The following is a 72,089-nucleotide window of genomic DNA, read 5'->3' on the forward strand; positions in this document are numbered from 1 at the left end:
GTTAACGATTTTTTTTTACAATAATAGTAATAAAAATATAATATAGGTCTAATATCTCAAAAAACACCGACCTTTTAGCCCCTTTTCAATTCTACCCCGACGTTGAAAACTGGTCAATTTTACCAGATTTCGCATTTTCTCGTTTTCATTTGTACCCTAATTTTTTTATTTAAATGACGAAATCATTTAATTAACTAAGTTTAAAGATAAATAAATTTATTTCCATTCAAAAAAGTACAAATAAGTCTTTTATTTTTAAAATCTAACTAAAAACTATAATCAAATTAAAACTAATTTAAATTCTTAATTAATTTAACTAAATTTAAATAAATTTTCTACATATACAATTAATATATGCTAGACATGGAGAACATTTTTTAATTTTTTCCAAACGAAAAAAACGTCAATTTAATATTTCAGGGTACAAATGAAACATAAAAATGCAAAATAGGATAAAATTAACATGTTTTCAACGTCAGGGTAGGATTGAAAAGGGGTTAAAAGGTCGGAATTTTTTAAGGCATTAAGCCTATAATATATGAATATGAATTTTAGGAATTATAATTTATTAAAAATGAATAAGAATTTTAAGATAAAAAAAGCTTAGAGGGTGAGTATGTGGTACTATAAATAAGAGTTGTTATATTATGTTTTGAGGGTATTGTAGTTTTGCAATGGAAATGAAAGGGTGGTTGGTAATAGTGATAGTAGTTTCCAAGTTATTGGTAATATCATCAGCGGCGTTTAACCGCAGCAGTTTTGGTAAAGGGTTTGTGTTTGGAACAGCTGCGGCTTCTTATCAGTATGAAGGTGCCGTAAGTGTAGATGGAAAAGGAGAAAGTATATGGGATCATTTTACTCATAAATTTCCAGGTTTTTCTTCTTCTATTGCAAATTTCATTACTTTTTCTTTAAATAGTTTTATTTTTGTGCTCCTTGGTTTACCAAAAACATAAGAGTTAATTAGACAAAATACTACGAATGGCTCATTTAATCTCAACGTTACGTATCTGTGCTTATTTAGTTCAAACCTAACATATCTGTGCTTATTTTTCCAACTCACAAATCAACAAATCTTAAATTTTCAAAATCAGATTCAATTTTTTTCTTCACGTTTCTAGTCCCGGCGCTGGCTTCTTCATCTCCTCCTTTTCTAAAGACCGGCGATTTATTGTTCTGACGCACCAGTTCTGATGTCGGCTTCCTCTTTTTTTTCTTTCCTCAAAAATCGGCGATTATTATTGTCTGTTGTTGTCTGAAGTGGGACAAGGCTTTATGGAGGTGGTTGTTGAGGAGGAGATCGACTGTCGCCGCCACACACCATCGCCACAAGCCCGCCATCGTTCGTTTTGGTCAAGTCTATCTCAATAAAATCGAATCAATATTTTGAGTGTTGGTTAATCCATTTCTTGTTTTTTTTGTAAACGACGGTAGTGATGTGGTGGTGGTTCGATTTTTTGGTGCTGCACATCCTGCACTCCAGGTGTTCGAAGAAATGCTTATGAGAATATCTCTTAGTCAATTTGTAGTAAATTTTATTTTAAATATATTATTAATAAAATCGTTAATAAATTGTTGTTGAATTTTATTTTGTTACTAGTTAACCAATGCCGTACTTATAGTGCATCAATAATCTTATTTTTAGTACACTATTAGTAGACGTTGGGTTAACCGTTGGTAAATGTGTAATAATTTTTATTTTGAATATATGGTTAATAAATCAGTGGTACACCATTGTTAAATTTGAATTGCGTATTTTAAACAAACTATATTTTAAAAAAATTAATAATTTTATTTTTAAAATATCGTTAATAAACTGCTGATAAACTTATAGTTAATTAATTTTTAGTACATCGTTGATAATTTTATAGTAAACTTAAATTGTGCATATAAAATTTAAATTATTTTATAATATACTATTATTAACCTATTAGTATACCGCTAGTTAACTGAAATCGTATTGTTTGAGATTAATCTTTTTTTGAGAATAACAAAAGTCATTTTGCAAAAAAAAAGTATAAATTGTATTTTTTAAAAACAAACTTTGACGTATTTTTAAGAATATTTAGCTTTTTATAGGTATTTATCTAAAGAGACCATAACATAATTAGGCATTAAAAAGTAAACAATGGTAAAAGAAATATTTAATTTTGAATTTTGATTCCTTAAAGAAAAACTGAATTTTGAAATCTATAATTTACAAAAGCAGATGAATTACTATTTAATAATAATTTAAAAATTTAATTAATTATTCATCAAGATACTATTTACTCGGTTCAAAATAGATTATAAAATATGTTTTATACAAAAACTAAAGTATGAAAGTTAAATTATGAGCAACTTACATTGAGGTTTCTAAAATATACCATAATTAACAGTTTGACACTACTAGAAAACAGTCGATTTGCGACGGATTTTAGCGACGAATTTGAAATCCGTCGCTAAAATCAAAATTTGCGACGGATTCAAAATCCGTCGCTAAATCCTAAAGAAAATTGGCGGGATGAATCCCGCCAATTTGTTTTTCACTTTTAATTCCGCCATTTTAAAATCATGAATCCCGCCACTTTAAAATCATGATATCTCTTATTTCAAAAGTTTATTTAATGGTTCCTCAGTTTTAATTCTATTAACTGAAAGACTCTTCCGTTAATTTAAAGGATTAAATCGCTTAACGGAACTAAAACTGAGATATCAAATCGTTTAAAAATTAGGTACCAAATCGTTTAATAAAATTAAAAGTGAGGGACCAAACCGTTCAAAAAATTAAAAGTGGGGTATCAAATCGTTTGAAAGTAAATGTCAAAATCAACGGAAGGATCTAATAGTTAATAGAATTGAAACTGATGAACCATTTAGTAGACTTTTGAAAAAAGAGATATTAAACTGTTAACTATAGTATACCTCAAGGACTTTAAAATAATTTGTGCTTAAATTATTATTAACTTTTGGTTATTATCATTAACCTAATTACTTATAGTTTAATTGAATATCATCAATTATATATTTGAAAAATATAAATTTGGTTCCTAATATAAAAAGTCTAGGTTGGTGTTTACACCGGTCCAAAAGGGTGCTGAGTCAGGAATTTCAAGTGGGCTTACAAAGGGGTCAGGCCCAAATGAAAAGTCTTTTAATTATTGCTTTTTTCTTCTTATTAGGAGTTTGTAACTCATTAGGAGTATTTATCTTTTAGAATTTTAGTCCTAGTTGAATTAGGAGTCTTGATTATGAGGAGCTATAAATAGCTCAGAGATTCATTATTTTTGTATCAACAAATCAATCAATCAAAAACCAAGCCCAGTGCTTTTTATCCCGCAATCTCCGGATTGTTTTAATTTAGGAGTAGTTTTCGGTATTAATCTCGCCTGAGTCCGTGACTCCCAGATTATTATCTTTTAGATCACGTGGTTAAGTGTCTTTAACCAAACAAGCCCTGTGAATATCTGCGTAGGTTCGTTAAAGTATCAAACCTCAAACCGATCCCGATTATAAATTCAAAGATTCGAGTCCGGAATATTTCCAGGCGAACATCTTTTGGCGACTCCACTGGGGACCAGTTTATGGTTAGCACAAAAACGGACTTTAAAGACGATTCCAGGCACGCTCGGTCTATACGCCGACAACAACGGAAGGAAGGTGACATAGTAGACGAATCAGATTCGGATAGAGCAGAAACCATGGCCAAGGACAAACAGGTGAACCAATCAAGCAAGGCGCCGAACACAACGGACGCCGAGGGGAGCCTACCTAAGGACAAGGTCGACGACGCGACCGATGATATGATAGACTACTCACGCCAACTTCCTCCATCTCGCCCTTCTTTATCACAGGCCGACTTCTCGGCCATGAGGGGCGAAATAGCGCAAGAGAACAAGCAAATGTTCGACGGTGCTATGCATCAGATGTCCGAAGTAATGAGGAACATCATGGCCGACCAAACGTCGGTCCAGAGGCAGATCCAAGGGAACTTAGATGGCCTCAACAAGGCAATGGAGAACCTAGGGCGATTATTCTCTGGGCAATCCGCCAACGATCAAGGGTACAGAAGGGCCGAACAGAACCAAACACCGAGCCGTTTTGGTCAACCAGGTGGTTCGGCCGAACAACAACCCAACAAGATGGGGTATACATATGGTTCCGTTAAGCTCTTAACAAGGAACGAGGCCGAGCTCTCAGGAAGGGCCGATCATCCGGGAGCAAGCTCGTCCAACCCACAAGGCGAAGCTAGACCACAAGGGGAAGCTACTGGAGCCAACACCCAGGAGCCCAACACGGGCGAACGATCGTACTCCGAGGGGGGCGATCCAAGTATATACAATCAAGGGCAACTCGTGGACATGCTAGAAAGGCTCGGGGTGGACCTTCGGCCTATGCCTCGCCCATCGTACATGAAACCGTATCCAGATTGGATCGACAAGTTATATCCTTTCCCAAGGGGGTATAAAGTGCCAGAGTTCAGCTTGTTTTCGGGCGAGGAGAAGGGCCAATCGACGGTTGAACATGTCGCCCGGTTTTCAGCCCAATGCGGCGAAGCAGCCGCTCATGATTTCTGGAAGCTCCGGCTTTTCGCCAGCTCTTTGACGAAAATGGCGTTCACGTGGTACTCTAGATTGTCGCCCAATTCGGTGGACACATGGAAGGATCTCGAGATCCTCTTCCATGAAGAGTTTTACAGAGCACCACCTGATGTCACCCTAGCTGACCTCGCCCGAATCTCCCAGCTACCGAGTGAGTCGGCAGAAAAGTATATCGGCCGATTTAGAAATCTCAGGACTAGGTGCTCCACCAAAATGTCAGAAGCCGATTGCGTACCTATGGTGGTAAGAGGGATGAGTTTCGCCATGAGGGAACACTTCGAGGGCCACAGGTTTCGTGACTTGTTCGAGCTAACGAACAGGGTGACGAGCTACGAAAGACTCCTCCAGGAAAAAGAACAGAGGAGAGGCGCATCTAAAGGGACCTATTACAAAGACCAGCTTGACGTGGCCTTAGTGTCCGATAGCGAGGATAGTGGTTCCGAGGATGAAGTCAACATGGCCGAATTTTTGGGAACGAAACCCCTGGAATGTTCGGCCTTGCGAAAGCCTGGCTTTGTTAAAAGGAATAAGACCGCGGTGGTACAAAAAGAGTACTCATTCGACTTGACTAAGGCCGACGACATATTCGATGCCCTGCTGAAGGATGGGCAGATTGCCCTAAGCGAAGGACATACGATTCCACCGTCGGAAGAGCTAGTCGGTAAGGATTATTGCAAGTACCATAATTCCTGGAGGCACAGTACGAACAACTGCGTAAACTTCAGAAACGTGGTTCAGAAGGCGATTAACGAAGGGAAACTTTTGTTCCCAACAAAGAAAGAGGCCGATGCCAAATACGTGGCTATTAACACAGTTCGGCCTCACTTTGATAGCTACCTGGAGCAAGGGCAGATACGGAGCAAGTGGAATCCAAGAAGACCCAAGCCAAGAGTAGAGACCGATGGTTCTAAGTGGCGAGGAGAAAAAAGGCAACCTCAACAACAGAAGAGGAAGCGATATAACTCGCCTACTGCAGATATGACGTGCCCATCATGCAGTACGTGTTTTAAAGTCAAGGGAAGCGATAACACGAGGAAGCATCCCAAGACCTTTAAACCAAAATCGCCCACAGAACAGTGGCAGAGGCATGAGCCACAACGGAGGCCTGCCACTAATGTATTCAAGAGGATATTTCGGCCAACGGAGGAGACCCCTCGTATGACGAAAACCCAGAAGAGGCGAATGCAAAGGCTGCGACAAGAGTCGCGGGCGAATCACGGGGCAGATTCGGCTCCCAGGGAGCAGCACGGGAGTAGGCCAATAACCGAGAGACTGGGGGCAAGAAACCAGGCCGACGCGGACACCAAATCACCTGATAGGCGAAATGCCAAGGTAAGGAAGGTGTGGATACCGAAGATCGAAAAACAAGCGGCCGATGTATCTGCTGCGGCAGTAGTTCACAAGGATGATGAAAATTCCAACGGCCGATCGTCCTACAAGGACGTACTGGTATCGCACCACGATGGCCAGCTTAAAGCAAGATTGCCCAGAGACCGCGAGGTCGTCGTCTCACACAAGAAAGGCATGTTGAAAGCCTGGGTCCCGGTGGTAAGGGACGAATACGGAGTGAAAGTAGTTACGCTTCCCAACTCGTACAGAAGTAAACCAGGGCAGAAGGCAACGTTGGAAGGCGATGTAATCGTACCAGAATGAGATAGTGCCGATGATACCGCGGTAGTATCCCTCAGTAAACCTCCAACGAGGATGACCAGGCATATTCGGCCGAGAAACACCGAACCTCCACACCGGGGGCATCACAATCGACGAGAGACAATTCTCGGTTTACCAGCTGGACGTCACCCAAGATTGGAGGGACGAGCTTCTGAAGTGGTTCGAAAAACCAGACGCCACGAATAGGAGGTTGAGGACTTTAGCCCTTAGTTACGTGGTCTTAGCGGGCGAATTATATAAGAAGGGTTTTGAAGGGCTACTCTTCAGATGCATCGGTCCAAGAGAGGCAATGCTTGCTATGGCCAAGGTGCACGAAGGTATAGCAGGCGCCCACCAGGCGGGCCCCAGAATGAGGTGGCTCATCCATAAATACGGTTTTTATTAGCCGAAAATGGAACAAGACTGCATAAGATATGCCAAAGGTTGCGAAGCTTGTCAGAAATTCGGCCCAGTACAACACGTCCCGGCCGAAGACCTGCACTCCATCATCAAGCCGTGGCCATTCAGAGGATGGGCGGTCGACTTGATAGGGAAAGTATACCCCGGCTCGTCTGATGGTCATACTTTTGTGATTATCGCCACCTGTTACTTCACCAAGTGGGTCGAAGCTAAACCTTTGAAATCGCCGACACAAGAAGCGGTGATCAAGTTCTTCAAAGAATACATCGTCCACCGACACGGCTTGCCCGAGTCCATAACCACAGATCAAGGGACGATGTTCACAGGAAGCGATATAAGTTGGTGGGCCTCCCAAATGAAGATAAAAATGTTGCACTCAACACCGTACTACGCCCAGGCCAACGGGCAAGCCGAAGCCACGAACAAAGCCATCAAGCTCATAGTTCAAAAGATGATTGAAGAAAACCCAAGGCAATGGCATGTGCTTTTATCAGAAGCTGTTTGGGCGAATAGAACCAGTCAGAAGTCAGCTACTGGGACCTCGCCTTTCAGGCTGGTTTATGGTTACGATGCGATGTTGCCAATGGAGCTGACCGTCACGTCCACTCGCCGCAGATACCAGAGCGAATTGTCCAAAGAGGACTACTTTGACAAGATGGTGATAGATTCTCTTGACCTTGACGAAGAACGTTTGACGGCGTTGGACCACTTAGAAGCCCAGAAAAGAAGGGTCGAGAGAGCTTACAACAAACGGGTAAAACGAAAAGTATTTACGGTGGGCGACATAGTATGGAAAGTAGTCTTGCCTATCGGCCATAAAGACACTCGGCTTGGCAAATGGAGCCCGAACTGGGAAGGCCCCTTTATTGTGGTCAACAAGTTAGACGGCGGTGCTTACTTGCTGGCAAACATTGATGGAGAAGAACACGAAAGGGCGATCAACGGCCAATTCTTGAAAAAATACGTCCCTAGCTGTTGGGAGGGCGTAGACCGTCGGTTGTTTGGAGCCACCGAAGAATAATAATATCGGTTATAAACTTCCGCCGAACATTCCGGAGTGGGAAAATCCATGGGGTGTTCGGCCACACTATGTAAACACCGATCATTTGGTAGTACCATTTATGTTTCGGCGTTTCACATCCGTTGAGTTTTTTCGACGGGTTCTCCGTTTTTCTCAACATATTGTAATCTTTTTTAATAAATAACATTATTTCGTATCGGACCGATTACGGACCGATAATATGAGAATAATCAGACATTGAAGTAATGCAAGTGAAAGTTACGGCTCTCTGGCCGAATAAACATTGATTATTGATGAAAATCAGACAAGATACGGCCACCCGACCGATCAAATGGTACTAAAATTCGGAGCCATTATAAACGCACAAAGCAACTAAATTGTTCTGGTCTTGCGAAAAGCTAAAAATTGTTCTGAACTTGTAAAAATTTAAAAATGGCTAAAAATGTCGCCCATTTCACTCCGAACGGTGATAAAAGCTTTGCGAGCATCGTCCACCTGCGGCTTCACCCTTGCAATTTTCTGTTTTAAAACCCCTCGATTCTTTTTGACGTCGATCCCCTGCTGCAAGCTTTTGTCCATGGAGACCTCCAGCTCACCGATCTCTTTCTCTTCAGTGTCGAGCTCTTGCTTGATAGCAGCCAGTTGATCTTGAAGGGTTTTAGCACGATCGCGGCGAGTAGTGAGGGTCGCAACAGCCGACTTCACATGAGCTTTCAGCGTCTCCAGCTTCTCCTTAGCTTCGGCCTCCTGGCTCGCCAGCGTGTCAGCTTCGGTCTGGACGAGCGCTAACTCATCATGAATCTTCTGGAAGGCAGGAAAAGAGGCCGATAGTTTCGCCATAGCTCCACGAGCCTTCTCACTAAGCACCTCTGGCGGAGCATCGGCCAGTGCTGTGGCAGCCTTCTTTAACTTTTCTGCTGCTTGAGGCGACTTGAAGATGGAAGTACCTTCAGGCTTCATCTGTGAGATGATGTCCAGGTGATCGCCCCAATTCTCGGAAGGGCCGCTGCTCACTTCTACAGGCAATTCATTCTCCAGGATGGGCAGCTGATCGTCATCACTGTCAGAATCCAAGAAAGCTGCCGCCTTCGCCGCCACATCATCCGGGTCGGTTGGGCTTAGAGGGATCTGCCATGTTTGACCACAATAAAAAATGAGCTGCTAGGCGAACAGTCTAAAATAAGCAATTATTCAACGTACCTTGGAGTTTTTAGCAGCAGGCTGGGCGTTGAAGTTGAGATACTCTGAAGCCAAGGGGGATATACGTTGCGGGGTCTCCATTCGCCTCAGAATCTCCGAAGCGTTAGGAGTCTGTGAGCTAGTGGCCAGCGAGGTTTGCGTGTTATCTCCACCTTCGAAAGGTTGGGATTCACCCCGGGATTGAACATTGCCGCCAGTCTGTGTATCGCCCCGGGAGGACGAATGGCAGCTCTGAGAAGGGGTAGCAGCAGGAGATGGGTCAAATAAATGAGATCCTTTACGTTCGGACACCTCCTTGACCGATTTGCCTTTAGACTCGGCACGCCCTTTCTTCGCCCTCGGTTCTTTGCTGGACGTCTTGGCAGCCCTCTTCTTCTTGGATTTTTTCGCCGGATTCTCTTCTTCATGATCATTTTCCCAGTTATCTTCTTTTTCGAAGTGGGGAATACCAACTGAAAAGGCACACCGAGTATTAGTAAAAAATAGTCAAGAAAGGTAACCAAAAAAGCATTTTCAAAATACCTGGGATCTTCTGGTAACCGATGCGCACCAGTTCGGCCACAGACTCTTCGTAAGGTGGGCATCGGATGCCAGTATATGTGACCCCTAAATCAGTTAAGTCAACTTTGGCCTTCTTCTTTCTAGACCTGGGTTTCTTAATGGGTGTGATAGTGGAATAATTACATTTTGGAACATGAGGAGACTTATACTTAAATTTAGGGCGAACTTTTTCTATAAATAGTTGGTATGGCAGGTGCTTATATTTTTCCTCCCAGATTTTATCCCATTTTTTATAAAAATTAGACCGAGCTACTCTCCTATGTTCTTGCATTTTAAGGTTCATTCCTGGGCGATCTAACGGGTCGAATTTGAATTTGTAAAAGCGTTCAAAACGAGAAATTTCAAAATGATAGCCGATAATACCTGTGAAGGATTGTCTTTTTGGGGCCTGCAAAAGAAATAAATCGGCATGAGTAGGTTTTCTATTTAAAGGAGGTAAATCGAAATTATGAAGAGAAAGAATTTCTTTGGGCGATAAATCAAAATATGTTTGGACAATGGAAGTCCACCAGTCGGTGAATCCAGGAGTAGGAATGGGATTGACAGAAGGGCGAGAAAGGTCGGATAAAGGGGGGAGATAAGCTTTGTTTAGGCGGTTTATGTACTGAAGTTCAGTGAAGTTTTCTATAGAAGTTCTATGGGTCCCGCGGTTATTGAAGGCGATCAATAAAGGACAGGGAATTCCTTGGGCGAAACCTAGTTGGCGAGACACGTAGTTCGGACAGTAGGGTTCAATTCCACTACGATCGTAATCCAGTCCAACTATCAAGTTTCTTGATTTAAGGGCACTTCCCCAGTAAGGACCGCCGAGTTTTAACCTAGGGTCTGCCTCAAGGGCCTCTTCCATATTCTCAATATCCCATCCGGCGAAAAGCCAAGATGGGGGATAGGTCAGCTGAAGAGCGGGACACATCATTTCTGGCGATCTTATCGCATGGTTGTTGAAAACCTGAAGCACATCAAGTATGTGAGGAAGTCGGGTGCCGGCCGAGATTAGTTGAAAACCGCACAGCTCGGCCTTGATGGGTGGACCAACTTCGAAAAGTTCTGGGAAGTACATTGCCAGCCACAGTTGGGCGATCCAAAGAGGGCCACCTGGGCACTTGAAGGTGCGAGGGTCTTTGAGAGGCACAATATCACCTAAGGAGCGATATAAGTGAGCTAGAATAAATTCGCCCAGGTTGCATCGGCGTCCCTCGGTGAGTGCTGCAGCTAACATGAAGCAGTCTTCAGTAACCCGGAAAGAAGGAGTGCATAGTATGTACTTGGCCAGAAAGAAAGCCAAGAAGGCGATATGCTCCTTTTGATCAGGCTTATACGGTTCTTCGCCCATAAATAACTTCACAAAGGGACCGTAACTCTTCTGCGCCTTTGACAGGTTGAACTTCGGGCACTCGGCATAGAGGTTTGGAGTGATACGCTCGCCGTTGATAGGGATGTTCAGCATTAGTGCTAGGTCGAGCAGAGTAATGGTCATCGGCCCAGACTTGAAACAGAAGCAGTTGATCGCGCTTGACCAGTAGAGTGATGCCCCCATGATGTAATGTTTTGCGATGGGCCTGCTCGCCTTGCACAGTTCTATTAGATCAAAGATCCCTATGTCCGTCCACAGTTGGCGATAGTAGGGGGAGAGTCTGACTACCCAATTTGAGAAACCCGTGTTTTCAATCGGCCAGTTTCTGAAGGTGGTGCTAACCCACACTGATGACTGATGGGGTAAGGAGAACCTTGGAAGAGCATTCTCGTGGAAGGGGGAGGCTAGGTCACAGAGATGGCTGGGTGAGGTAATGATTGGGCCGACACAAAGTTGATTGTCGCCAGCATCGGTGATTACCTTAAACTCGGTGTTCGGGGCATTGGTTCGGACTTCGTCAATCTTGGCCGATACTTGTTCAGCAAGGTTCATGTTTGGGGCAGCCATGGTAACTGCAAATCAAAAACACTTCCGTAAGGCGAAAAGCTAAAGAGGGCGATCCTAGCATAGAGGACGAGGATAAGAACTTACCAGAGCAGATTTAGCAAAGAACTGGGGATTGCTTAGAGAGAGAAAACTTCACAAATGCAGAGAGAGAGTGAGTGAGAGAAGAAATGAAGTGTTGTTTTTCTTAAAAGACAAAATGGAAGGTAGCCGAAAGGTCGTGGAGCCAAAGTGTGACATCGTGGGAGACAGCTGGTGATGATGTGGCATGAAGAGGGTACCGAGGAGTCAATAGATGCGCACCCCTTTGTTTCTGCTTCTCAGAGCTTCGGGCCTCGTTGCTGGGCCAGTTGAAGAGAAGAACAAGCCCAAAAATAATTGTTTCAGGCTTGTTGGGGGCATTGTTTACACCGGTCCAAAAGGGTGCTGAGTCAGGAATTTCAAGTGGGCTTACAAAGGGGTCAGGCCCAAATGAAAAGTCTTTTAATTATTGCTTTTTTCTTCTTATTAGGAGTTTGTAACTCATTAGGAGTATTTATCTTTGGCCTAATTACTCAAAAACCCCCCACCTTTCACTTTGTTTTCGTTTATACCCTGACCTAGGAAAAATGTCATAAATACTACTGACCTTGTCATTATGTTTCGCCCGTACCCTCGAGGTATTAAATTGATCTCTTTTCATTTGAAAAAGAGTTTAAAATAATCCTTCATTTTTAGCATATATTCTAATTACACGTCAATGTTATTAATTATACAAAAACACCTTCTTCTTTAAAAAATTCAACTAATAATAATAATTTAATTTATATTAATTATCAATAATTTGTTAAAAATAAAAAACCGTAAATTTTTTTACATCAGACTAATTAATTTCAACATAATACCGTACTTTAATTTTAAAATCTATTTTCAATTTTTTTTTAAAAAAAATTAAAAAAAATAGCTCCTCCTCCATGGGAGGAGGAGCTTCTCCTTCCTTCCATGGAGGAAGGAGCTCGCAGCTCCTTCCTCCATGAGGAAGGAGGACGCTGCTCCTTCCTCATGGAGGAAGGAGCTCGCAGCTCCTTCCTCCATGAGGAAGGAGCACGCTGCTCCTTCCTCCATGTGAGGAAGGAGCAGATCTGCTCCTTCCTCCATGTGAGGAAGGAGCAGTGCGAGCTCCTTCCTCACATGGAGGAAGGAGCAGCTCCTTCCTCCATGGAGGAAGGAGCTTATTTTCGTAAAAATAAAAAAAAAATGAAAAAAATAATATTAGCGGTTTTTTTAAATAGGAATACGGTAATAAATAGGACTTAATAAAACTATGTTATTTTATTTATTTATTTTATTTAAATTAAAAAATTAATTAATTTTGGGATTTATTTGAACGTTTTTAAAGATGAAGTATTAGTTTGTACATTTTTTAATAGAAAAAGGTATAAAATAACCCTTAAATTTAGTTGTTTTTAAGAAATCATCTTTTTTTTGAAATTTGGGGTACGGGCGAAACATAATGACAAGGTCAGTAGTATTTATGACATTTTTCCTAGGTCAGGGTATAAACGAAAACAAAGTGAAAGGTGGGGGGTTTTTGAGTAATTAAGCCTTTATCTTTTAGAATTTTAGTCCTAGTTGAATTAGGAGTCTTGATTATGAGGAGCTATAAATAGCTCAGAGATTCATTATTTTTGTATCAACAAATCAATCAATCAAAAACCAAGCCCAGTGCTTTTTATCCCGCAATCTCCGGATTGTTTTAATTTAGGAGTAGTTTTCGGTATTAATCTCGCCTGAGTCCGTGACTCCCAGATTATTATCTTTTAGATCACGTGGTTAAGTGTCTTTAACCAAACAAGCCCTGTGAATATCTGCGTAGGTTCGTTAAAGTATCAAACCTCAAACCGATCCCGATTATAAATTCAAAGATTCGAGTCCGGAATATTTCCAGGCGAACAGTTGGTAATGCAAACTTGGTTCCGAGCAAGCTTGGTTCCTAAAATAATTCCACATCATTTTGTTCGAGTATAGGTTGGTAATGCTCCACCCATTTAATAAATTCATCATTTAGATTGTTTATCGTGTCCAACCCAAAACAAAAAGTAATTGAACACCTCTGATCCAGTTACAATTTAAAAGTATAAGATCGATAGTTAATTTCCTGCTCTCCGCATCTCGGCATTGGCCATCTTCAGTATCAGTTCTGCAAAGAAGGGCATGTTTTTGTAGGCAGGCTATTAGACATAATCCTCCACACAAAATGCTTCATTTTCGAAGAAATGTTAAGGCTCTAAATTTTGCTCCAAGGCTGGTTTTTTCCAAACATTAGTTGTCTCGACTGTTAAGGTTTATTGTAACTGGTAACCTCAAGATGTTAGGCACCCCTACCCGAAATGAAACCGTTGGTTGAATAGTGATAGATAATACGTCTCTTCCTCCTGATATATGCAACTTCCACTTCTTAATAAAGCTATCACCCATATCAAAAAAATATTCATCAATCAGATTGTGACTCCATCTACCATACGAGAAATCAATGAGGTTGGCAACTGTATGATTTCCATTCTTAAAGTCATGCTTCGGAGTTATGTCGAAAATCTTATGCCAAGGTAGCCAAGGATCCGTAAAATGCTTAATAGAAGAACCATTCCCGACTATACACTGAACTTCTCGTCTTAATAGAGGGATCGCCCCATGAATACTTTGCCAAGTGAAGCTTGCCACGAGTGTTAATTTAGCATCCAAAAAATAATGTCTTCGGAAGTATTTGGCTTTTAGCATGCTTGCTACAAGAGAATTATCGCAATGCATGATACATCAACCTTGCTTGGAAATCATAAACGACCTGAAAGCCTTGATATTTTGGAAACCCAAGCTTCCCATTTTTCTCGACCGACACATCTTATCCCATCATTCTCAGTCCATCACATTTATTATTGACACGTGTCCCTCGATGAGTGGATAGTTCATAATACTACGTGGCGACTTGGTTCATACAAGAATATCTTCAAATTCTCTATATCAAAAAATTTGTTAATTTTGAAGTACTCCCCCCGTCCCATTTAAGAAGGGACATATTCCATTTTTATTTGTTCCACTTAAAAAGGCCATATCGTGTTTTTTGTGCCAATTTATATGAATTTTCCTTTTTTATCCTCTTTTCTCTTTCCATAATTAATGACTATTAGTCTATACATAATGTACAACACTATAATAAATAGGGGTAAAATAAGAAAATATTGTAATAGTTAATGCTTTCTTAATATATGTGAAAAAGTCATTTTTCCCTTCTTAAACGGGACGGAGGGAGTATATGTTTGCAGATGCTAAGTAATAATTTTCAAGTTTTCAAATCTTAAATAAAATGCAAATTATGTTTTAACTCTTTTTGAATTTCATTGGATAAATTTAGTTGGGTATATGAATTAAAGTTAATTTTTTTAAACTAGATTTGTTTTGTGGTTTTCATGTCTTTTCTTGCTTGTCTGTTGACATTACAGAGAGGATAATAGGCGGCGCAAATGCAGATGTAGCTGTTGATTTTTATCATCGTTATCAGGTCTTTTAAATTACATTATCTAATGTTCTTTTCTTTTTTCAAATAATAATTAGTGATCTGATAAACCGATGCCATATAATGATTTCGTTTCAAAGATGATATAACTCATCAAGAAGTAGAGAAAAATAATTCTTTATGTCTAATATAAAATCGTTTTTTTTTGTCAAAAGGCATTAATATTGATAGATTAACATATTACAACTTACCGTTGAAGTACATCGTAGATCAAAATATAAAAAGAAAAAAAACAACTGAAACTCTATATCGATCTACAAAGAAACGAAATAAAAATAGAAATTTAAAGATACAAATTCAACAGGTGACTAAAAACAGGAAGAATTCCAGTGTGAAGAATTTCCTGACACCAACTTCTATTAACCACTTGTTCCGTTTCTAAGATACTTCGAACGATGAAAACAAAGACTTGAATCTTCAAGAACGTGAATCTGAAGTTTGAACAAACGCTGAAAAGTCTTGAACGAACCAAGGATATACAAAAACCACGAACAAAACACACAAAACACACCAAAACTACAAAGAACGGAGTAATTTATTCAAATAAAGAACAAAACGTTGAAAGAAACGAGTTAAAAGACGATGATATTCGGCTATAAGCCGAAGATCACTGTCCACTGCGCTCGAAATCGAAAAAATTAGACTCTCTCTCTCTAAAATGCGTTTTCTCTCTCTAGGAGATGTTGGCACCGCTTCACGGCATTTTAGTTTGTATATATAAAATCATTTACGGCTAAAAATATTCTGTTATTTGCTGAATTTAGCTTATTTTTTTATATTTTAATTTTTATATTTATTCAAATATGAGGTTCAACCTTAGTAGAATATATATTTTAGTCAAAATTTGTGAATCAGATAGACTAGTTCAAGTGGTAAAAGCGTTCCCATCTAAGATAAAAAAATCCTAGTTAGAGTCATGAGTGGAAATGAAATTTGTTAATTCTTATTAAATAGGAAAAAGTTAGGATTTATCACCTATAAATAGTCAAGATTTTATGATTTGCACATGTACATTTATTTATAAAAATCAAAGGTCAAGCTTATTATAGGGCTTATTTTCATTCATTGTCCCTGAGATTCGAATATTCTATTATCATAGTCTCTAAATTTTATTTTCGGCCTATAAAACCCTGAATTTTGATTTTACGGCCTGTAAAACTCTTTTGTCCAAAAAATGACTAATTATCCCTATTAAAATATAAAAAATTTAATCAAACCAAACCAAACCTAATCAAATCTAATATCACCCACTCAATCTCCTAATCACCACCCATTCACCCACTCAAATCTCAATGAAACTACTGCCACTCCACCTGCTACCGTCACCTCACCCGCCCCCGCTCCACTGCCACCGTCACTTAACCCACCCCCGTTCTACCCGTCATCGACTCACCAATCTACCGTCACTCCACCCACCACCGATCCACCCCCTGGTTCGTCTTCTCATGCCATATGAGAAGATGAGCAACTCGTCTTTTTAGTTATGTCTAAAAAGAAGAGCTCATCTTCTCAAATCTTTCTGAGAAAAAGAGTTTTGTCTTCTCACCAGAGAAGACGAACAACTCATTTTCTCATCTCAGAAGACGATAAGTTCGTCTTCATAAACGATGCTCGGTGATTGAAAAAAATCCAAATGGTTGCAGATACTAGAGGTGGTTTCGGCGGGTGTGTGGCGCTGGGTGAGGTGTTGATTTTAGGTTTGTTTATATGGTTTTAGGCTTAATTAGATGATTTTAGGTTTGGTTAGATAGTTTTAGGTTTGATTTGGTGATTTTAGCTTTGATTTTAAAGGGTTGAACTGAGTGAATTTTTTTACTATTACACGTTTCTAGAGGTATTTTAATCATTTTTTAGGAAAAAGGATTTTACGGTCCGTAAGATCAAAACTCTAAGGGTTTTATAGGTCGAAAATGATGTTTAGGGACTATGGTGATAGAAGGCTCAACAACATTATCACTTGTAATAATCATATCATCAAAATAAAGGAAAAGCAAGATTTGACTAGTCGAAGTACACTTGACAAACAAAGCAGAATCCTGGTTGCTCGGACGAAAACCAAAAGAAGTAATCATAGTAAAAAATTTCTCAAACCAGGCATCGAGAGCCTGTTTGAGACCATAAAGAGCCTTTCTAAGTTTGCAGACTTCACCAGGTCGATGATCAAGACCAAAACAAAAAACCATATAAACTGCTTCATGAAGGTCGCCATTCAAAGAGACATTTTTAACATCCATTTGAGTTATATCCCAACGACGAACAGAAGCAACATCAATAAGAGTTCGAACTGTAGTCATTTTCGCTACTGAAGAAAAAGTCTCCTCATAATTCATTTCATATTCATGAGAATAGCCCTTAGCAACCAAACGAGTTTTATATCTTTCAATAGAGTCATCAGACTTAGTTTTAATCCTACAAATCAACGAGCACCAATAACACATTTTTTCTGCAGGAAGAGATACTAAATCCCAAGTATGGGTTTGATGAAGAGCAGTTAGCTCCTCGGCCCTAACACGCTGCAAAAGAGGATCAAGAACTGCTTCTCCGAAAGAAGAAGGCTCAGAAAGACAATTAATAGAAACAAGAAAGGAAGAACATGAACTTGAAAAACAGGAATAATCAAAATCAGGTCGTTTAGTAGACTTACGATTTCATAAAGGATATCGAAGTTCGGTAGTATCCTCTGTCTTAGAAGATAAGTGGGTAGTGACTGCAGTTGAAGGGCCAATAGGAGTGCCAGGAGTGTCAACAAGAGGTACCTCATCATCATCATCAATAAAATGATCGATGAATACAAGATCAGGAATATATATACTGTGAGAACTGTTAGAAATTATAAAATAAGAAATATGTTAACAAGAAAGACAACATGACGAGAAACATATAACTTATGGCTGACTGAGTTAAAATAACGATATTCATTCTATCCTACACAATAACCAAGAAAGATACATATAGTATATGGAGAAGCTAACTTGCTCCGTTCAACATGAGGAAGAAGAACAAAATATGTAGAACTAATGACACAAAGTGAAGAATAATCTGAGAGACTACCATACAATCTTTCATAAGGAGACAAGTCAGATTTATGAGAAGAGGAATTCTATTAATCAAATATACATAAATAAGTAACTTCCTCCCCTCAAAATTCACTTGGAACACTAGCAGAAATAGAAGTGATCAGGCAGTCTGCTTATGTTTTCTTTCAACAACTTCATTCTGTTCAAAAGTATCAGTGCAATAAGTTTGATAAATTATACCATCTAAATCAAAAAATTCCTTCAAAGCATGAAAACATACTTGCCCCCCAAATCATATCTAAAACATTTAATAACAATTCCATGTTGAGTTTTCACAAGATATCAAAATTCATTATAAATGTCTAAAACGTTTGAGCGACGTTTCATAAGATAAATCCAATAATAACGAGTGCAGTCATCAATTAAAGAGACATAATAACGAGAATCCCTTTTCTAGAAATAAGAGAAGATCCCCGAACATCATGTAAAGGAGCGACATATACAATATTACTTTTTATAAAAAGGCAAAGCAAAGAGCTTTATTAACCACTACAATCAGAAATATCACGAGGTTTCAAATTTCCTAAAACTCATGTATAAGCTAAAAATTATAAATGATACCTAGAGACACGACTAATGTGAGAATGCCATAAAGAAAACACTTACGAAGAAGGACTCAAATGAAAACATGATACATCCACACCAGGAACAGCAGCCGCAATCTTAGGAGTTTTGAGTTGATCCAATATATAAAGTCCTCCTTCCCTATGGCCTGTCTCAATCACTTCCTGTGAGTTTGGATTCTAAACATAATAAGAAGAAAAAGAAGAAGAAAAAACTAAGCAATCATTATCATAAAGTTAACCAACAGCAGAAGGATTAAAAGCAAGACTATGAATGTGATAAACATTAGATAAGGACAAAGAGGGAGTAATAACTGAATCAACACCTGGCAAAAGCATAGGTCTACCACCAGAATTCATGTCAAGAACTGAAATTTTAGGAGTTAGAAAAGTAAACGATGTCAAATTAGGTGAAATATTATTTGAGTCTAAAATCTAGAAGGAACAATATATACCTGACAGACTAAATGACAAACCTATTTGACGTGAAGCTGGCATTACATATGGATGAGATGCAAGGAACTGTTGAAACTTCTCAATCATTAATGAATCTAAATAAAAGGTTGTCATGCATCGTGATGGCGAGGAAGAAGAGGAACTCCATTATGAGTTGCCGGTGGTCTGTAACTCCACCGACGAGACTGCTGATGGGGTTGTTATTGAGCAAGTTGCTACTACGTTCCTTTACCCAATTTTGGACACTGTGATTTTCAATGACCTTTTTGTTTAAGACAAATTTCTTCATCCAAAAGTTCACTTACAATAGAGTCAACAGAAGACAGTGGACGATGATAAAAAATGGACCCTCGAGGTCCCTCAAACTCATCACAAAAAGCTAGTAAAAACTATACCAATCTCTGCTCCTCTCTTCGTGAACTATAACCCCTAAAGTCTCATAATTCATCATATTCTATGAGAGCTAATTTATCCCACAAATCTATCATAGTATGATAAAATTTCTGATTACTAATGTATTTCTATTGCATGGCACAAATATCAGACTCCTACTGAACCTATTTTGCAAAGTTAGACCATGTTTATATTCTAGTTAGATGATCCCAGACCTCCTTAGTTGTCTCATATTTGGCTAACTGTGTACCTATTAAATGCTTAATATAATTATTCATCCATGTAATGCTCTTGGATTTATATACCTCCCATTTATCTAAGAAAGTCATATAATCAGCAGCCGTACCATCCTCATACTTACAAAAGTATCCCAAACATAAGCGCATTTTTATTTACCTTTTAAAAAAATCATCATATAACACCATTATTCATAATTCTTACCATCTAACGAAACACTAATTGTTTTAAGAGAATTATCTATAGTTTCAGCCATATTAAAAAATATCAATTGGAACCAACAAATAAAAATAACTAATAAAAGAGAACAAATTCAAGAGACGAGTAGAGAAGGCGAGCAACCAAACAAATGAATAACCAGAAAGAATCACAAACAATACTGAACAATCATCAATTGCAACAGTTGCGCTGCCCCGAACCCCAACCAACTCACCACAAAGTGGGATCCAAAAAGTTGTGAGTGAGATCAAGTCATTGACAAGAGCAAGAAATTCACTATGATACCATGATAAAATTAATGAGAGGTTACAAATACCATTGGTTTAATAGAAAAAAGAAAAAGAAAAATAAAAAGATACAAGAAGATGGAGGCTAACATTAGAATAAAAAGTCTTAAACGCTAAAATAATACAGGAAGCATTTTAAACTAATTAAGGAAAATACTATACTACCCTTACGTAAGCATACTAACTATTTTAACGCAATTTATGTTAACTTCGGCTAAACTTGTTTCTATCATGTTTTATTCATTTCGTTCTATTTTTACCTATTATTTATAAATTTATTAGTAACATGTAAATCACCTTAAAACATCTATATTCACATTTATATATCATTTTAATCACGTACTTTATAATTGTCAATCTCTTTCGAATTCAGAATTAAGTTTTATGTCAAAATTGTTCAATCTCAACGTTGTATGTTTCGAAAATTCATCACAACTTTCTCCTGTTTTTCATTATCACATCAACCAATATGTACACATCCACTTTAAAATTCTATAGAAATTCCAATTTATCATCTTTTAACGTTGCGGACCGGTTATTCGAGTTTACGTCGATTTTTTACTATTTCGACGTTATTTCTGTTTTCACATCTAAACCTAGGTTTTTCTCTTTTCCATAATTTATAAACTTCGGAATATTTTATGTTGTAAGTTTCAGACATTTTGTAAATTTGAACTTCACAACTTCAGTTTGTATTGATATACTGATTATTATAGACAAAATCCTTATAATTAACTTATAATCACATTATTTGGTGCTTGTACTTATTACATACGACCTCATGTGTCCAAGTCTTTAAAAACATGGTAAAAAAATAAATTTATCCAAAAAATAATCCTATATGAAGATGGAATAATGAAATGAAATAATTGATATAATTAAAACATTATAAAATAAAACGAATAAACCCGTTTACATATAATTTCTTGATAATGAAGTAAAACTGTGAAATATTATATTAATTATGTAAATGATGCATGTTGTAATTTTGAATGTTATCATCTGGTGTAAAAAAACAAAAAAGATACTATAATCTCATCAAAATAGTGAACATTTAGTAGAAGAATAATTTATGGTTAATTTACGCATTTAATTTTAATTTTGTAGGAGGACGTGAATATCATGAAGAATATGGGACTGGATGCTTTCAGATTCTCCATCTCCTGGTCTAGAATATTACCTAGTAAGGCCACTGCTTTAAGCTATAATCCCTGCTCCCTGGTATTTTTTCCATGTGATTGAAAGGAAAATATATCTTTTTTTTGGTAAATAAAGGAAAATATATCTGATTTGAATGACTTGAGATTTAAAAATAAGCAAATCCGTAGATTTTCGATAATATGTAAAAATAGGCATAAAAAGATAGTGGCTGAATATATAGTTTAACCCCTGAACTTGTACCTTTTTATCCATCTAACTCCTAATTTTAACGTCTCACCTATCGAACATCTGAACTTGTTAAATAACCGATTTGACCCATGAATTTGATAAATATGTAAACATTGAACCCTTCCGTACACAATTTCTTCTAGAATGTTTCAAGTGACAGGTGGACACGGAGGAGTTCAATATTAACGTATTTACCAAGTTCAGGAGTCAAATCGGATTATTTAACAAATTTAGATGTTTGATAGGTGAGATGTTAAATTTAGAGGTTAAATTAGTAAAAAGGTACAAGTTCAGAGGTCAAACTATGTATTAAGTCAAAAAATAGCTATTGACAAGGATAGCACTGAGACATGGTGGGAAATGAGGGTAACCCATCCTTATTTTCATCTTCGCTTATGTGAGAAATCTCTAAATTCGTCCTTATTTAATTGATGGGGATAACTCTATTTCTATATCCATTACATTTTCATATTTATAGGAATTTCCATTTTCATTTAATTTTTAAATACGATAATTTTTTTTATTAATATTAGATTAAAAACTTAAAGTGTTGCCATCAATTGTTTTCAAATTTTTTGAAGATTAAAACTGTATTTTTAATTTAAAAAAACACTTTACATTTTATTTTAAAATATGAAAATATTCTTTTAATTTTTAAATCTTTGAAGAAGCTTTAACTAAACACTATATATATATATATATATATATATATATATATATATATATATATATATATATATATATATATACAATATAATCAAATACGATATAATAGTTTTATTATTAGACCAATACTAATAAAAATTGGATAGAAATTTTCACACTCCACATCTTATAACCGCACTCCACTTTTAGTTGAAAGTGACTCTATAACTCTTTGTTAAAATTATGGGTTAATTTTTAAAAAAATCACGAACTTTACACGGAGTTTTATTTTAATCATGATCTTTAAAAATTGTCATTTAAAGGCACGGACTTTCATTTTATTTCAAATCTATCACCAAAGTAAAATTTGGTGTATTTTATCTGACTAAAAATTCCTAATCCTAGATACTCTAACTGAAAAATAATAAAATTTGATGTTGATTAAGAACTTGGGTCTTTTATTAATGGTTTAATGAAGAATTTAGTCAATAAAAATACACTGGAATGATGAATTTGAAACAATATGAAAGTTCGTGCATTTAAATGGCAACTTTTAAAGGTCATGATTAAAATGAAACTTCGTGTAAACTTCGTGATTTTTTTAGGAATTAACCCTAAAAATTATTTATATTTGATCTTTTAGTATTATATAATTATTTTTTCTAATCAGAACATATATTTTTCTGCTCAATCTGCTCAAATCCTCAATAGAATTTTAAAACAAAAATTACAACTGTTAACATATGTTAACATGACAATCAAATTTTTATATATATATAAAATCTAAAAATTGAAAAATTAGACTATTTATAACTTTGTTATTTCTTAGATATCTTATAATTATTTGTGACATATATGATTTTATACCCTAAGAACTGTTATAAATTTATAATTTATCTATAATTACTTATATGATATATGAGAAAGTATATTTATTTCTTAAAAAAAATATTAAAATTATAAAATTTTACGAAAATAATTAATAAGATATATTATATGATGCTATGTATATAATTTAAAAATGAGTATTTATATGAAATTATTGCAATTTAAGTATCAATTTATTTGTAAAATATTAAAATAATAAGTATGGAAAAATTAGATTAACAGATGATACTGAGTAAAAAAATGAATTGTAGTTTTTTGCTGTTAGTTATTAGCTACTAAAGAAAATTATGTAAAATCAGGTAGTATTAAAATTAAAAGTGTTTTTTCATAAAAATGAAAAAAGAGAAAGTGGAATGTGAGAATCAATATGTGGAGTGCAGAACCACCCATAAAAATAAATAAAAATTATATTGGATAGATATATAAATTAGGCTACACTCATTTGGAGATCCCTGAACTATACAATTTTGATTTATCTTATTCCTCAACTTCTATTTGTTTTCATCAAATTTTTAAACTTTTATTTTTTAGTTCATCAGGTATCTCAACTTTTCTTTAGCTTCCTTAGATCCCTAAACTTTTATTTTTTTATTTCATTAGGTCCTTTAAGAGAGATCTATTTAAAAACTTAATAAAATAAAAAAATAAAAGTTTAAGAACCTAAGAAACCAAAAAACAAAAGTTTAGAGATTTGGGGAAATCAAATAAAAGTTGAAGGATCTGATGAACCAAAAAAATGAAAATTTAGGAATTTGAAAAAGTCAAATAAAAGTTGAGAGATTTAATGAACAAAAAACGTATAATTCAGGAATCTTAAAAAAATTTAGTCTATAAATTATACACATAAGAGCTCCTCGGAGATAGTGATAGAAACCCCATATAACATGGACTATACTTCCCTTTCATGTGGATGAAAATAATGTTTTCCCCTTTTTATATTAATGAGAGTAATTAATGTGGATTTTTCGATCCATTAGGGGAATTCCTATGGAAAACGAAAACTATCTTTTTCATTGCCAATCTAGCTGTTGATTGTTTTTGGTTGTTTTTATATTATTTTTTTATTATTTTACTATGTATTTTTAATTATCCATTATTTTTATCCGTTTTTTTATTGTAATTTTTATGTGATTTTGTCGCTGGTTATGATTATAGACAACCGGATGAATTGATTAAATTGTTATGCTCATAAAATATATACCACATAGATGGAAAAGTAAGCGGAGGTTTTAACAAGAAGGGCATTGATTTCTACAACAATCTTATCAATAAGCTTCATTCGCAAGGTGAGAATTTCACATTCATTCAAATTATTTTGAAAAACTATCACTCAATAGTTATTTTTTTGATGAATTGTAGTATATTAGAAGGTCACAAAAAATGGTAACAACTCCACAACTCAAGATTACTCACAAAAAAAAATATTTATTCCATGCAACCATTGTGCCACGTCATTTTTACATCAAGCCAATGAGCATTTGCGATAGGAAATCTTTTAATTATTATTCATTTTTTTTAACATTTAATTTTCCACATGCGCACAATTGGTTTGTTACACGAATGACATGGCGCAACGATTACGTGCAATAATTTTTCAAAAAAAATAGTATACACAAAGTGCACACTAAAAAATCTACTGAATACAAAAACTTCAAATGAATTTGGCATAATCCAGCATAAACCCATCTTTAGTATCATAAACTGGTTTAGCCAAAATATAGTGCATAAACAAATGAGTTTGAGATTCCTCCATTCTAAAAAAATCACAGCTTAAGTTGCCATTCGAGACTATCTTCGGTAAGCTAGAAAAGTTAACGTTGCAAATATGAAAAATATCACTCTAGGTGAAGCCAATTAATTCCAATTCAACTGAAATAACCCTTCAGCGAGTTCGCCGGTTTACTTCCATTTCTGATCAACTTCGAGATGCTTGAAGGGAAAAAGATGTCATTCCCAGCCTTCCGAAATAATGTTGTCATGTTCTTGCTCTAAGCGATAAATCTGATCGAACAACAGCTACAACTTGTTGAGCTGCACTACTTCCAAGTGACACAGTCTTCGTCTCCACCGCCAGCCGTCGACCTGCCCATTTCAGACATTAGCAGATTTGGTATTGGATAAATGAGATAATCAAGGGAAAAGAATACCAACATCTCCTCTATCCTACTAGTTATCTTGTAAAAATGAAATCCTATTTCTCGAACCAATTTTTAAACCCAATATTTGAAACAAAAATCTCCTGAACTCCACTTTTAACAAAACAAGAACTTTTAACTTCTTTCTAAATGAACAACATTTTCTTTGTATCCGCATAAATTAACAACTCCCAAATGTTGAAAGATGAACGATTTGAAACAACACAAAACCGTAAAGAATTATAATTGTAAAACGTACTTTTCAAATTCATCTAAATTGAACTCATAAATTCCTAACTCGAAGATTGCAAATGCCCAACCCGCCAACATTAAAATCCTAACAGATAACATCCCTAAACATTTCAAGAAAGTTGTAGAAGCATCATCTCCTTCTCATAAAAAATCTCTTCATATATTGCTCAAGCTGACATTGAATCATCACCAGCATAGAATTTCGAGGCATATGTATACTATTGTCACGACCCAAATTCAAGAATCGCGACCGGCGCTAGGGTATGGGTATGGTCGTACCGAAACCCGTAGCAAACCTCGCAGATAAATACACAAACATATAAACCTGCAAGAAAACCGCTGCTCGGGGCAACCGAGACTCCAACCTAAGTCTAACAGTTTATATAACAATATAAGTAACAACTTAAGTATCTGAATTGCTCGGCTAAACCCGAGACTCAATAACATGCCTCATATATATAACAATATAAATATTCTAAAGTATAACATGCCAAAGGTAATAACAAAACAATTGGACGAATCTGACAATTCAAAGTATGATAAATAAAAATAACTAGTTTTACTGTGGTTTAAGAGTTTAAAACAGTTGACTAGTTTAAATAACCTAAAAACCTCCGAGGAATTAAAGAATCGGAGATGAACCAAGCTTTCAAATTATAAACCTGGAAATTAGGAAAACAACGGGGTTAGATATACTAAGATGAGTTCATAATGCTATTTATATTTATTAAGATTAAAACCCTTAAAATCAAATCCTTTTATACTGATATACTTATATATTTGATTATGGAATACAGTAATGAAATAAAATCCCAAAGTATAACTCAAAGTAGATGGGAACAAATCCTCATCGATCCCAAAATAAGCCAGACATATATTCAACCAATCCCAAAGTATTTACCGGTGCACACAGTCTCGATACTCGCCTATTGAGTAGCTCATTCCACTCCAGATCCATAATCACTAAAACAGTTCGAAAACATTAATAATACTAAAATAATATGTGTTACTTAATAAAGCGGTAAATAGCACTACAAACGCACTGCTTGCGTATCCACGTGATAACCTTGGCAAGCAAGCTAACCCTGCGTAGCCTCCGAAGCATGAGCAGACGACGGGTCTAAAAATAAGATACAAGTTAAAATCATACAACCCCTAACTCTAAGAATACTAGACTCCATATAGGACTAGCATCTTGAACACAACCAAAGTACAACCCAAGTAAGGTAAACATGCATGTACCAAACAAACCAAACAATTCATACCATTCACTTTAAACAATTTAGGAAAGTTAGCTTAGATGAATACTTATCCTTAAAAACAAAACTGAAGTCCTTTTCATAACTTAAATAGTTCTTTTAAACCAAAGAGTTTTTGAATGTAGTGTGTTAGCCTTAACAGCAATGTAGCTCAACACAACATGATGGGCGACACAAGTCTAACCCGACCCAACTATAAGTCAAAGTGAAAATCAGACTTTAACAACAATCCTTAAATAAAACCAAAGTCATTTGAAAATAAGAATTCAATCCACAACTTAACAATGCCAACCTTAGAAGCAATAAGCCACCAATCTTGCCAACAGTACTTGGCAAGTTTCACCCAAAGTATACATTAGTTAAAAATGCCATTTTAAATGCAATCAATAGAATTTAAACACCTTTTAAAGGTTTAAACTCAAATCTGAAATATTAACTTAGATAGCCATAAAACCTTTGTAAAGTTCACCATAACTTATATATCATTTCAACCATCGATTACCAAACAACATAAGATAAAACTAACACTTTATAAATGTCCAAAATAGTTTATAAAATATATTTCCAGCCATTAACAATTTGATCAAAACCAAAATTAAGTCAAAGCACTCAAATAATCAAATTTGACAATTTTGCCGAAAATTGCCTGAAATAGCCAAACGATTTAAAACCAACAATCGATGAATCAAAGTATGTTACTACTGATTTAAAAACACCACAATATCATATAGAAAATATTAGACTAGTAGGTATAGTATTTAAAAATCATTTTGCAATTAAAGCATTTTACTTTCATAAAATTGACAATTTCGCAAATCATATAGATTTTATACAACAATCTTAATTCCAGTTCCCATATTCGAATTCAAACTCTTTAAATCAGTAGCTATAGATGAGCAACATAAAAATATTATGCCAAAATCAGATTTAACGTTATATACAATTCGCTAAGTGAATCCATAACGCAAAAAGCTGGAAAACGCATAATCATCGCTTAAATCATGCTAAACCAATTCCAATCATCATAAATCAGAAAATAATCATACTAAACTCCATTTTAAACATATATATCATATCATAAACCTCAGACCATCAAACATAAGGTTTTAATCCTCAAAACGCCCTAAAACATGCAATTCTACGCATATAACATGAACAACAATAACCCAATACAAAAGAGATGGAAATCATTACCTAAATATGACAAATGAGATGATAAGAGAGGTATTGGACCAAGGTATGAAGGTCGAGATCAAATTCAATTGATTCACCAAACCAGCAATGAAGAACCGTCACGCACAAATCGCTTAGATCTTGCAAAAGGAATGTAAAATCATGTTTTAAATGTATGGAACCGAGTTAGGTCATGAGAGATTGATAGAAACTGATATTTTTAGTGTATATACTCGTTTTAGGGTTTAGGAGTCAAAAGGAGGCGGTTTAGGTCGAGTTAGGGGTCTATTTATAGACTTCACAAAAGATGGCAGCTCCCGCGACACTAAGGTCGCGCCTGCGATATCCATAAACAATCTTAACCGACCAATTTTTCGTAAATCCTCTTAGAAACAACATATCCAAACTGTGTCTCGATCTGACGGTGCAATTGGAAGATATGAGCGTTTTACTAAATTATGGAAGATATGCAAAGCACTCGTCGAACACACCTACCGTAATTACCCGGAAACGAATCAAATCAACATTGAATACCCGCACGACACATGTGACATATACAAGATACAAAACCAAGCTCAATCAAGGTGTCACAATTCAAAAACCAATCTGAACAAATCCTAAATCAAGTCGAAAACAAGATCTAACATCAATACAAAGGTTATGCACACCAAACCAAGATTTCAAAGAGTCAAACCACCAAAGATAAACCCAAAACACATCAGAAAGTTCACCGGAACAAGCCGGAAAAACATGGGGTATTACAACTATATATAACAAATTTAATTAACACTAACCTTCATACAAGCGAGAGCAGAGAACACTCCTAGAGTGGTACTTTTGTTTTAAACTGATTAACACTATGATCCTAAGTCCCAATAAAGAGCTTCCGCTTAAATAAAAGTAAAGTCAAATATTGAATAAGAAGGTAATCAATATTACAGCCAACTATTCGAACCAATATCTATATTCATTTCTCTCATGTTCACACCCAACAAAGAACTCAATAGTTAATCTCATAAATCCAAACAAAAGATTTTTATTTATGAAAAAAATTTATTATCTTTAAAAATATCCAACATTGTGCTTTATACTAGTAATTTTCTATTTTAAAAGATTTTTGAATCTCATTTTGTTAGTAAGTAATTTTTATATTACAATTTTATCATCAAGTAGTTTTTATGCTTATCGCATGGGTAATAACTGTATCACGCTCATCAGTTTTACGCTGTTTATCAATTTTATCACGTATTATTTTTAAAAATTTATCACGGATTTTTATTTAAATTTGTCCAGTTTCAGACAATGATAAATTTTTGATAAAATTGAAAATGGTCGGTTTTATATGACAATTTTTAGAAAACATGATTAAATTTAAAATAAGTGTAAGACTCATGATTTTATAAAGGGGTTACTTCTTTAAAAAATCACGAACTTCACACGAAATTTCATTTTAATCATGATTTTTAAAAGTTATCATTTAAAGGCACGAACTTTCATTTTATTTCAAATCTATCATCAAATTAAAATTCGGTGTATTTTATCTGACTAAAAATTCCTAATCCTAGATACTCTAACTGAAAGATAATAAAGTTTGATGTTGATTAATAAATTGGGTCTTTCATTAATGGTTTAGTGAAGAATTTAGTCAATAAAAATACACTGAAATGATGAATTTGAAACAATATGAAAGTTCATGCCTTTAAATGGCAACTTTTAAAGGTCATGATTAAAATGAAAATTCGTGTAAAGTTCGTGATTTTTTTTAGGAATTAACCCTTTTGTAAAAAATTAATTCTAAATAAATTCAATTTAAGTAGGTCACAATAAAATGTTTGATAAATTAAAACTAGTACTAATTAATTTCCGCTAACTTCCGCTAACATCTAACCTAGTGTAATTCTGATAAAAAAAATAAAATAAATTTGGGCAGCTATTATAATAATTGCCAATTGCATGGAACCTTTTAAATTATGAATTTTTATTTTTAAACTAAGAAAAAATGACCTTACAAGTCCTTATTGCAGCACTGTTTCTGATTATTTACCATTACATATTTACAGGTATACAACCTTTTGTAACTCTATTTCATTGGGATTTACCACAAGCTCTTGAAGACGAATATGGTGGCTTTTTAAGCCCCCTCATTGTGTAAGTCAACAAAAAAACATAAAAATGAAAATATTCTTAAGCACAAAATTACTGATATAGATTTAATGAGGCAGTATAATGTTCAAAATTATGATAGCTGATTAAACAATCGCTATAAATCGAATAATTTATTATTTTTCTATCCGAATGATAGATAATTTTGAAGAGAAATTAAATCTTTATTGATTTATCAAAAGTTGGTTACAAACTAAATCCAAGATGCTTTATATACATTTAGCATTTGGATGGAATATTCTAAAGATACTTATTCTGTTAAAATAACTACCTTATTTAACAGAATAAATTGACACTGTTAACAACTAACTAACTCACTATCTTATAAGCTAAGTAATCTCAGCTACATGCTTTTCTTGTGAATCTGTTGCTCCTTGTTGCATGTGCAACATGCTTGCCTCATGTTGCTAACCTGGTTGCTTATGTAGCTGTTTCTGTAACATGTTTAACACATGCGCTGGATTCAAAGTGTGCACAGGTTTATACTTTCCGTCCTCTAGTTCTGTTCAATTACAGGGTTTTACTGACTCTGATTGGGCAACTAGCAAGGATAGTAGAAGATCCATCTCAGGAATGTGTGTGTTTCTTGGCACTTCATTAATCTGCTGGAGATCAAAGAAGCAAGTAAAGAAGCTTTATCTAGAAACTGAGAAAGTTGCTGAATAGCAAATGTAATATCTTGTCTGCTATTGCACAAGTAAAGAAGCTTTCCAACTAGTCTTCTGTATTGTGCATTATCTGATAAGAGTGGACTATCATCAATGGACAATCTTGTGCTGTTAAGCATGGGAGTAGGTGCAGGTTTAGCTCCTAAGAGTCCAGTTTCTGTTAACAAATCCAGAGAATACTTCCTTTGACATAAACTGATCCCCTTTTCCGATCTGGCAACCTCAAATCCTAAGAAGTGTTTAGGAACTCCTAAGTCTTTGATTGAGAACTGAGCATGGAGAAAACTCTTTATTTGTTGCACTGCAGGTAAATCATTGCTTGCAATGATCACATCATCAATATAGATTAACAAGGCCAAGAACCCATGATCAGTATGTTTAATGAATAATGATGGATCAGATGCTGCAACTATAAAACCCTGAAGTATGAGGGCCTGAGTTAGTTTGGCATTCCATTGCCTACTAGCCTGTTTGAGACCATACAAAGACTTCTGTAATTGATAGACTTAGCCAGGATTTGCAGTTTAAAACCAGGAGGCAATTTCATGTAGACCTCTTCAATTAAGTCTCCATAAAGGAAGGCATTATTGATGTCTAGCTGGAAGAGATTCCATTTATATATAGAATCAAGAGCCAGAAGAGTTCTTACTGTTGTCATTTTGGCAACTGGTGAGAATTTTCCTGGTAATCTATGCCTTCTTGCTGTGTAAAACCTTTAGCTACTAACCTAGCCTTGCATCTCTCTACTGAACCATCATCTCTATACTTGATTTTGTACACCCATTTGCAGCCAATTGGATGTTTACCAGCAGGTATATCTGTTACTTTCCATGTTTGATTGTTGTCTAAAGCAGTTAGCTCAGCTTGCATTGCTTCTTTCCAACAATCAAATTTGATAGCCTCATTGTAATTCATTGGCTCTTTCATGTCAGAAATAGCTACAGAATATGAATGATGTGATGCTGATAGTGCATCATAAGATAAAACTTTATCCAGAGTGTGAGGAGTAGTTCTGTGTGATGCTGCATTAACTTTTTTTGTAGGTATTTGAAGAGTATAGTCCTTGAGATGGGAAGGAAGGGTGTGGGTTCTAGAAGATCTCCTGAGTGTTGAAAAATCTTGTTCAGTAAAGACTGAAGGGGGGGCTTGAAGGTTAGTAGTTACTTGCTGATTTTGGTTTAAAGACCAAGGACTATTAAGAGAAGGATAAAATTGTTGTATCAATGATATCAGGATTCACAATAGTAGAAGCAAGCATATCAAAAATAAGGGGTGTAGGATAATTGGGCAACTTAGAAAGACTCTAGACCAAATTATCTTGAGATTTTGAAAAAGGAAATACTGTTTCATGAAAAATGACATCTCTAGAAATGAAAAGAAAAACTGTTTTGTATTTAAATCAAACATCTTGTAACCTTTAATGCCTTGTTGAAACCTAAGAAAACACATTTAATTTCTCTTGAATCAAATTTTGATTTGTGAGAAAGAAAATTGGTAGCAAAAGCTAAACAGCCAAATACCTTTAGATGAGAGTGGATTCTGTATTGTGCATTATCTGATAAGAGTGGACTATCATCAATGGACAATCTTGTGCTGTTAAGCATGGGAGTAGGTGCAGGTTTAGCTCCTAAGAGTCCAGTTTCTGTTAACAAATCCAGAGAATACTTCCTTAGACATAAATTGATCCCCTTTTCTGATCTGGCAACCTCAAATCCTAAGAAGTATTTAGGAACTCCTAAGTCTTTGATTGAGAACTGAGCATGGAGAAAACTCTTTATGTGTTGCACTGCAGGTAAATCATTGCTTGCAATGATCACATCATCAACATAGATTAACAAGGCCAAGAACCCATGATCAGTATGTTTAGTGAATAATGATGGATCAGATGCTGCAACTGTAAAACCCTGAAGTATGAGGGCCTGAGTTAGTTTGGCATTCCATTGCCTACTAGCCTGTTTGAGACCATACAAAGACTTCTGTAATTGACAGACTTGGCCATGATTTGCAGTTTAAAACCAGGAGGCAATTTCATGTAGACCTCTTCATTTAAGTCTCCATAAAGGAAGGCATTATTGATGTCTAGCTGGAAGAGATGCCATTTATATATAGAAGCAAGAGCCAGAAGAGTTCTTACTGTTGTCATTTTGGCAACTGGTGAGAATGTTTCCTGGTAATCTATGCCTTCTTGCTGTGTAAAACCTTTAGCTACTAACCTAGCCTTGCATCTCTCTACTGAACCATCAGCTCTATACTTGATTTTGTACACCCATTTGCAGCCAATTGGATGTTTACCAGCAGGTATATCTGTTACTTTCCATGTTTGATTGTTGTCTAAAGCAGTTAGCTCAGCTTACATTGCTTCTTTCCAACAATCAAATTTGATAGCCTCATTGTAATTCATTGGCTCTTTCATGTCAGAAATAGCTACAGAATATGAATGATGTGATGCTGATAGTGCATCATAAGATAAAACTTTATCCAGAGTGTGAGGAGTAGTTCTGTGTGATGCTGCATTAACTTTTTTTGTAGGTATTTGAAGAGTATAGTCCTTGAGATGGGAAGGAAGGGTGTGGGTTCTAGAAAATCTCCTGAGTGTTGAAAAATCTTGTTCAGTAAAGACTGAAGGGGGGGCTTGAAGGTTAGTAGTCACTTGCTGATTTTGGTTTAAAGACCAAGGACTATTAAGAGAAGGTATAATTGTTGTATCAATGATATCAGGATTCACAATAGTAGAAGCAAGCATATCAAAAATAAGGGGTGTAGGATAATTGGGCAACTTAGAAAGATTCTAGACCAAATTATCTTGAGATTTTGAAAAAGGAAATACTGTTTCATGAAAAATGACGTCTCTAGAAATGAAAAGAAAAACTGTTTTGTATTTAAATCAAACATTTTGTAACCTTTAATGCCTTGTTGAAAACCTAAGAAAACACATTTAATTTCTCTTGAATCAAATTTTGATTTGTGAGAAAGAAGATTGGTAGCAAAAGCTAAACAGCCAAATACCTTTAGATGAGAATACTGAGAATGTTTTTTATAGAGTTTGTAGAAAGGAGTTGTATTTGAGAGTAGAGGAGTAGGATTTCTGTTTATCAGATAGACAGGATGTAAAACACAATCTGGCCAAAGATACAAAGGAATAGAAGATTGGAAGAAAAGTGCTCTTGCTACATTTAAAATATGTTGGTGTTTTCTTTCTACAATGATGTTTTGCTGAGGTGTGTAAACACAAGATTTTTGATGTAAAATTCCATTTTCGAGGAAGAAATTTGTCATGTCAAATTCCACACCATAATCTGTTTGAAATTGAGTCTGCACATAAGTGCAGAAATTCTGAATGTCAGTTCTGGTTTCTACTTTTGATTTTAGCAAAAAAATCCAAGTATATGTACTATGATCATCTACCAGAGTTAAAAATTACTTAAAACCTTTAAGAGAAACACCCTGACATGGTCCCCACAAATCAACATAAAGAAGATAAAAAATTCCATTAGTAAATGAATCACTTACAGGAAAAGGTAAGCGTTTTTGCTTAGAGAAGTGACAAGCATCACATACATCAGCAGCAGTACATGATATAGAGAAATCAATGTTTTGTAAAAGTTTTAGTCTAGGATTTGATAAATGCCCTAGTCTGAGATGCCATAAGTTGGTTGAAACATCTTTTGAAGAAACAGCATTGCAAAGAGTTTTAAAATCAATCTCTAGATGATAAAGTCCATTTGTCTTTTTAGCTAGTCCAATCATCCTCCATTCGTGAATTTCCTGAATGAAACAATGGTTAAAATGAAAGATTAAACACATATGAGCATCATTAGTAAGTTTACTTGCAGAAATTAAATTGAAACTGAATACAGGCACATATAACACATCTTTAAGTGTTAATGATTCTGTAAGTCTCACACTTCCAATATGAGTGACATCTACTTGTTGTCCATGGTAGATTCACTTTAACTCCTTTGACAAGTTTGCAATTATCAAACAAATCATAAGAACAAATTATATGATCTGTTGCTCCAGGGTCTATGATCCACTGGTTATGAATGTTTTTGACACAATGAAAGCAATTATGAATAGTGTTACCTGCACTGTAGTCTGGCTTAAAAGTAGCAGATAGTGTATTCACATGACTATTTGAGTTCCCTCCTGCATTTCCATCTTGCTGTATCATGGCCATTATCTTTGCATACTGATTAGCTGTAAATGAAATGAAATGTTGTTCTGTTCTATTCTTGCATTTTCAGGTTGAAAATTACCAGGATAACTATGTGAATAACAAGTGGTGTTATCATTTTGAGCTGTCATGTTAATCTGTTTGTTCCTAAACTGATAACCAGGAGAGTAGCCATGCTTTTTATAGCATATATCAATTGTGTAGTTATGAAACCCACAGAAAGTACAAGTAGGCTTTTAAAGCTATTGTAATTTCCTTCCTTCATGAACTGAGGTTCAGGTCCATTTCCCAAAATTCCTTTTCCCTTGACAAAGAAGGCACTAGAATCATTTGCATTAGAAGATTAAGCATCATTGCTTTCTGAATTACTCATTCCTTTTGTAAAAAAAACTTTAGAATCAGTTACACCGGTCTGACTTAGTCCCAATTGCCTTTCAAATTCAAGAACTAAAGAAAACACTTTGTTGATGGCAGGTAAAGGCTCAGTCATAGAAATATGAGACCTAATCTGAGCAAAATTCTCATTCAATCCTTTGAGAAACTTTATAACATGATCATCTTGATGATAACTTTTAATTCTATTTGACACTCCACAAGCACATCTAGTTAGACAAATACAACTAGGAATAGGCCTTAAGCCTGTCAATTCATCCCATATAATTTTGAGTGCTGTAAAATACTCACTAACAGACAGATTATTCTGCTTTAAAGCATAGATTTCTTCATAAAGATCACCAATTCTGGTTGCATCACCTTGAGAATACCTTTCTCTCAAATCATTCCATATGTCTATTGCATTATCAATACCAGATAGACTTTGAGTTATGGTTGCAGAAACTGACCTGTTTAGCCATGAAACAACCATTGTATTGCACTTCTCTCATACTTCGTACATCTGATCAGTTCTAGCTGGAATAGGTATCGATCCATCAACAAATTTGAATTTGTTTTTGGATAATAAAGAGATTCTCATTTGTCTTGACTAGGTGTGGAGATTTCCATCAACAAGCAAGTTAGTTACTAGAATGAGTGAAGGATTTTCACTAGGATGTAGAAAATATAGACTGGACATAGTTTCCTCGGGCCTAACATCACGATTGACATTATTAGCCATGATTAAAGCTCAAAACAGACGAATTTTAAGGAAGAAGAAGAAGATTATCAAAGTTTTATGCGGAAGAAAACAGAGAACTATGCTTTGATACCATGAAGAAATGAAATCTTTATTGATTTATCAAAAGTTGGTTACAAACTAAATCCAAGATACTTTATATACATTTAGCATTGGATGGAATATTCTAAAGATACTTATTATGTTAAAATAACTACCTTATTTAATAGAAAAAATTGACACTATTAACAACTAACTAACTCACTATCTTGTAAGCTAAGTAATCTCAGCTACATGCTTTTCTTGTGAACGTGTTGTTCCTTGTTGCATGTGCAACATGCTTGCCTCATGTTGTTGACCTGGCTGCTTCTGTAACTGTTTCTGTAACATGCTTAACACATGCGCTGGATTTAAAGTGTGCACAGATTGCTGACATGTACAAGACATGGATTGCTGATGCGTAGATCTCATATTAAATTTATAATAAATTATGTTTTTTAAAAATTTAATTTATTTTGACCTAAACTGATATATAATTAAGGATAAATTTATTTATAAAAAATACCACAATTATTTGTATTTAATTTAACAGTATATTTCTATTTTTTTATCATTTTTCTGTCTTTTTAATGCATATTGCTATAATTTAATGAAATTTCATGAATTAGTGATAATAATTTGAATCAAGAAAAATAAAAAAAGTATATATCATCAAGTATAGTTTTTATCAACAGTTTTCGGATTTTACTCTCTCCTCCATCTGTTCTTAAAATTAAAGCAGAATCTATTCTAAAGTCGCTTATACTTACGAAAATACTTTTATTAGATCTTTTTGCTAACAAAAGTGCAAAAGTGTGAAGTAATAAGTAAAACTTATATAAACTTATACTCTCAATTATTCAAATAGTCTACAAACTTCAAATTTATACTCTCAATTATCTCCACCGTGTGTTTTTTTTTGCTAACACTGTTAGTTTTTGCATTCAATACCTGACATAAGAAACGGTGTTAGCTAAAACTCGGATGAGATTTAACCATATTGTGTTACTATTTCAAATTGAGATTTAATGAGGGATAAACTGAGTGGTTTACAAAGTTTAATCTCTGATAAAACACTCTAAAAAATTATTTTGTATTCATAAGATTTAAGGGTATTTGTAAAAGAAATCTCAAATTTTCACATTTTTAACGATTTAATTCCAACATTTAAAACGTTAGAAAACAAATTTCAATTTTGTTTATTTTTTCAATTTATAGCTCCAACTGTTTTCCGGTAACTTTATATATATGTGGGAGTCATATTAGATACATGTATTAGTATTATTAAATTCTAATTTTTTTAAATCAAATAAAATCCTAAATTTTTGCACTTTATAGTTTAAAAAATAAACAAAACTGTCGGAAACTGATTATGGCTACAAATTGCAAAAATAAGAACGGTTCGTAATATTTTAAACGTTAGGATTAAATCACTATAAAGGTGAAACTGTGAAATTTATTCTGCCAATACTCCTAAGATTTGTCTCGGGACTATGCAGCGATGATTTTAGGAAGTACGCAGAAGTTTGCTACGAGGAATTCGGGGATCGAGTGAAGCATTGGATAACAATAAATGAGGCATGGAGTTATAGCAACACAGGCTACAATATGGGGTCATTTGCACCTGGAAGATGTTCTAAATTCATAAATCCAGCATGTGAAGCTGGAGACTCTGCAACTGAACCTTATTTGGTTGCTCACCATTTGTTACTTTCTCATGCCGCAGCTGTTCAACTTTACAAGCATAAATACCAAGTTAGTATATTACTTCCTTCTTATTTTAAACTAATCAAAATTAATTAATTTTAATTGAGTTCAGCTCGAGTTTGAACCATGGACGGAGCCGGGGGGGTTAGTAGTGGCATTAGCCTCCCCAAATTTTTAACTTTTACTCTTTCATCTTTAAGAATTTTTGTTTTTAGCTTTTTTGACCCTTTAGTTTTGTTTTGAAAACTTTTATGCCCCTCCAAGTATCTACTTTTTTCTTTTCTTACCCCTCCAAAATTTAATCCTGCCTTCATCCTGATTCGAACTACTTAAATCAATTGCTGAGTTGAGTTCAATATTACAAATACTCGGTTAAACAGACTCACAAACTCAATCGTATTTTATGTTTTCCATGCTATACATATTTGTTATTTTATCATTATTTTTATATTAAAAATTAATTTTCAATTTTTTTATATATCAAGCCGAATCAATATCATCTTTTACCGATTTCAAAGTCGAACTTCAAAATAAACTTCGATGGATTTCGAATTGAATTTTTAATTTTATAGTGCTTGAGATTTCATCATTCTCTTACTCTAAGAATATCATTTATGCATCCTTAATTAATTTTGATAAATATTGGGAAAATGGAATTGAAATGTGAAGGCATGTCAAAAAGGGAAGATTGGGATGACGCTAGTTTCTCATTGGATGAAACCACTCTCCAAAACTAGAGCTGACCATAAGGCAGCTGAAAGAGCTCTTGATTTCATGTATGGATGGTAAGTGTACATATCATTAAACTTATTTAAATTCTTGGCAAAATATATATTTGGACCCTTATACTATCAAACGGTTTTGAATTGGTCCCTTCACTTTTTGGTCAAATTGAGTCCCCATATATTAATTTTATAGATACTAGGTTCCTCATTTGGGAAAATAAAGTGCGTATAATCTGTGCCTTTAGTGGGATCAGAATAATTTTTTTAATCTTTTTTTTTGTATTAACAAATTTGAAGTTAGATCCCTATATTTTGACTTGTATCATAAGTCAACCTTTTTGACTCAATTGGAAATTTAGTCAATCTTTTTAAAAATTATAAATATATCTCAATCTGAAATCTATCCGATTTTTCAAAAAACAGAAAATTTCGAAAAAAAATTTACACATTTATACGAACGCACAATTAAATCAGTTTTTGAAATTGAATAGATTTTCAGCAAATTTGTCAAATTGGAATAGATTGACATCATTTGAAAGATCTGAATATTTTCAAAAAAATCGAAAAAGTTATTTTTTTAGCACCATTAGAGTTTTTGTTTTTAATAAAAATAAGTCTTTGAATTGATTTTTTTTTTCAGTTCGGCATGACACTATTAATATTTTTAATGACCAAAAAACCAAATGTCTATTAAACTAAAAGTGTAACGACAAGTCAATATAAATTATATATAGTAGAGAGATGAAAATAATAATAATAATAATAATAATAATAATAATAATAATAATAATAATAATAATAATACATAGATTCAAATATGAATTTCTCCTAATTTCTTTGTCAAATTAATAAACTACTCATATATTAATTTTTCATTTTTAGGTTTATGAACCCACTAACATATGGATCATACCCAAGAAGTATGATTAACCTTGTTGGAAATAGATTGCCTAATTTCACCATGGAACAATCTTTGATGGTGAAGGGATCTTTTGATTTTATTGGACTCAATTACTATTCTACATTTTATGCTTATTCTGTGCCCTCTGCCAATAATTCAATCAACATTACTTACTCCACAGATTCCCTTACTAATTTAACAAGTAAGTCTCTTCCTTCATTTAGAGAGAAATTCTAAGTAGACTCAGTTAATCACGTCATTCGGGCACTAAACCTATCATATTTTGACACGTTATTACATAATGGTATTATCGTAATATTACTATTCAAAAATGTAAAAAATATTTAACAAAATTACGATAGTACCACTATTTTAGTGACGTGTTAATGTGATAGGCTAGTACACGAATGACGTAGTAGACCAAATCTACCTAAGAATCTCTCTCATTTATATTCCTCTCTTTCTTTATTTTTGTTATCTAATTAACTAGTAACTTTTTTTTATATAGCTGAGCGAAACGGAATCCCTATTGGACCAACGGTAAATACACAAACGTGAAAATCTATTTTATGATATTTTATTTTTAATTTTTCATAATACAAAAGTTTATTCATCTAAAATTATTCCATCTTTTTAACTTTTTATTTTTATTTTAAAATTTCAAAATCCTCAATTCTACATATTTTTTAATTTTCAATTTTTATTGTATTCATTTTTTGAAATTGGATTTTTCCAGGTGGTAAAATGTTTCTAATAAAATAGTTCAAGTGCATGAAATTGCAGGATGGTTCAGTTTGGATTCATGTATATCCAAAAGGTCTAAGAGATGTTCTTATGTACACAAAGAAAAAGTACAACAATCCAACAATTTATATTACTGAGAATGGTAAGCTAAAATATTGTCCGAGTAAAAGAATTTACGGTTATCAATTATACACTTTTAAAAAAACGATTGTCAACATTTTTTGTAACATTTAGATAACTTAATTAATTTATTTTAAAAATAAAAAGTTACCTATTTATTTCATAGGAATAATGTTAAATAAATTTATAATTTGTACATATTTTTCAATTTAATCACGAACTTTAAAACGTTTCAACTGTATGTAAGAAGTTCATTTTTTTTTCAATTCGATACATATGGTAACACGACGTTCATTCTTTAGTGTGATTTTATTTAGATGGACATCATTTTTGATAGCCACGTCATAATATTATGACCTCGTGTATCGAATTAACAAAAAATAAACTTTATATATACAATTGAGATGTTTTAAAGATCGTGACTAAACTTAGAAAACAAGTATAATTTATGAATCTTTTTAACATTATCCTAATATGAACTTTGCTAACGTGGCTGACAACTGTTTTCCTCTTTTTCAAGCGTTTAATATTTTCTTATGCACCACTATTGAAATGACAAACACTTAGTAACCTACAACAAGTCATATGTACAAGTTTTTATATGAAATGAGCAGGTAATCTTTCATTTTTGAAAAATATTAATCGAATTATCAAAATATTATGAATAAAAGGGTTCTAATTTGTAATTAGAACACGGATTTTGAAACTTGATAATGTTAGTAACCAACTTTTATTTTTTAGTAAATTGATACACCGACCAATCATACAACGACACATGGCGGTACATTACAATGTCCGTATTATTATTTTTTTAGATCGGTGTACCAATTTTTCAAAAAATGAAAATTGATTACTGACGTTGCCAAATTTTAAAGTTTGTGTTATAATTGCAAATTAGAGTAAAGTTGGAAATTTAATTTGCAATTAACCCTAAATAAAACGTTGGTGATCGTTTAGTTGAAAGTGCGTAGTTCCGGGATTGTAATTTTTTGAACCCCTTTGATTATAGAAAACAAATTAAGATTGATGGTGCTTGAATTCTATGCATTCAGGGATTGACCAATTTGATAATGGTACCCTAACAATTCAACAACTCCTTAATGATTCAAACCGGAAAAATTATTTCAAGCGCCATTTAGTGTTCCTTCAAAGAGCCATTAAGTAAGTTCAACTTTTCTTTTTATTATTATATTATTATTATTATTATTATTATTATTATTATGGTTTGCACACAAAACAAAATTATTGAGAAATAGTGGGTAACATTGGCAGGGAAGGTGTTAAAGTAAAGGGTTACTTTGCATGGTCATTATTGGATAATTTTGAATGGGCTGCTGGTTACACTATGAGATATGGAATCAATTTGGTAGATTTCAAGAATGGCTTGAAAAGATACCCCAAGAAATCTGCTATTTGGTTCAATAACTTCTTGCATAAATAGATGAAATACCTCTCCATCAATATATTTGAATTAATAAATTATTGTTATTTAGAAACAGAATTGCTTTATTAGCAATTCTATTAGCATAATGGATACTCAAATAATGAGGATCGATGTTCAAATTCATGCAGTCTTGAAATCTGCAATTTATGTTGTTCCATAATAACCATAACAAAATTAACAGATTATTTAATTTCTCGGCCTTTCATTATTTGCCACCTGTCATTGTTTACTTAGCTAAGCAATCAATTAGTTAGTTACTGAGTGAGCTGTATATCAGCATGTGTGTTGTATGTTTTGCTGAGTCAGCAATTCAGTTTGATTAGCAGATTAGTTTGTTAGAGGCAGTTACTGAACTTCCATGTATATATATTCATGTTAATCATTCAATAAAATTTGCTGAGTTATATTTCATAAAACACAATTTGTGTTATGGTATCAGAGCCATAACTCACTGTTTCTCTCTGAAAAAGAATTTTTTTTTCACTTTCTCAGCAACCAAATAACAGTTTACTCTTTGATATCTTTACAATTTAAACATGTTTTTTGATTCTTTAAATAGCTATTTTAATGGCGAATCTTGCAAGATCAGAAGACTTACCTTCTAGTCCATACTACTTACACCCCAATGAGAATCCATCTCTAGTTCTCACCACTTCTTTGTTAACTGGAAACAACTTTCACTCTTGGTCTAAGTCAATGTGCATGGCTCTTATCTCCAAAAATAAGATTAAGTTTGTAGATGGCACCATTCTAGTACCTGGAAGAGATGACACTGTTTATGATTTTTGAAAACTCTGCAACACTTAAGTGCTCTTATGGCTGATGAGATGTCACCTTCAATATCTCAAAGTGTGATATGGATTGATTATGCTGTAGATCTATGGAATGATCTATACGATAGATTTTCTCAAGTAGGTGCAGTTAGAATTTCTGATCTTCAAAATGAAAATTACTCTCTGAAACAAGGTAACAATTATGTTATTGACTATTTCACTCATTTGAGAAATGTTTGGGTTGAATTGAGCAATCTTAGGCCAATTATTACTTGTCATTGTAGATCTAATTGTGATTGTGGTTTAGTTGAGATTGTGAAAAACTATCATGATCAAGATTTTGTAATTCAGTTTCTTAAAGGTCTATATGATAGGTTTTATGTAGTTAAACCTCAAAATATATTAATGGAACTATCACCTTCCATTTATCGTGCATTTGCACTTGTTATTCAATATGAACGAGAAAACAGTGAGAATAGTACTGCTATACCTCAAATGATTGAGTCAAACATCTTGTATGCTGGGAGAGGAAATTATAGTGGAAATAATAAGACTGCTTCCAGCACAAATTACAGACCTAATGGTTTTCCTTAGTATAATTATAATAACCCGTACGTTTGGCGTTGATAGAATTGGCAATTTGACTCTTTTTTGATAACCCGGGCTAATAGACAAAGAATACTGAAGCGATTGGATAGACAAGATCCGAGTAAGTCGATTTTAAGAATTCTAATACGAAAAGTTTGAAATTAGAATTCAATTTAAGGATAAGAGTTGGGACTAAAAGGAACGGTAACAAAAGTTATTAAAATAAAGTTTAGGTCCTAATTTGATAAATAATAAGTTAAATTTCGGGAATTACAATTAAAATATTATCGACGGAAATTAATGATTATAAGTTAGTATTATTTATTTGGATATAAATAATACGTACGTAATTGAGTTAAAGTGAATAATTAACCGTTTGGTTAAAAGGATAAGTTTGAAAGAGAAATGATTTAAGTTAATGAAATGAAGGAATAAAGTGGATAATTAGCCATTATATATAAAGGAAACCATATGAATTAAGTAAGAAAGAAGAAAGAAGAAAGAAGAATCAGATAGTGAGAAAACGAAGGAAAACGCGACGATTGATAGGGTTTCGTCGTTCGACGTCGGAATCGCGCGTTCTTGGTGTCGATCTCTCCGGAATTCAATCCTCTACCTTCCCCAAGCTTCAAAACAAGGTAAGATCGAGTTGTTGGCTTAGGGTTTTGAAGGTTTTAGGGCTGTTTGTGTTGTGACGTTGCAGTTTGGATCGAACTCACGTAAAACACGTTGAAATCATCGTTTTTTAGCGTTTCGGAGTTGGGTTTTGAGCTATATATGTATATAAGCATGTAAGAATGAGTTTGGATGAATTTTTGGGTGAAATATGTGAGGTGAGGGGCCGGAAATGTTGCCTGACGTCGTGAGAAGTTGTCTCACGACGTGAGACAACGTCTCGCAACGCGAGACAGGCTCTCACGTCGTGAGCCCTCTCTCACGACGTGAAAGAGATTAGGCACAATGTGCCTAGACACCGACGACCCCCGCTTGTCATGTCGAGGTCTAACACGACCTACCCCAACCCGAAAACGTTCCGTGGACTCCGAAAATGTAAGAAACGATCGTCGAACGTGACGATTCGAGTTAGGGTTTCTAAGTAATGTTTCAAACGAAGTTTAAGCGATTGGTCGAATACCTCGAATGGTATTAAACACGTATAAGACATTGATTAAAAGCTAACGAGTTTATAAATCATTTTAAAAGTGAAATTGGAATAACCTAAATCTATAACCCAGGGTTTTTAGGTTTAGAAGGTTCACGTTTATGTAATAAACGTGTATTTGATTTGAATATGTATCGTGCCGGCAAGCTACGAGGTAGACGTTTTGGGATTAGCAGAATTTGATTAGCATATCAATAGTATCATAGATTGGATAACAGTCCATGTAAGTTATATTTTACTTTCGTGTATTATTCGTAAAAGTTATTTGATATATAATAAATAGTGTTATCGCATTCATCGCATATTATATGATTTGAATTGTATAGTATATCGATATTTGATTGTTTTAATTATAAAAATCTGGTGTGCGATCCGAAGGAACAACTACCTATAAGGTGTCAATATGCTGTCTGATCACTAGTGTCGGGTAAGTCTTAGCAAGTAGAATTAGACTAACTTATTTGTGAATGCGATACGAGGTCAGAATGGTTGAACTATCCTGCGGCCTGTATCTACTGAGTCGCCATGGTTGAACTATCCCGCGACTCCGCTGTATTGTTGGACTTAAGATGGTATGAGGCATAATGGTTGAACTATCCCGATGCCTGACCAAATGGTTGGTTTACATGGTTGAACTATCCCGTAACCACCATCAGGATTAAAAGACTGTTATTATTATGAATACTAGGAATTGTCCATTTCAGGATTGTTTATAAAAATTAGGGTTTCGATCGGATCTAATACTTGGCTTATATTAGAGTCACCACTGTGAATGGAGCGGGGTTAGGGGGGCCACTCGCCCAAGGCTTATGGCTGACTTCTCGATCTGGAAATGGTTTGAAAAAATGGAGTCGCCACCTAATTAACCTAGAAAAATGGAGTCTTACCGGAGGCGAGTAAGGCTATCGTGCATCGGAGCAAAGACTAGGCTTCATGGACCTCCCCGAGACTCTTGTGCTTGGCTTATCGGTTACCGGCTTTATTTTCTGGACATATTCGTTTTATATCTCATCTCAACAGTAATGTAATACCCCAAATATTTTAGGATAATTAAGTCGTGCCACGTATTGCAAATTCCGATAAATTAGGTTAAGATGGACTTAATTTAATGATATCGGGGATTTAAAATAGTTTTTATTGAGCGGATTAGCGCGGTTGAAGGAAAAGGCATAGAAAATTTATATAAAATAAATTATAAATTCCGAGGTGATAATTATTTCGCCAAAGCCCGCAAAATATTTTATAATATTTATGGTAAAAGTCTCGAGTCAATCGGAAGCTGTTTAAAATTTGGACGCGGATACGTTTTGGACTAAATTGCAACTTTTGAAAAGTTCAAGGAGCAAAACGTAAATTAGCCAATTAAGCCTCGAGAATAGGAAAATAATAATTTTAAAAATCGTATTATTTATTTGGATATAAATAATACGTATGTAATTGAGTTAAAGGAAATAATTAATTGTTGAGTTAAATAGAAAGTTTATAAGAGAAAATGTTTACGTTAAAAAGATGAAGGATTAAAAGAGTACATTAACCAAATATATATATATATATATATATATATATAATGAATCTTGAATGAAGGATCCATAAACCTTCATCAGCTTCATTCTCTTTTCATTGTTCCTTCGGCGATCAATTACGGTTCGTCGCTCGATCTCCGTTCCTCGTCCGTTTCTGACGTTCTATAGCTCGAAACGATCGTATTCCAGTGGCGAATCACGGTAATCTTGATGTTTTATCGTTTGGATGGATGAATTTCTTGATATATCGAGTTAAAGTTTTAGGCCATGAAACGATTTTTATCGTTTTAAAGGTTTTTGGATCGAATTTGGATGTTTCGAATATAGATTAAGCGTTTGCGTTGAGAGCGTTTCTATATCGATAGCATGTCGGAAGCCTCGGAAAATGGATTCTGAGAATCGTGCATGAAAGTGCACGATCGTGCACTTTCATGCACGAACGTGCAACACCAAGAGGTGCACGATCGTGCACCCCAAGGCACGAACGTGCACCTGGATCCCTTTGCCCTATCTTTTTGTTTTGATGCCCGTTTTATATTCGCATATCGATATTTGAAATTGAATACTATTCGATCGATTAATTTGAATAGTTAACCTAACGAAGTTAAACATGAAGTGATATTCGATCCGTAAACGAGTTAAATACCGTCTATCGGAGTATGCGCGTGAGAAGCACGACGATTAATAAGAATAGCATGTCGTGTCTTGAGTCTAGAGTTAATCTTAGAATAGGATTCTGATTTGAATTGTCCATTTTACATCGTTTTAGATTCGGCAAGGCAAGAAGAAGCTGGACCAGGAGCTCGGGGAGCTTGACGTTTTTAAGCCCCGACGTATTTTTGGATAAGCGTTTTCAGTGAGTTTGTTTGTTTACTTTTCAAGTATTTAAAAAGTATATCGTTTTTATATCGTAAATGCTTTATATCATTCATTTACATCGCATTTTGTTATATCGTGAATGTTTATATGTAATTGCATTCATACTTGAATTTGAAACCGGTATAGATCCGATGAAACGTGTCTTCCTATTGGGCGGTAATAGGACTGTGTGATCACCAGTTTTGATTAGATAAATTATAGAAAGGACCCATATTATCGAGTATCAAAGATCGAATATCGTATCGTATCGAAGTTGGATTATATATCGATTTGGATACGAGGTTTAACTCGGTTGAACTATCTCGGGACCCGTATCCAGTGGGTTTAACTCGGTTGAACTATCTCGGGAACCACAACTTAAGATAAAGTGATGGTAGAGGTTGAACTCGGTTGAATTATCTCGGGACCCTACCAATTGGATCAATCGATTAGAGCATTATCGTATATCGACAGATATTTGGAGAATAGGGTTTCATCCGGATCAATTACTTGGCTGCATCTGATCGAATCGTTTACATTATCGATTTTATGTTTTACTTAAATGCTTATTAGTAACTACACAAACTCACTCAGTATATTCCCATATACTGACCCCTCACAGTCTTTCCTTTCAGGTGAAAGAATTTTAAAATGGACTTCTATTTCTTGTTTCGAATGTTTACAGTAGTTGAAGTATGAGTCAAAGGATGAATCACTTCATTGCGCTGCAGTAGTCCGTAGATGTTTGTTTGTGCCTAATGTTGAAGTCAATCGGTATATATATATATAATTAATTTTAAAGAATGATATTTTCTTCCGTTTGATTTCTTTAACCAATTGCCATGAATGGAATTGGTCACGATTATGACTAGAAACAAGGCAGTGCTAGATATGAGATATCGCTCGGTAAGACCCTGGTTTCTAAGAATCAATTGTAATGGTTTTCGGAAAGTAATTCAGATATTTTGATATGTATTATGGTAATGTTTAAAAAGGCTTTCTGAAAACGTTTTATATATAATAATATATTTAATTCGCGAAAAATTCGTAGTGGTTTTAGGCTTGCTACGGGTTCCGGAGCTACCACTCCCGTTCCTTTGCGCCGATCTCGGCTCAGTAATTTGGGTCGTGAAAATTGTGGTATCAGAGTAATTGGTCTAGTTACCTCTGCTAAGAATGAGTTATCAGAGCAATTGGTCCAGGATACCACTGTTCTTGTGTGTGGGTCTACCTAGGAACTACTGCAGCATATAAGATTCGAGTCATGTCTTGATCAGTTTTCGTTTGATCTTAAGATTTTAACTCTCCTGCTTATGATCCGAGTTAGTTAGTACGATCGATAGGATTGTTAGACGATGTACGTATGTGAAAGTATTCTGCCTACGCAAGGATGATCGACTTATGATATAATAGTGAATGTGACCATGTATGAAGTGGATAGTCGACATACTACGACGCAATGACGAGGCTAGCATGCTAAGTATCATATGTTATAACGATACCATCAAAGTCATGCAGTATAGGCGCTAAGAGATGATCGATAGTGAAACGTGGATCCAGAGAATTGGAAGAGTTTCCCGAGTTACAGAGTTTAAGGTTTAGAGAACTTACAAGGTGAAAGATTTGTGATTTACAAAGATTAACTGTTTTAATGATTTTGAAAGTGTAATTGTGCCTAGATTTGACATAGTAATATATTATTGCCATGACATGAATAGAATTGCATCACTACATACACATTAAATGAAAAGGATGAGAACTAAATTCATACATTAGTAGGACAAGCATCATATGCATTATGCTCAGATAAGAGGTAAGTTATGGCAACTCTTTGGGGATGAGAGACGTCATCACCCTAGTGCAAAATTATACTAATGCTTATAGAATTTAAATATGAATTTTGTAAAAGAGTCAGTTTCTTTGGATTTCGGAGATTTTTTTTGAAATGGTTGCAACCATAATTGTTTTGATGTGAGTAAACCTAGACTGGAACTCTGTAACGAAGGTGAAATGTTCAAGACCTACTTAAAAGAAACTCTCGAAGGTATAACAAACATATACGAGAACGTGAACAAGAAGTAATACTTCGGAAAGACACGAAGATAGTCATAGGTCTAAGATCTATTATATGATAGAATGGTAAGATATGCTAGAATGGTTAAGTATGACCTATTAATCAGTGAACTAGGGTGTCGCTATTTTTGAACGAAGTGATTAAAACTCTATGTTGTAAGACGATAGAAGTGCGAGAAGTGATAGTTTAACATAGTAATCGATCCATAGCTTAAACCCTAGAGATAGAAGACAATTACTATGCATGGATGACGCAAGTTTTATGCGATATCAGCAGATTGTTAAACTAACATATCATTTTGATTGAACCGACGAATGGGTTTAATATCGGAATACAATGCTCCTAAGAAGGTTGACTAGGAGTTGACCGTTGTGATCGTCGAACGGAGGACTAAGCGACAATTTTCATAAGAATGCTGATGGAGGATTAACACGACTAGAAAGGATCAAACTAGTCAACACACTGTGAGAGTATAATAAGTAAGAACGTAAGATATGTACCAGATGTGGATGGAGTGATATACAAGATTAATAAAGTTAAAGGATGAATTACATACTGCGTGAACTATGTTAAGGAGTTGGAAATTCGTGTAATGAGCTGTGCGGTTGGGCATTCTAACCAAAAAATTAAAGGATAAGGACATGTACACGAAGTATAAGGTTACGAGATGAGGATAAGAAAGAGGAAGCGCGGAGAGTATAGTACGATAGCTATGCGATGTTGATGATGACTCTTAAAGGAAAACGTGGACGATACATGTGGAAGGCCGACATATGTTTCATGACAAAGATTGCACTAGACGTATACAAATCAAAAGTTATATATAATAAGACTAGTAGAGGAATTAAAGTAAGTTAACAGTTAGGATACATAACGTTACAATGGATTAAGTACACGGGTATAGGAATATCTCCCATTGGATATAACTGAGCAAGTGGATAGAAAGATTTATAACGAATGAGTTAAAGAAGAGGAATGAATAGTTAAGATTAGAATACCAAGAGTAAATTCGTAATTTAAGGATATTGATCGAAGTTCAAGGTATACTAGTTTGAAGATAAAAAGAGGGCATCGTACCAATAGGCGAAACGATGAGTTCAACACCATGTAGTTTTAAGGTTAAGTGATGCATTAACTGCATCTAGAATAGAATAGAAAATGATGACATAGATCATATTGGAGTATGGCCAAGACTTATTTTCAAGAGATAGATGGAGTGAGATCAAACATTATAATGGCAGCGATGGTTGTCTAGGATCCAAAATATCTCGCGAGACATCTGGGACGAATCAAGGCGATTAAATAGACAAGTGACTAGTATGAGGAAAAGATACAAAAAGTGTTACTAAGGTTAAGTATAAGATTCAACATGGATTTTACTTGAAGAATCGAGAAGTTTTAAAGGAATGCGATAATAGGAGATTGAAATTAGTCTCACTAACATAACGTATGTCAGTGCTGGATGCATCTCATGAGTATAAGTGAATACAAATGTATTGGATTTTAAAGTGATCCAAAAGAAGCGACGTCTAAGATGTTATCAACGATTAGAAACGTAACAGAGACAAGTACAATGAGAGAATGACGACAAAGAAGTATATGAAGGGAAGTAATGAGCTGTAATAAGAATGAATCGTGAGTAAAATTATTTATAAAGAGTACGAGTATAAGGAAAAGTACAAGAAGGAAATAAATAATTACTATAGAAATTTATAGATGTCACTTTTATGATTTCAAGCATAAGCTATCTACGGATTCATAAACCAACGTGTAACGAATTGTTTTATAAAGAACATGTAATGGAGAAGAGGAAAAGTGTCTATCGAAAATGATAGAGAGATGGATAGTCAGATTGACTAGTTAAGTCTAATACCTTCTTAGAACCAAAAAGCTCATAAAGAATCGAACCATGATTGTTCAAGAATCTACAAGAACAGTAACGACATAAGAGTATAACAATGTGAAGATTAAGATCAGATTAAGATAAAGTGTCATTAGATAAGAAATGTCTAATGAAAGCAATAAGTCACTAAGATAAGGAGCTGTTGAAAGAATATGAAAGAACAACGGTACCTTGGGAGGTAGATCAAAGCAGCATGGAGAATACTTGTAGCTATTGACAAGGATATGCTACAAAACTAATCTACGAATTTGGAAATTAGAAACAAAATCTCAAATAAAGGGAAAGTAATACTGACTAGAGAAACGAATGAAGTCAAGGGATCGAGAAATAAGATGTGCCAAGGAAGGCAAAGGCAACACATATCAAGTAATGTTAAGAGTGCATTCAACTTAATGAGATTAAGAAACCATAAAGTATGAAAACGGAAATGTTAAGTCAAACTGTAAAGTTTAAGAGAACGTGTACGGGTAAAGCAATACAGATAAATGCTATCAGAAGATCTCCCTGACCTAAGTAAAACCACTTTGACAAGGATGTAGACTTGAAATACAAGCATTCAAACGAGTTTGGGTACATACACTAGGGAGTATATCAAAAGAGAATTGATTCGTGATACAAGACCAGGAAATTAGTAAGTCAGCAGAGCGAAGAATTAATAAATAATGAGGACAAAGTATCTCTTCACTCTACGATCAATTAGAGTGAAAATATGTATCATAAGAAGATAGATAACAATAAGATAACAAACATAAGATTAAGAGTAGTAGAGCTACAAGTGATACGATTACTGTGGATAAGTAATTTAAGTAATGCAAACAAGGAACCTTGCTACAGGAAGGTAAGTAGGAAGCCGTCAAGAAATGACGACATATGAAATTTCAAAGAACACGATGGATTGTAAAACAACGATAGTGTATGGTAGTCGTACAAGTCGATGTTATCAGAAAATTGTTATCAAGGTAGTGACAAAATAAGGAACGAGATATTAAATAACTTCCAATAAAGGAGCAACCACGATACGTCATAAGTGAAACAATTACTTCTGGCAAGTAATTTGAAGTACGCAAACAAGGAAGTCTACTGCCAGCAAGTTTAACCCGATGACATTAGATGTAAGGAAAAAGAGATAAGTGTGAAATGCAATGATGGTAACGATATTTGGATGCAACCCCGCTATCAAGAAAGTTCAGCAGAATGATAAGTCGAAGACAAGACCTCAAGTCTTTACAAAAGAACGTAATACTTAATGGGTAAAAGTATTACGACTGTAAAAGTATCAATAGCACAAAGTAAATAAGAAAGATTTATGAAAATTCGAGGACGAATTTTTATAAGGGGGAAGAATGTAATATCCCAAATATTTTAGGATAATTAAGTCGTGCCATGTATTGCAAATTTCGATAAATTAAGTTAAGATGGACTTAATTTAATGATATCGGGAATTTAAAATAACTTTTATTGAGCGGATTAGTGGGATTGAAGGAAAAGGCTTAGAAAATTTATATAAAATAAATTATAAATCCCGAGGTGATAATTATTTCGCCAAAGTCCGCGAAATATTTTATTGTATTTATGGTAAAAGTCTCGAGTCAATCGGAGGCTGTTTAAAATTTGGACGCGGATAAGTTTTGGACTAAATTGCAACTTTTAAAAAGTTCAAGGACCAAAATGTAAATTAGCCAATTAAGCCTCAAGAATAGGAAAATTATAATTTTAAATAATCCGTATGTAATTGAGTTAAAGGAAATAATTAATCGTTGCGTTAAATAGAAAGTTTAAAAGAGAATTGGTTTAAGTTAAAGAGATGAAGGATTAAAAGAATACATTAAACAAATATATATATATAATGAATCTTGAATGAAGGATCCAAAAACCTTCATCAGCTTCATTCTCTTTTCATTGTTCCTACGACGATCAATTACGGTTCGTCGCTCGATCTCCGTTCCTCGTCCGTTTCTGACGTTCTATAACTCGAAACGATCGTATTCCAGTGGCGAATGACGGTAAGCTTGACGTTTTATCGTTTGGATGGATGAATTTCTTGATATATCGAGTTAAAGTTTTAGGCCACGAAATGATGTTTGTCGGTTTAAAGGTTTTAGAATCGAATTTGGATGTTTCGAATATAGATTAAGCGTTTTGGCTGCGTTGGGAGCGTTTCTATATCGATAGCACGTTGCAAGCCCCGGAAAACGGATTCTGGGGATCGTGCACATGAGGTGCACGAACGTGCACCTATATATGATGCACGACCGTGCACCCCAAGGCACGAACGTGCACCTGGATCCCTTTGCCCTATCGTTTTGTTTTGATGCCCGTTTCGTATTCGCATATCGATATTTGAAATCGAATAATATTCAATCGATTAATTTGAATAGTTAACCTAACGAGGTTAAACGTGAAATGATATTCGATCCGTAAACGAGTTAGATACCGTCTATCAAAGTATGCGCGTGAGAAGCACGACGATTAATAAGAATAACATGTCGTGTCTTGAGTCTAGAGTTAATCTTAAATTAGGATTTTGATTTGAATTGTCCATTTTAAATCGTTTTAGATCCGACAAGGCAAAAAGAAGCTAGACCAGGAGCTCGGGAAGCTTGACGTTTTTAAGCCCCGACGTATTTTTGGATAACCTTTTTCAGTGAGTTTGTTTGTTTACTTTTCAAGTATTTAAAATGTATATCGTTTTTATATCGTAAATGCTTTATATCATTCATTTACATCGCATTTTCTTATATCGTGAATGTTTATATGTAATTGCATTCATACTTGAATTTGAAACCGGTATAGATCCGATGAAACATGCCTTCCTATTGGGCGGTAATAGGACTGTGTGATCACCAGTTTTGATTAGAGAAATTATAGAAAGGGCCCATATTATCGAGTATCGAACATCGAATATCGTATCGAAGTTGTATTATATATCGATTTGGATACGAGGTTTAACTCGGTTGAACTATCTCGGGACCCGTATCCAGTGGGTTTAACTCGGTTGAACTATCTCGGACCCACAACTTGGGATAAAGTGATGGTAGAGGGTGAACTCGGTTGAATTATTTTGGGACCCTACCAATTGGATTGATTTGAGGATTATCGTATATCGACAGATATTAGGAGAATAGGGTTTCATCCGGATCAATTACTTGGCTGCATCTGATCGAATCGTTTACATTATCGATTTTATGTTTTATTTAAATGCTTATTAGTAACTACGCAAAATCACTCAGTATATTCCCATATACTGACCCCTCACAGTCTTTCCTTTCTGGTGAAAGCATTTTAAAGGATGGACTTCCATTTCATGTTTTGAAAGTTTACAGTAGTTGAAGTATGTGTCATAGGATGCATCACTTTATAGCGCTGCATAGTCCGTAGATGTCTGTTTGTGCCTATTATTGAAGTCAATCGGTATATATATAATTAATTTTAAAGAATGATATTTTCTTCCGTTTGATTTCTTTAGCCAATTGCCGTGAATGTAATTGGTTGTGATTATGACTAGAAAAAGGGCAGTGCTAGATATGAGATATCGCTCGGTAGGACCCTGGTTTCTAAGAATCAATTGTAATGGTTTTCGGGAAGTACTTAAGATATTTTGATATGTATAACGGTAATGTTTAAAAAGGCTTTCTGAAAACGTTTTATATAGAATAATATATTTAATTAGCGAAAATTTCGTAGTGGTTTTAGGCTTGCTACGGATTCCGGAGCTACCACTCACGTTCCCTAGCACCGGTCTCGGCTCAATAATTTGGGTCGTGACATATATGCAGTTCACAGGATATGAAAGCTGTAAATAAACATGGCTTTATTTTCTGGACATATTCGTTTTAGTGTTTGGATTTCTGGATTTAAACATACAAAACATATTAATTCATCTATTAACATTCTTCCTAGTCAATTTTCATGGCACTCATGACAATATTGTTAAAACCAGTAATCATGGAAAAAACATAATTTAAGCAATTTACAGTAAAATAGCCTAAACATGCAGTCTAAAAACAGGAAATTTAGCAGTTCTAAATAATCATGGAAAAAAGTGATGGAAAGAAGATTAGAGTCCTCAAAGGTACCGGTCTGAGTCCTTGACTCGTTTACTGGCAAAGTGGATGCGCAATCCAGCTTCAAATCTGTGCAGGGCTTGCGTTCTTGGAGAATCAAAGCGTTCTTAGTTATTTTTTTGGACTGGATTGAATCGATTTTTGTGTGTGTGTGTGTGGTGCTCGAATTTTCTGTCTATTTTTAGGGTTTGTGTGCCACCTTTAGTCAGGCTGGATTAAGGTTGTATTTATAGCGGTTAGGGGTGACCTAGGGTTTTATTAGAGTCTTTTAGGGTTTAAACTATTAAGTGATAAGTTATTAGGTGTTAAGATTAGCTTTAAACTCTATTTATTTAATTTTCCTTTTAATTTTCGGATTTGGACTTGCTAGCTAATTAAAAAGGTGCTAAAAGTCTATTTTGGTGCCTAAAGTGTTAAAAAAGGGCTACTAAATTCCTATGGATTTGGTCATGGTCAATTCCAGTCCGTAAAACTTGCAAATTGGCCCATAAACTTCTAAGACATTGCAATTAGTCCAATTTCTGGACTTAGATTACAATCTCTTTGGATTTTTATGGGCTATTTACGCCCAATTGCGTTCTAATCTTCCAAGTTTGCAGCTGTGCACAGATTACGCATGCTTATATTCCAGCAAGCAAATCGAAAGCTCGTCACCTAGAAAGATTTCTCTAAAATCATCATTGGACGCTTAAGTTCCTTATCACTTTTTACCTGTCCGTTAAATAGGTGTCTACAGTTTGCCCCTTCTTTAACGAGAATTGACGAAGTAGGTCAATTTTTGTTAAAGAAGAGACATGCCGTTAGACGAACGACAAGGATATTGCCCACCATCGGAGGCCATCGATCGCCTGGTGGTATGGCAATGCCCTTGCCTGAGCATTACCTGCTGTGGTGCATGACTCTCGCCTTATGCACCTCTGGTTATGGCATACTCCGCATATGGCTGGGAGTAGTTTTCTCAGCTGCCGTTGAGCCCGGGCTGCCTGAGTACGTGCCCCGTGGAATGGAGCTATAAACTCTCGGTCGTCCCGAGAGTGGTCTGATGGCTCGAACCCTGGTAATTGTCCTGTCCGAGACTTTTTTTTATAGACAGACAGGATCCCTTGGCCGTCCCAAAGGCCACCTATATTGCATAGGTGTCTGGAATCCGTTAATTATTCCACGCTTAACGGATGTTGGTGTCTTTCTACTGGGCTTCGGTGTCTTTCTACCGTATGCTGATGTTTTCCATCAGGCTTTGGCGTCTTTCTGCCACTTATGGTGTTTCTATACAATGTTTCGATGTTTCTCTACCGTGTTTTGGCATCTTTATGCCATCTGGGAAGTCTGACTCTTTTGGATCCCGTCTTCTGGGAAACTCTCCGGGTTTATTCTAAAGGCTCTGGACTTGTCTGAAGGCTCGGGGACTTGTTCTGATTCTCTGGATTCGTTCTGCAGGCTCTGGGTTTTGCTCTGATTCTGTGGGATTGCTCTAGAGGCTCTGGGTCTTTGTTTGAAGGCTTTGGAACTTTTCTAGATTCTCTGGATTCGTTCTGAAGGCTTTGGGTCTCGTTCTGACTCTCTAGGTTTGCTCTGGAGACTCTGGGTCTTTGTGTGAAGGCTTTGGGACTTGTTCTAATTCTCTAGGTTTGCTTTGAAGGCTTTTGGTCTTGATCCGAAGGCTCTTGGACTTGTTCTGTCGTTCTTGGTTGTTCATCTTCTGGAATGTCTGTATCTCTATTTGCCCATTTTCAGGATGGTTTGTCATTCTTGGCAGTCTATCTATATTTTTGTCTGTCTGTTTTCAGGATTGTCTGTATTTTTCAGCTGTTCATCTTCTAGGGTGTCCATATTTTTTTTTATGTTCATTTTCTAGGGTGTTTGTATTTTCAGGCTGTTTCGTCTTCTCGCCTTGCATCCTAGAGGTATCTTTCTGGCATATCCTCAAAGGATGTAGTTTTTTGTATTTTAGTGGCTTGTGCCTTTTTAAGAGAGCCATCCCCTCATTTCTCATTTTCACTTCGTTTTCTTCTTTCTCTATTCTTTGAATTTGAGCATTTGAGCTATGACGCCACCCTAGACCTTTCGGGAGCCGTGCATTGATGTCGACCGGCAGGCTGACCCGCATGCTGCTTTACTGGAGGCGGATGAGGAGATTTCGCTCTTGTTGCATCTGGAGGGGCACTTGTGTGCCAAGGCTCATCGCGAGGTGCCTTTTTCATCGTTTTGGCTTGTAGATAGACTTTTTATTGTATGTATGTTTGAAATACGTCCGAAATATTGTCGAATACTTCGTCGTCGTAATATGCGCAAGACTTCCTGCCGGCTTTCTGCTTAACGCGTCTGCCACGACATTTGCTTTGCCTGGATGGTAATGTATCGTACAGTCGTAGTCTTTTAGCAACTCCATCCATCTTCGCTGTCTGAGGTTGAGTTCTCGCTGATCAAAAATGTACTTCAAACTCTTGTGATCTGTAAAGATCTCGCACGTGGCGCCGTATAAATAATGTCTCCAGATTTTCAGCGCAAAACTCACCGCTGCTAACTCTAGATCATGCGTTGGATAATTCGTCTCGTGCTTCTTAAGCTGTCGCGAAGCGTATGCAATCACTCTACCGTGTTGCATAAGGACGCATCCTAGTCCAACTCTTGATGCATCACAGTAAACTGTGAATCCTTCCGTTCCTTCTGGTAATGCTAGAACTGGTGCCGTCGTCAGACACTCTTTCAGTTTCAAAAAACTGAGTTCACACTGGTCCGTCCAGTTGAATTTCACGTTCTTCTGAGTTAGCTTCGTCAAAGGTACAGCGATCTTTGAAAAGTCCTGTACGAATCGTCTGTAATATCCCGCTAAACCAAGGAAACTTCGAATTTCCGTAACCGATTCAGGTCGTTTCCATTCTATTACAGCTTCGATTTTCTTCGGGTCAACTTTAATACCGCTTTGTGAAACCACATGACCTAAGAAAGCCACTTCCGTTAGCCAAAATTCACATTTCGAGAATTTGGCGTAAAGTTGATGCTCTCTTAACGTCTGTAGTTCTATCCGCAAATGCTGAGCGTGTTCTTCTTCTGTACGCGAATAAATCAAAATGTCGTTGATAAATACGATCACAAACTGATCCAAATGCGGGTTGAATATTCTATTCATCAGATCCATGAAGGCTGCTGGCGCGTTCGTCAATCCGAATGACATAACGAGAAATTCGTAATGTCCATATCGAGTTCGAAAAGCAGTCTTCTGAATATCATCATCGCGGATCTTTAGCTGATGATAGCCTGATCTCAGGTCAATCTTGGAAAAGTACTTCGCTCCTTGTAACTGATCGAATAAATCATCGATTCTAGGTAACGGATACTTATTCTTGATCGTCACCTTGTTCAACTGTCGATAGTCGATACACAATCAAAGTGATCCATCCTTCTTTTTCACGAACAACACTGGTGCACCCCACGGGGATACACTCAGTCTGATAAAACCGCGATCAAATAACTATTCTAGTTGATATTTTAACTCTTTGAGCTCTGCTGGCGCCATTCGATAAGGAGGTATCGATATCGGTTTCGTGCCGGGAGCCAATTCGATACAAAAATCAATCTCGCGATCTGGAGGTAATCCAGGTAATTTTTCTGGAAAAACGTCTGGATATTCTGACACCACTAGTACGTCGCTTAAGTTTACACTTTTCTTCTCCACGTCTCGTACTATCGCTAGGAATCCTTGACATCCCTTCCTTAACATGCGACAAGCTTGAATAGCTGAGATAATTGGAAGATTCCATCTTATCACCCTGAATTGATACCGCTTCAATTCCAGGCGTGTTAAATGTTACCGTCTTCTTCCGGCAATCCACATTGGCGTAGTGCTGAGCTAGCCAATCCATTCCTAATATGACGTCAAAAACTAATACCTCGAGTAGAATCAAATATACTAATAAGTCTCGCCCTTGAACTTTGACAGGACATGAGGGATAAACGATACTAACTTCCACACTCTCGCCAACTGGAGTAGCTATAGACAAAGGATTCCTAAGATACGCTGGTTGCATACCTAGCTTACTCGCAAAACTAGACGAAACAAACGAATGCGTAGCGCCCAGATCAAATAAAATTAATGCGTCTTGAGAAGCGATATGAAAGGTACCTTGCACCACAGCATTGGAAGCCTGTGCCTCCTGAGGATTCAGTGCGAAGACCCTGGCTTGACTTCCGCCAGCCTGCGAAGTCTGACCAGTACCGCGACCTCCGCCATTTCTTCCTCCTCGATTTGCATAACCACGGCCCCTCTGGCCAGTAAAGGTACTTCCAGTCTGATCATATCCTGACACTACCTGATGTGCAGTTCTCTGTTGCTGATAAGAAGGCTGTGCTACTGTAGTCATAGAGCCTTGAGGTATCTGCCTCGGACAATCTCTTGCAAAGTGACCCCGTTGGCCACAGTTGAAACATGCCCTAGTAGCAATGTGGCACGCGTCATGCATGACATACATAACACGTGTCATGCTATTATCACATGCCAGGCATACATATCCTCTGGCAGAATCGAATATCAAAACGCAGCTAACGTAAAACATTTAAAACTTTAAAACATTAAAGTAATATTTACAGAAAACCATACATTACAAGCTAACTTGCAAAACACTTATCTACTGCAGCTCTAAGAGTAAAGTACTGTTTCTTTACATACTTTAGAAAATACAGACTTCTGGAAGTAGGATAGAAGTCCGTTGCTTCAAAGCGTTTTTAACCTGGAAGAAAATCTGTGAGGGGTCAGTATATGGGATATACTGAGTGAGTTTGCATAGTTAATAATAAGCATTTAAATAAAACATAAATTCGATAATGTAAACGAGTCGATCAAATGCAGCCGAGTAATTGATCCAGATGAAACCATATTCTCCAAATATCCGTCGCTATATGATATTAATTAAATCGATTGATCCAATAGGTAGGGTCCCGAGATAATTCAACCGAGTTCAACCTCTACCGTCTCTTTATCCCAAGTGGTGGGTCCCGAGATAGTTCAATCGAGTTAAACCCACTGGATACAGGTCCCGAGATAGTTCAACCGAGTTAAACCTCGTATCCAATTCCATATTTATTCCAACTTCGATATAATACGATATTCGATAATATGGGCCCTTTTTATAACTTCTCAAATCAAAACTGGTGATCACACAGTCCTATTACCGCATAGGAAGGCACGTTTCATCTGATCTATACTGGTTTCAAATTCAAGTATGAATGCAATGTCATATAAACATTCACGATATAAGCAAATGCGATACAAAAACGATATATTTTTAAATACTTGAAAAGTAACAAACAACTCACAGAAAACGCTTATCCAAAAATACGCCAGTGCTAAGAAACGTCAAACTTCTCGAGCTCCTGGTCCAGCTGCTTCTTGCCTCGCCGGATCTAAACGATTTAAAATGGAAAATTCAAATCAGAATCCTATTCTAAGATTGACTCTAGACTCGAGACACGACACGATGCACTCATTAACCATTGTGCTTCACACGTAATCTTTTTCAATAAGCGATTCATAGTTCTTCCAATCTTAATACTTCTAGATTCAATTCTCAATATAGAATATAGGTTTTCTTAGTAAAACCAATTGATATCCATAAACTAACTCATCCCAAACAACTAGTCATAATTTACTCGTTTTACGTCCGAATCTCGCATTTTCGGAGTCCGGGAGTCGATATCGGGATGGGAAATCGTCAAATTAGGTTTTTAGGGTCATTCCCCTTCAAAAGAGGGGTGGTGCACGTAGTGAACCCCCTAGTGAACGTCGTGCACCTTGGGTGCACGTCGTGCACCTAACTGGTGCACGTCGTGCCCCTGCACGACGTGCACTGATGTTGTGCACGTCGTGCCCCCTTCGTGGGCACGCCTCCAGCCTTCCAAAACGGCCATTCCGACCCTAAAACTCAATATTTAAACATCCCTAATCAATAGATTCATCAAATTATCAATCAAGCTAGTCGGAAACACAAGAAAAACGCTTAAAACGAATCAAATACGTAATCGCGATACGGTTTCGCCGTAACCTATCGTTTCAAACCGTTTTTCCATCAAATAAACTCAAACAAATGGAGAAACGACTTGCTTACAGTGATTGTCTTTCGAAATACGATCGATTCGAGTTATTAAACGTCGAAAACGGACGAGAAACGGAGATCGTACGAGAGAAACGGTGAGAATGTCGTGAGAAAGGAAAAAGGAAATGAAATGGTTTCTGGATGCTTCATTCCTTCTTCTGAAGGTTTACACATGTGATGGCTAACTTGCACTTTGGTCCTTGAAACTTTTCAAAAGTTTCAATTTAGCCCAAAACCTATCCGCGTCCAAATTTTAAAAGGTCTCTAATTGACTCGAAACTTTTACCACATATACTATAATGTATTTCGCGGACTTTGGCGAAATAATTTCCATCACAGGATTTATATTTTATTTTATATTAATTTCTGAAGTTAATTTCTCAATTCTCGCTAATTAACTTATTAAAATTTATTCTAAATTCCCGATATAATTAAATAAAATTCCCCTTAATTTAATTTATCGGAAATCTCGACACGTGGCACAACGTAATTACTTTAAAAATAATTGGGGTATTACAGTTTCTCTGCGTGCGATGGTGGAGCGGTGGATTGATACTACTCACACTTTTCATTCGCCGATTGGGGAGCTGACAATGACTCCTCTGGATTTCTCGCTGATTACTGGAAGTTTTTTTGGAGGCTCGCCTGTGCCTTTTGATGGTGGTTTGGGATTTTATCCTCAGAGGGATGCGTACATCTTTGAGATGTTGGATTTTGTTCCGGAGATGAAGGGTCGTAGTCTTCGAAACCCTGAGTTGTATGACCGTTACAAGGAGAGCTTTCCCCGGACTAGCGACGAGGTTGATCTGATTGTCCGAGCTTTCATCTGTTATCTGCTGGGGTCTACTCTGTTCAGCAGTTCAGGTGCGACTCTGCCACTTTGCGTGTTGCCGGCTTTAGAGGACTTGGACATGGTTAGCTCGTATGACTGGATTTGCTGCTTTGGGCTATGTGTACACCAGCATGGACCGAGTGGTCCGTGGGGGATCCCGACTTTCTGGGAAGTGGCCAGCCGTACACGTTAGTTATTATATTTCTTTTAACTGCATCGTGTTTTTGATTTCGTTATCTTAGCTGGTTTTTATTCTGTTTTCAAATCTGGGCCATCCAAATGCACCTTCTGACTGGCTTTGGTGTTCTTCCGGGGTTAGGATACCCTATGCTGAGATTCTGGGACTTTTCTCGTACTTTGACGCATAGTCAGGGAGCCGAGTGAAGAGGCTGGCTGAACGAGCTGGCGTGTACTGATGTGAGTACCGTTCTACTGATTGCAGGTGGATGCTTCTTGGAACACTCCTCCTGGAGTTTGCTGGCCTAGGTGGGTATAGGTTGCCGTATAGAGATCGGGCATGCGTTATCTAATGCATGGCCTGAGTTGTAGGTCCTGGTTTCTGGGGTGTAATAACCTAAATTTTTGAGGTATTATGTGTAGTGCCACTATGCATAATCTTAAAGATTAAGAACGAGAATATCGGATTAGGTTGGATAATAAGGACTTAGACCGAAGCGGGTCTATTGGAATTATCGTAGAATAATAATTTAAATGGAAAATTATTATGCGATAAATTGGATTTAATCGAGACAAAAAGGGAATAAAATAAAATACATTGAAAATTCAGAGCTAATAATATTTACGCCAAGGTCCGTGAAATATTATTAATAAACGATCGTCAAAATTTCATAAGTAAACGAAATCGTTTTAGAAGATAGTTTGACGAATAGTTAAGAATAAGGATTAAAGTGCAAATTAGCCACTTTAAGGACTAAAGTGGAATTTTAACCACAAACTTCTGGAGGAAGTTGTGTTTTACTCTATTTTCTCAAGATAAGAAAATAATATCAATAAAATTGTTATCGATAGTCATTAAAATGAAAATTGGACGAAAAAGTGAGAAAAAGTGCAAGTTAGCTCACAATGGAGATTTGAGACTAATGCTATGTATTTGGGAAACAAATAATACAGAATTTATCGAGATCGAATGATTAAGTGATTGATGGACTAAATCGGACAAAATAAAAGTTAGAAGTGAAGCAAAAGGAGATGGCAACTTCAAGGACTAAAAGAGACTCTTTTCCCACTTATTATCATCAATTAAGAATGAATATTCATTCATTCAAAACAGAAATTGCAGCCAAGATCCGTAATCCTTCTCCATTTCTCTTCAAATTTCACATGTCCACAACTTTTTCGTTTCTCAACGAAATTGAGCGATTCTTGCGGCCACGGAACGAGAAAACGATTATCTACAGATATGTGGCATCAATTTGAGGTAATAATAGATTTATTTGGTTGGATATTGAGATGTTAGTTTCGGGATTTTTAGATATAAAGATGATATTGATTAATTGTTGATTGTAGTGAATTTATAAGCTTGAATTGGATGCAAAATGATGATGGAGCTAAGGTTTTCAAGGTAAGATAATAAATTTTAGGTTTCATGGATAGTTTCCATGGATTAATGATAGTAAAGATTAGGGTTTATGATGTGTAATTGGGGTTTTTGTTTGATTGTGTGTTGTAAGGTGAAATTGAGCTTGATTAAAGGGATTTGATGGTGATTGTTCATATTAGAGCCATTTGGTATAGAGGCATCGTTCAAGGTGAGCAAGTTTCTAAGTTTGATGAGTATTTGATTGATAAATGTTAATGAATTTTATGGCTTATGGTTCGGCAATCATGTGTTGTTTATAATGATTAACGTTTGATGATGTTATGTTAGAAAATCGTAAGTTTTGGTTCATTAAATTTTAGAATAAATAGAGCTAAGTATTTGGCCATGATGAGGGTTAAAGAAATGTAATTCAAATGATGATAATTGGCATTGGATTATGTTGTTATGGCTGAATATAAATTCTTGCTATTATTTGGCTATAAACATAATTTTGGTTAAGTTAATAATAGCTAGAATTTATTAATTCTTGCTATTATTATATTTGCGTAGATCGGACGAGCGACTATTGACAAGGCTTGAGGAAAACGGATCAAGATATCGTCATGCTTATTTGAAGAATTTGGATAGCAAGTGGTGAGTACACTTTAATTTACTCGTTAATATTCATAAAGCCGTATATTTTAATACGACGAGCTATATGAATATATCATATCATATTATTGAAAAGTAATATATATTGTATGATTTGAAAATGCTTGTTTATCGAATTATGTTCTCTTGATAATAACGTATTAAATGAAAAATATCATAAATGCTTAAAATATCGGGGAAGGGTAAAGCAATATGAAATGCAATCAAATGTCAAGTCACACACAAGTGTCGACAATATAAGAGTAAAGAAATGTAGTACATTTCAATATGTACTATTAAATGAAATCAATACCCTATTATGCGTGTGTTATAAATGCATGCTCTTAGATTGTATTGTGCATGTCATGGTCAATAAAGGATCAAGAAAACCCAACATAAATCATCGAAATGATAAATACATGAGATAAGAAAAGTGTACTCTGACATGTTCAATAATAAGAACTGTGATACAAGGTGGAACTCGGTAGAATTATCTCGGGACCTGTATCTCATCCATTCTCGATGATAGTCCTCAGAACTCATACGAAATAAAAAGTAAGTGCGATACATCGAGAATCAATACGAAACAAGATCGAGACACAATGTGAACAAACACTCCTATTAGATGTCAACAGGAATTATATGAATCGACAGTTAAGTTCAAAAGACTTGCAGGGTGCATAGTCCGAATGCAGACATGAAGGTAATTCGGTTGAACTATCTCGGGACCTGTGTCTGGTGAGTAACTCGGGACTCACAACTTGGGATTAAGTAGTGGCATGAGTAACTCGGTCGAACTATCTCGGGACTGTGCCACATGGTTGAAGGTAACTCGGTTGAACTATCTCGAGACCCAACCATGAGGATCAAGTCACAAGAGACTTGCCAATAATTTAATTCGATTTAGAATCATGATGATATAACCTAAGATTTAAGATTCGATCGAAAACCATTGCAACAAAACGAGAGAGTAAAATATCAATACCATAATAAGAAATCAAAGATGTCAAATACGTATAAACTATAAGTTTATGAAATTAACGAAGAGTTATGAAGGAAAGCAAACAGGGTATGCAATATGATTTCAAAAGAGTATTTTCTATATATAAAATGGGTTTTCAACGGTTTTAACCCTTTATGTGATATTGCGTATAATTTGGTGAACTCACTCAGTTTTATACTGACCCCGTTGCTTCTCCCATTTTTCAGGGATAACATGATATGATTTGGAAAGTCAAGCTTCCAAAGTTTTAATTCTCGAAAGTCATTTGCACGAGAAGTGAGAGAAGATTTTCATTCTATTGGTCCGTAGTAGTCTAGATGTTTTGGCCTATGTATTTGTATAACGCATTTTAACTCTGATGTTTTTGTAAAATGGGGTCACATGTATTTTGATATATGAAATATGATTTGATTTGCGAAAAATTTACACAAGATTCAGGCTTGTTACGGGTTTCGTAGCTACCACTCCCATTCCCTAGCGCCGATCGCGACTCATAAATTTGGGTCGTGACATGGGGAGCGTGTTCTCCATTGATGGGGTGGCCCACGTGTCCGTATGGTCCCGGTTTGACCTCCTTCATTGATGTTACATGGCAGGGACGTGGTATCCCTGTTATTTGATTGGATCTGAGAAGTTATCCTGCTACTGGTCTGGTATTTGTCCCTCAGCCGTGTTATCTAGATGACTTCGTGAGACATCGTCTTTTGGGGAAGCTTCTGTTAGACGGAGTGCCTGTTGTTCAGGTTCCGCAGGCGGCTGCAAAGCCACAGGTATGTGTCACTCTTATGGTTTTTTATCTTTCTATGTTTTTTCCGTCTTCTTGAGTTCTCTCTCCGGTGTTTTCTCAGGGAGTTGCTAGACGTGGGTCTCGTTCTGTCCGTTCTAGGGTAGACGGTCTGGGGTCTCCTAGTCGGGTCCCGTCCAATAGGCGAGCCGGTGCTGGTGACATGGTCTCTGGTTTCTTGAGTCAGATGCCGGAGAGATCTGCGCGTTACGGAGACGTGCATGGGCCTGTGTAGGACTCCGTTCCTTTGTGTTACACGACGCATTCTTTTACGCTTGCTGACTGTACTCATGTGAGTATTTCCCTTTTTTGTTCTTTTGTTTTGAGGGCCTGTTTTCCTTGCTAGACCGAGCGTCTTCTTCTGGTTTTCAGGTACCTGTGTCTAATGTGGTTCAGTTGGCCGATGTTGCTTATTACTGGCGTGATTGCTTGTTTACTGTGTGTGCACAGATGAGGGTAAAAATAAATATGCAATATTTTCTATCCTATATGTATGCATGTATGCAATCCTATAGCTCTGACTACTCTCTGGTTTCTTATGTAGTTGCGCATTGATGATCTGAAGGAGCAGGTGCTTCTGACAGGGCTGGGTCCGGCAGACAGTGACATCTCTTCTAGGTTCCCTGGCGGTGGAAATGGACTTCGTGCTGGTGATCGTGGACATGGAGCCCGTGGTGGACGAGGATCTGACATCCGGGGAGGTCATGGAGACTTCGCTTCGTCTTCTGGTGGCGAGCAGACTGGCACTATTCTGGTGACTCGCCTTCTGGGAGCCGATGAGGAGACTTAGATACCTTAGAGCAGGATTTGGACTCTAATAGATAGGCTTGTACTGCATGTTTGTCACGTTTTGAACGTTTGTTTTTATTTATAACTGTGTAGGCTGTCACAATATTTTGTACATTCAGCGTTCTGGACGCTTTATTTTCATAGTTTTGTTTTGTTTTCCATATTTGTGTTAACCTTTTTCTGGACTCTCTGTTTTTGTTTCTGGTTTCTGACTGTTGGGGACCTGATGCCTCCTGTTCTCTGACTGGTGGAGACCTGATGCCCCCGGTTCTCTGGCTTGTGGAGACCTAATGCCCCCGGTTCTTCTGCTGGTGGACGCCTCATGCCCCCGGTTCTTCTACTGGTGGAGACCAATGCCCCCGGTTCTTCTGCTAGTGGAGACCTGATGCATCAGTTTTCCTAGTTGTTGGAGACCTGATGCCTCCGGTTTTTTGGCTGGTTGGAGACCCGATGTCCCCGGTTCTACTACACATGGAGACCTAATGCCCCCGGCTCTCTGGCTGGTTGGAGACCTGATGCCCCCGGTTCTACTACTGATGGAGACCTAATGCCCCCGGCTCTCTGGCTGGTTGGAGACCTGATGCCCCCGGTTCTACTACTGATGGAGACCTAATGCCCCCGGCTCTCTGGCTGGTTGGAGACCTGATGCCCCCTATTCTCTGGCTGGTTGGAGAACTGATGCCCCCGGTTCTACTGCGGGTTCTCTAGTCATGGGGCACTTGATGCCCCTAGTGTTTCTACTGTTTGTGAGGTTAGTGCCCGTAGTTTTTGGGCTATGTAAGGCTAGCGCCTATGGTTTCTGGCTGATGGGGACCCGATGCTCTCAGTTCACTTGCTGGTTCTCCGGTCGTTGAATTTCTTTGTTCCTTTTTTTTGGTTGAGGGAGTCTTCCGCTATTCTGTTTGAGGACTTTAATGCCTCCTACTAACATATTTCTTTCTCTAAATAGCGGGGCATGTTGCCTATTCTGTAATTCATCTGGAGGTAGAGGCTTGTCGTCTATTGTGACGGTTAAAATGGTCCGTGTTGGTTGGATTCTGTCTCCGGGTATCATAGATCTTTCTGTCTATTCTGGATATCTCTTGAGAGCGTGAGACTGGTGTATGTTTACTTTTGAAGGTACCGGCCTCGAGGCTGTTGTTTCTGGAGCTTATTCCATAAGGTAAGCCTAGCGGTTGCTGTTTCTTGTGTTTCTGGAGCCCAATTTTACAAAAATTGGCCCTATTTTCTGCTTTCTTGTGGAGCGGGCTTTGCTTTCTTATGGAGTGGGCTCTGCTCCCTGCGTCGTACTCTGTGTTGGAAACCCGTCTTGTCTCTTGGGGGAAGGCCCAATGCCTTTTCTGCATACTTCCGGAGTAGGGGGTCGGAAGCCTATCTTGTTTCTGGCTACTTCTGATAATAGGGCCACGTTGCTTGTTCCATAGTGGAAAGCTTGGTGCTTGTTGTAAGGACTTTAATACCCCCTGATTCTGGGATGAAGATTGTGATTCCCTATGTCATATAGGATAAGGGTTCCGATGTCCACTTGAGATTATGGGATTCCATCTTAGGATAGCGATGGCATGTCTACATGAAGCCTATTGAGAAGACTCTGATGTCCATTGTCATCCGAATATCCATCTCTGGGTAGTAGAGGCATGTAGGATGTCTGCGTCTTTTTGGTAGTATAGAGACTTTGGAGTCTGCTCTAGGGGCCTTGATGCCTCCTGCTATCCGGATGTTCTTCGTAGGGCGGTAGAGGCATAAAGCCTAAGTTAAGTATGAGGCTTGAAACCTGTGATGGAGGTTTCGATGCCCCCTGCTATTCGGATTTCCGTCTCAGGATAGTAGTGACATAGTGCCTGTTCCGGGTTGCAGAGGCTTGTATCATGTGGTTCTTGACGTGTATCCTGCTTGTGGAGGCTTTTGGGCCTGCTCGGGACGTCTAAATTTGCGAATATTGGCCCCATTTTTCATTTTCCTGAGCTCGTCTATTGTTGACTCGGTATTGCCCCCTCATTGAAGCATTCACTTTTTTGATAGGGAACTGGATGGTTCGATGAACAGTCTTGCTCTCGCTTTGTTCATTCTGGACTTTGTAGTCTGGCTTCGAACGGAACAATCCGTAGTTCCTATGACAATTTATGTGCGTTCACAGTGTTATTCGAGAAGAGATGTACACAAAATTTTGAATTTCAGGTTTTGTTCTACTGTCTCAAAAATATATGCTTTTAGATTTATGGTCATTTGTCAATCCTTTCTGAGAATATGTGCTGGTCAATAAGCAATGTGCATGTTTGATAGAAGATTTGTATTACCGGCTCATTCAATGTCCAATACATTACTTGAGATAGTTTCTATTTCAAGCGGCCATACCCCTGTAGTCAATTTAGTCCTTTCGAAATTCCATGATTGACTATTTTCCTCTCTCTTGCGATAATCCCTAGGAGGATTTTTGTGTTTGTCTGACGCTCGGGTGCTTTCCACCATTGGTAGGAATTTTTTTTTATTTTGTATTTGATTTTGAATTTGAATTTGAGTAGAACCTATTGAAACGGAATTATCTCTGGACTTCGATTTTATCGTATACCTGTACTGGACATTGAATATGCTGGTTTATATACAGCTCGATTCTATCACTCATGCACGTATGGTGATTGAAGAGAATATTCCTATTGATCGAGACATCACATAAATGCATATGATAGATTTCACTATTGACTCTGGAACTTGAATGCATTAAATAAAATTATTCAAAAATATTCAAATGCAGAAAATGAATAAAACTGGAACGATAAATTGTTTAGGAAAAATAGGTCTCCGAGAGCCTGCGACTTGGGGTGGATCCCTGTGCTCGTCTTGCTGGAGATGTGTTCGACCGGGCGCTAATTCCTCTTACTTCTGATGCTTGAGGTCAATGTAGGACACTGAGTCTGTAGTTGAGCTTGCCCATAAATTATACGGCTTTATTCGTCTGTTCGGAAGTGGTTGGAACCCTGTGCTGTTCCATTCGATTAATCTGGAAAGCTAAGACATATGTTCTCCCGCTTGGTTTTTCTAGATAGATGGGATCCATGTTTTCCCCTCTGCTTGTCTTGGATAGATTAAACCCTTGCCGTCTCGCTTAGCTATTCTAGGTTACTGAAACTCTCGCTGTTCCATATGGTTGTTCTGGAAAGCTGAAATCTCTGTTGTTTTATCTGGTTAATAGATCTAATCCATGTTGTCCCTATAGGTTATCCTGAGAAAATAAAATCACGCTATTCCATTTGGCTGTTCTTAAACTTCCGCTGTTCTATTTAGTTTCTCCAGAGAGCTGTTCCATTCGGTAGCTCTGGAAAGCGGAAACCTTTGTTGTTTTATTTAGTGGAAACCTTTTCCGTTCCATTTGACTGTTTTGGGTTACTAATTCTAGAGTCGTGGAAGACCCGTTCTAATTTTTCAGGAGGCCAGAAGCCTATTTTGACTCTGTAGGAGGCCGGAAGCCCGTTCTAACTATAGGAGGCCGGAAGCCTGTTCTGACTCTGTAGGAGGTCGGAAGCCTGTTCTGACTCTGTAGGAGGCCGGAAGCCTATTCTGATTCTTTAGGAGGCCGAAATCCCATTCTGAATCTATTGGAGGCCTGAAGCCCGTTCAGACTCTGTAGGAGGCCAGAAGCCCGTTCCGACTCTATAGGAGGCCGGAAACCCATTGTCTCTATAGAAGGCCGGAAGCCCGTTCTAATTCTTTAGGAGGCCAAACGCCTATTCTAACTGTGTTTTGGAGTCGTGGAAAGCCCGGTAGAAACCTGCCTTCGGCTGTCGGCTGTCCAGGTTGCTGATTCTGGAGCCGTAGTAGAGCCATTTTTCTAGTCCGTCGGATGTCTAGGCTGTCAATATTAGGGTCGTGGTAGGACCGTTCCGATTTGTTGGACTGGTTACTTATCACTCTGGATGTTGACTGGGTACTGGAAGGAGCAGTCAGTAGCATGGCTGCAAGATAATGAGTTAGTACATGATGCATGTATGTTGCTGCATCCACAAGGGGTTAGTATGCGATGCATGATATGTGTGATGCATGGTATGCATGGTCAGTTTTGAACACATAGCACATAGCAAGTTTGGCACATAGAACAGTTTGATATATCATAGACACGTTGTTCCTTCCAACCTTATTTCTCCCACACACGTGTTTCGGGCTAGGTTTATTCTTAGGTATTTTGGTCTGGACCCTCGCATCGCAATGCAAGAGTCAGGGTTCCTTCAAAAAGCTTTCTTCTAGCAATTCTAATGCAAATATACAACATTTGTTGATGTAATTACTCTAAATCCCTTTATGGAAGGAGTTCGAAAACATGTAGGGTGGACGTGGAAGTCCATTTTGAAATCTGGAATTTGATTTAGCATGACAACTGTATCTAGCGAAAGGAGTTTTCACTAGACCGGTTATTGGATTTGATTAAGCGAAGGTGTATCACTTAATCGGATCTGTTTCTTTTAGGTCTGACCTAACTGGAAGTTTTGAAAATCTAGTTTTGAAACTAGAAAATTTGTTAGGCCGGACCTAATACTAAGATTGAAATAGTAGTTTTTGAAACATTGGGTTTATAATCATTACATTAATAGCATGCCTCAAACACAAACATTATGCTGGGTATTTTCCTAGAGGATAGTGTCTAAGCTGGAATACATGTGGGCTGAGTCATTGGGTTTTGTTAGTAACCGGTTTAAGGCTCCCACAGACAGATATACCTTTGATAAGTCTCCTCAATCACGAATACAAACGACCAAGGTACTGGGCTATGAGTGATACTACTCCACATAAGACGTTCTAGGCAATGGAATGCAGAGCCAGAGCGTGAGAGCGGCTATGAGTATCGAGGCTGGATAAGGACTCTTAGAGAGTAGATGAGAAGAGAATTTTCTAATGCAATGCAACAGGTGCGAATATGTCTGGAAAATAAAGCTGGTGATCGATAAGGTGCAAACCGTGCGGTTTAGGTCCATGGCAACCGTTTTTTTATTCCCCAGTGGAGTCGCCATTGTGAGCAGAGCGGGGTTCGGGGGCCGCTCACCCAAGGCTTACGGCTGACTTCTCGATCTGGAAATGGTTTGAAAAATGGAGTCGCCACCTAGTTCAACTAGGAAATGCCTTTTAACCTACTAGATAGCCTTACTAGCCTCCGGTAAGACTATCGTGCATCAGACCAAAGACTAGGGTTTGTGGACCTCCCCGAGACTCTTGTGCTTGGCTTATCGGCTACCGGCTTTATTTTATGGACATATTCATTTTATATCTCATCTCAACAGTATATGCAGTTCACAGGATATGAAAGCTGTAATTAAACATGTATGAAAGCAGTAAACACGTTTGACGTGCATATGACTCGATCTGGACTGGCTTTTAAGGCAAGTAGCAGGTACTCCTAAGCATACATCTAACCTTAGAGGTTTCTAGCAAGTAGCATAAGTCTGGATGGTCTGGATTGATTTCATGCACAAAGCTCAAAACCGGATGTATAAGTGTGATTGATTGATTTTATTAGGTGAGTCTTGAAAAACCTATACAACCATTACTACATTTTCTTATTAATCCTACGATGTCTAAATGATGGGCTGGAATTGTATTAATGCCCCAATTTTAGGTGATTAGTCCTTTAAACGGTTATTATTGGATTTGGAATGTTTTTGGAAAGCAGTAAACATTGCTGGCATGCTCATGGGCAGTTGGATATACATACAAGGTTAGAGATACTTTTAAACCTCGTTGACTTTGAGTGCATGGCACTCGCACAGGTTTTGACCATCGGTCTGGTCAGATTGGGCTCTT

The 72,089-nt window shown here is 36.4% G+C and overlaps 2 protein-coding genes and 1 long non-coding RNA gene across 5 annotated transcripts; 2 read left to right on the plus strand and 1 right to left on the minus strand.

Moving 5' to 3' along the window:
• The first annotated feature begins 651 nt into the window (after positions 1-651).
• Positions 652-41,884, plus strand: LOC126662297 (beta-glucosidase 12-like). Of its 3 annotated transcripts, none has more exons than XM_050356225.2 (12): positions 652-873; positions 14,827-14,885; positions 21,240-21,315; positions 24,263-24,340; positions 29,934-30,021; positions 37,528-37,783; positions 38,405-38,520; positions 39,343-39,563; positions 39,870-39,901; positions 40,145-40,247; positions 41,278-41,386; positions 41,498-41,884. In XM_050356225.2, exons 1-12 carry the CDS (start codon positions 675-677, stop codon positions 41,664-41,666), a joined length of 1,506 nt encoding a protein of 501 aa, XP_050212182.1. In that variant the 5' UTR covers positions 652-674; the 3' UTR covers positions 41,667-41,884. The 3 variants fall into 3 exon arrangements, with proteins under 3 accessions (XP_050212182.1, XP_050212184.1, XP_050212183.1); XM_050356227.2 differs by having other exon boundaries at positions 41,503-41,596; XM_050356226.2 differs by having other exon boundaries at positions 41,482-41,565.
• On the minus strand, positions 34,102-36,156 carry LOC126662298 (uncharacterized). Its single transcript, XM_050356228.2, has 2 exons — positions 34,788-36,156; positions 34,102-34,469 (listed from the first exon to the last, which is right to left on the minus strand). The coding sequence occupies exon 1, from the start codon at positions 35,741-35,743 to the stop codon at positions 35,222-35,224; it is 522 nt and encodes a 173-aa protein (XP_050212185.1). The 5' UTR covers positions 35,744-36,156; the 3' UTR covers positions 34,102-34,469; positions 34,788-35,221.
• Positions 41,885-62,835: 20,951 nt separating the features above from the next.
• On the plus strand, positions 62,836-63,356 carry LOC126662327 (uncharacterized). Its single transcript, XR_007635741.2, has 3 exons — positions 62,836-62,973; positions 63,063-63,117; positions 63,227-63,356. It is a non-coding gene; the product is annotated as an uncharacterized LOC126662327 (long non-coding RNA).
• The last annotated feature ends 8,733 nt before the right edge of the window (positions 63,357-72,089 follow it).

This window comes from Mercurialis annua, linkage group LG8 (genome assembly GCF_937616625.2).
Source record: "Mercurialis annua linkage group LG8, ddMerAnnu1.2, whole genome shotgun sequence".
Lineage (NCBI taxonomy): Eukaryota > Viridiplantae > Streptophyta > Magnoliopsida > Malpighiales > Euphorbiaceae > Mercurialis > Mercurialis annua.

Coding starts and splice junctions, on each gene's coding strand:
- LOC126662297 (XM_050356225.2), top strand. CDS start 675: ATGGAAATGAAAGGGTGGTTGGTAATAGTGATAGTAGTTTCCAAGTTA. Junction 14,886..21,239: donor ATTTTTATCATCGTTATCAG/GTCTTTTAAATT, acceptor TTAATTTTGTAG/GAGGACGTGAATATCATGAA. Junction 30,022..37,527: donor TTTTTAAGCCCCCTCATTGT/GTAAGTCAACAA, acceptor GGGACTATGCAG/CGATGATTTTAGGAAGTACG.
- LOC126662298 (XM_050356228.2), bottom strand. CDS start 35,743: ATGGTTGTTTCATGGCTAAACAGGTCAGTTTCTGCAACCATAACTCAA.